The sequence below is a fragment of the Manihot esculenta genome, chromosome 18 (assembly GCF_001659605.2).
Source record: "Manihot esculenta cultivar AM560-2 chromosome 18, M.esculenta_v8, whole genome shotgun sequence".
Taxonomy (NCBI): Eukaryota; Viridiplantae; Streptophyta; class Magnoliopsida; order Malpighiales; family Euphorbiaceae; genus Manihot; species Manihot esculenta.
The window spans coordinates 6,823,770-6,893,141 of NC_035178.2; the positions used below are offsets into that span (position 1 = coordinate 6,823,770).

The 69,372-nt window shown below is 32.3% G+C and overlaps 11 protein-coding genes across 13 annotated transcripts; 7 read left to right on the forward strand and 4 right to left on the reverse strand.

Moving 5' to 3' along the window:
* Nucleotides 1–1,263: 1,263 nt before the first annotated feature.
* LOC110606450 (selenoprotein K-like) lies at nt 1,264–3,975 on the reverse strand. The gene is made up of 4 exons (XM_043952885.1): nt 3,784–3,975; nt 1,836–1,939; nt 1,593–1,737; nt 1,264–1,494 (listed from the first exon to the last, which is right to left on the reverse strand). Exons 1-4 carry the CDS (start codon nt 3,800–3,802, stop codon nt 1,460–1,462), a joined length of 303 nt encoding a protein of 100 aa, XP_043808820.1. The 5' UTR covers nt 3,803–3,975; the 3' UTR covers nt 1,264–1,459.
* Nucleotides 3,976–12,761: 8,786 nt separating this feature from the next.
* Nucleotides 12,762–14,260, forward strand: LOC110606120 (flavonol synthase/flavanone 3-hydroxylase). The gene is made up of 3 exons (XM_021744882.2): nt 12,762–13,252; nt 13,326–13,653; nt 13,738–14,260. The coding sequence occupies exons 1-3, from the start codon at nt 12,798–12,800 to the stop codon at nt 13,951–13,953; spliced, it is 999 nt and encodes a 332-aa protein (XP_021600574.1). The 5' UTR covers nt 12,762–12,797; the 3' UTR covers nt 13,954–14,260.
* Nucleotides 14,261–20,327: 6,067 nt separating this feature from the next.
* On the reverse strand, nt 20,328–21,805 carry LOC110606151 (serine/threonine-protein phosphatase 7 long form homolog). Its single transcript, XM_021744915.1, has 5 exons — nt 21,653–21,805; nt 21,418–21,551; nt 21,252–21,339; nt 20,774–21,172; nt 20,328–20,678 (listed from the first exon to the last, which is right to left on the reverse strand). The coding sequence occupies exons 1-5, from the start codon at nt 21,803–21,805 to the stop codon at nt 20,328–20,330; spliced, it is 1,125 nt and encodes a 374-aa protein (XP_021600607.1).
* A 1,132-nt stretch (nt 21,806–22,937) lies between these two features.
* Nucleotides 22,938–24,415, forward strand: LOC122722387 (serine/threonine-protein phosphatase 7 long form homolog). The gene is made up of 5 exons (XM_043953077.1): nt 22,938–23,090; nt 23,192–23,325; nt 23,404–23,491; nt 23,571–23,969; nt 24,065–24,415. The coding sequence occupies exons 1-5, from the start codon at nt 22,938–22,940 to the stop codon at nt 24,413–24,415; spliced, it is 1,125 nt and encodes a 374-aa protein (XP_043809012.1).
* A 5,672-nt stretch (nt 24,416–30,087) lies between these two features.
* Nucleotides 30,088–36,002, forward strand: LOC110606819 (DIS3-like exonuclease 2). 3 transcript variants are annotated; one of them, XM_021745807.2, is made up of 7 exons: nt 30,102–30,901; nt 31,408–31,805; nt 31,912–31,965; nt 32,079–32,147; nt 32,419–34,656; nt 34,777–34,848; nt 34,936–36,002. In XM_021745807.2, the coding sequence occupies exons 1-7, from the start codon at nt 30,769–30,771 to the stop codon at nt 35,344–35,346; spliced, it is 3,375 nt and encodes a 1,124-aa protein (XP_021601499.2). In that variant the 5' UTR covers nt 30,102–30,768; the 3' UTR covers nt 35,347–36,002. The 3 variants fall into 3 exon arrangements, with proteins under 3 accessions (XP_021601500.2, XP_021601498.2, XP_021601499.2); XM_021745808.2 differs by having other exon boundaries at nt 30,088–31,805; nt 34,929–36,002; XM_021745806.2 differs by having other exon boundaries at nt 30,100–31,805.
* Nucleotides 36,003–36,823: 821 nt separating this feature from the next.
* On the reverse strand, nt 36,824–38,716 carry LOC110606030. Its single transcript, XM_021744748.2, has 3 exons — nt 38,562–38,716; nt 38,317–38,416; nt 36,824–37,336 (listed from the first exon to the last, which is right to left on the reverse strand). The coding sequence occupies exons 2-3, from the start codon at nt 38,364–38,366 to the stop codon at nt 37,102–37,104; spliced, it is 285 nt and encodes a 94-aa protein (XP_021600440.1). The 5' UTR covers nt 38,367–38,416; nt 38,562–38,716; the 3' UTR covers nt 36,824–37,101.
* Nucleotides 38,717–39,074: 358 nt separating this feature from the next.
* LOC110606070 lies at nt 39,075–40,918 on the forward strand. The gene is made up of 3 exons (XM_021744812.2): nt 39,075–39,361; nt 40,196–40,264; nt 40,548–40,918. Exons 1-3 carry the CDS (start codon nt 39,170–39,172, stop codon nt 40,737–40,739), a joined length of 453 nt encoding a protein of 150 aa, XP_021600504.1. The 5' UTR covers nt 39,075–39,169; the 3' UTR covers nt 40,740–40,918.
* Nucleotides 40,919–46,798: 5,880 nt separating this feature from the next.
* Nucleotides 46,799–48,492, forward strand: LOC110607142 (protein NODULATION SIGNALING PATHWAY 2). Its single transcript, XM_021746221.2, has one exon. It carries the CDS (start codon nt 46,978–46,980, stop codon nt 48,472–48,474), a length of 1,497 nt encoding a protein of 498 aa, XP_021601913.1. The 5' UTR covers nt 46,799–46,977; the 3' UTR covers nt 48,475–48,492.
* Nucleotides 48,493–51,643: 3,151 nt separating this feature from the next.
* LOC110606903 (probable N-succinyldiaminopimelate aminotransferase DapC) lies at nt 51,644–54,200 on the forward strand. The gene is made up of 2 exons (XM_021745904.2): nt 51,644–51,957; nt 52,882–54,200. Exons 1-2 carry the CDS (start codon nt 51,769–51,771, stop codon nt 54,031–54,033), a joined length of 1,341 nt encoding a protein of 446 aa, XP_021601596.1. The 5' UTR covers nt 51,644–51,768; the 3' UTR covers nt 54,034–54,200.
* Nucleotides 54,201–57,418: 3,218 nt separating this feature from the next.
* On the forward strand, nt 57,419–60,095 carry LOC110607038 (phosphatidylinositol 4-phosphate 5-kinase 3). Its single transcript, XM_021746083.2, has 3 exons — nt 57,419–58,610; nt 59,420–59,648; nt 59,747–60,095. The coding sequence occupies exons 1-3, from the start codon at nt 57,676–57,678 to the stop codon at nt 59,909–59,911; spliced, it is 1,329 nt and encodes a 442-aa protein (XP_021601775.2). The 5' UTR covers nt 57,419–57,675; the 3' UTR covers nt 59,912–60,095.
* A 4,964-nt stretch (nt 60,096–65,059) lies between these two features.
* Nucleotides 65,060–66,342, reverse strand: LOC110606363 (ethylene-responsive transcription factor ERF014). Its single transcript, XM_021745136.2, has one exon. It carries the CDS (start codon nt 66,047–66,049, stop codon nt 65,381–65,383), a length of 669 nt encoding a protein of 222 aa, XP_021600828.1. The 5' UTR covers nt 66,050–66,342; the 3' UTR covers nt 65,060–65,380.
* Nucleotides 66,343–69,372: the final 3,030 nt, after the last annotated feature.

Genomic DNA, 69,372 nt, shown 5'->3' on the forward strand with positions numbered 1-69,372 from the left:
TAATTAAAATTTTTAAATTTAAAAATTAAATTAAATCAAAATTTTGAATTAATTTAATTTAATTGATTTTTTAAATTTTGATTGCCCTTTGCTGATTGTGAAACAAGCTTTTCTAAGCAATGAATTTTATCAACACAAGGTTTAGCTATTAATAATTGATAAATGACTACTTATTATATAAAGAGATATAATTAATAGCAGTAATGATAACGTAATTTTTTAAGATACGATAATTTGTGTGAAATTTAATTGTAAGAAGTTAATTGTACATAAAAATTTAGCGGCCATATATTTACATGATTAATTGATAAATGATTGTTTAATTTTTAAAAACTCTTAAGATAGTATAATTTATGTGAAATTTAATTATAAGATTGTATATATTACATTGATTTTTAAATTACAAAAATTATATAGTTCTATTCTAGTTTTAAAAGTAAAAAAAAAAAGTAAATAATTATGTTTTGAAATTTTATGAATAAAATAAAGATAATGGCATATTAGTTATTCGCATATTACTAATTAATAGTTTGCATTTCATAGGATATGGATTATTTTAATATGTCAATTAGCTATCTTCAATTGCAAGACTAAATAATAATTTCTCTATATATAATTAATTATTATTATTACTATTATTTCGAGCTTCACCCTTTTAGAAAGAACAGGAAGTTTATGCGAGAGCTAAACACAGTGCACTGGGAATATCGAGTTTTATCAATAACTATTACTGTGGAATATTGTTTAGCTTACAATAACAATAATCACCAAACGTTTTGGCCTTGTACTTGGCTGGATTCTCTCCATTAACGAGCCAGGGGTGAGGACATATAATGACCTCCGGCGGCGGCTCTAGGAACATCGGCCATGACATTCTTTTTTCCCCTGTTTATTGGTTAATTTATTGCTATATAATGGAATGTACAAACTGTGTGATGATTAACTACTGTTTTTAATTAATTTCTCGGTTGAAAGACGGGGAATTTAATTTAATATGACTAAATAGTAAATATTGTTCAACTGAAAATTAAGCTAGATTACAAGTTCTGTTTTAGTGTCCTTATAACGCGGTTTTGAATTTGATTAGATAGCTCAAAGAAGAGAGGCTGTAAAATATGTAAATGAAGGTTATGTTTGGCCATTGTTAGAAAATAGATCATGAGAAGTTAACTTTTAGTGTTAGCCAATGGCTACTAAAAATTACTAAAATAATTATTGTTAGCCAATGACTTTTGGATATATAAATAATGCCCTGCACAAAGATTAGCATATTCCATACAAGTATATAATTTCATACTCTTGCAGGCTACTCAATGTCACATCATTTATACATTCAAGAAGCTTCTTGATTCAGTGGCAATTATATTATACGTTATGCATATTAACTAGAAAGATCAAGCCGTTTATTACATCACATTTCCAACCAAAAGCATTAAAACGCACTAGAGATGCCTCACAATTAACCGCAGCAGGAGCCACACGCTGGCAAGGAACCTAACATTTCAGGACAGTTTTGTTTATGTTAAGAATGCTGAATAAACAAATACTTGAATATCCATAAGAATAAACTAAACTAGAGCCAAAACACTTACTATGGTCAATTCCTCGTACATTATCTAAGCCTCGAGGTGGACCACGTGGACCACCGCCATATGGTCCACTTCCAGGCCCACCTGGCCCACCATCCCATTTCTTTCCAGAACCAGATCCTTTCCGGTAATCATTCGACTTTTCCATCTAAGACAGGAAGGCCAACAACAAAACTTTTAGTCTTTTGTACAGCACTATCAACATAGAGAGTTAAGCAAGACAATGATGGGGAATGATGCTATTACCGAGAACATTGTAGCAAAGAACACTCCTATGAAATTTACAATTGCCCAGAAGAAATCAGTTACAGTTTTCAGTCGCCATATTGATCGTTTCGATTTTACAACACCTGAACAACAAGAAATGAACAAAATGTTAGCATTCTCGCAAGAATACACTGCGAGAACCCGCCAAGACAATTGAATTTGTTCCTCTTCACGTCATTTCTTCTCCTTGAATTCCCATGAAAACAAAATCAAAGATGTCCATGCTGCTACCACAGCAATAGACAATTAGCCATAGCTTAAGTTAATATAACTCTTTCATGCAATGCATCACATAATAGTATAATGTCCCAAGCTTCTCATGGATAATCAAACTAGCAAAAACTTTCAGCAACCCATTTTCACAAATAACAATAATACATACAAGCAAACATCGACACACAGAATATAATGCGCAACAAAAAAGAGCAGAAGAATGCTAGCATACAGTTAGTCTGAAAAATTGAACTATGAAACTTTCCAGCATTAGGTATCAATGCAACAATCGCCAGATGTATTTTGAGAAAGGATTTGTAGTGTACACATAGAGAATTACCAATAAATTTCCCTTATTCAAGTATAATATGCTACCACTCTCACCAAACGTGTTATCATCAAACTTAAAATGGATTATACTCAAACTGATCTGACTAGATCAGAAATCATGTAGTCTTGGTACTGATCTAAAACTAAAACTATAGGCGCTGAAAATGTAATCTTCAGACTTGAAATGGTCTATACTCCAACCAATCTGATAAAGATAAAAATCTTTAAGTTATAGGTGCTAATCTAAAACTACATTATACATACAGCAAACAGAAAAGTAGAAGATCTGAAAATGACCTTCTCAGGAAATAATGAGTTCACTGTGCAACAAGTTAACAAAGACCACTTCAACAAACCCAGTACGTAAGTCATTACTGGTTCATTGCTGATAGTTTCCGGAAAAATAAAAGGTAAAAACTACATATGCACCGTCAAGCACAAAAATTCCCATGATGCTGTTATACAAAAAGATTATTTCAAATAACTTTGTCCCTGTGTCTCCATAGGCATGTGTAAGTGAGCTAGAATCATAGAAAGCAGAAGGGAGGTGGAGGAAGGGATAGGCCGATGAATTGTGCTCCAAAACAATTTTGAAATGCAAGAAATTCTTCCTAATTGATCACGCTTGTACAAAGGCCCAACATTCCTTCCTACACCACTTAAGAGAGAAATAAGCAGCGCATGTAACTGAAGGAAAAAAAGGGATATGCGGAGCCAACAAAAATCTCAACTTAATCAGCCACAATGACAATCTAGACGGATACAGTTGTTGAATTCTTTGCCTCCACTCTGTTTGGGTTGTAAGCAAATTTTTTTAGGGTATACCTTTTGCATAATTGACAGAAAAGCTTTAACATCAACCTAAATGGCTTTAAAATTTTGCAAATACATATATAAATTAAACAACTAAAGACTAAAAACGAAACCATTTCCAGAACCCTTAAAATAAAAAAAGAATAAAAAATGTAAATGAATTCAATCAAAAACGGGGGGAAAAAAAAACAATTTCAATGCAACCCACAAAATCATTAAAACTAAAAAAGCAAAAGGAGAGGAAAGCAAAAAAAACAAAATCACATCCAGGTTTAGCAATCCAAATGTAGATGGAACCGAGTACGGAATCAGATATTCAGGATTAATTAAAAAGCAAGCGATTAACACACAAAATTAAACCTATTGTTAGGGTTCTTCTAATTAACCGTTCAATTTGCACCGAGTCAACCTCAATGCTGACTTCCTTAGTTTCCCCAAAGGAATCAAGCGAAACAAAATTCCAGAAAACCAAAGTGCACAATTAAATTCAGTTCATTTTAGGAAAAGATCGAAACAGATTTAAAACCAGGAATATATTACATTAAAAAGCAAAGAAATAAAATTCCATAACCTCGCTCGACGTAAGCCATGAGAGCTAATTTCCAAGGCCTTCTCGTTCCTCTTACAAAGAAAAAAATCCTCTACTCCTCTCGTGGCGTAGTAGTCTCGATGATTCCGAGTGCGGTTGACTTTGATCGGGTAACGCCGTAGTAATTGCGGAACGGTGTCCACGCGTCAAATTATCATTAAAAGCATTTGTAGCTGTAGAATCCGTTATTTCCGTATGCTGTAATGGACACAGCCCAATTAATATGCCACTTCGAGCCTGGCCTTTCTCCTTACACTATGTTTGGGAAGTTTCTCAGGAGGAAAGAAAATAAAGAGGAAAAATTAAGGCGGAAAAATAAATAAATAAAAATATATTTTTCATTCTAAAAAACAATAATAATAAAGGTAAAATATTAATTTTTTTAAATAGTAAAATACCTATTTTATCCTTTATTTTAATAATTAAAATAAATTATTATAAAAATAAAAATATGATTTTAATTATTTACTATTCACTTTCTCTTCAAGAGAAAATTATTCATAAAATTCATAATTTACTTTTTCAATTTATTTTTCTCTCCTTATTTTACTCTCCTTATTTTACTTTTATCCAAACGATGGATAGAAATTAATTGTTTATGATTTTGTATTTTGTAAGTCGGCTCATCATTAAATAGCTTACTATTTATCGTAATTGTTTATGTACGAATGAGGCGCGTCCCTCAATAACCCAATGTGCGAGGCAAAAATCATAAAATATTCTGACATTATATAGGAAGATTTATAATTTAGTCTCTTGATATTATCATTATTAACAAGTCAGTATTTATATTTTTAAAAATTTATTAAAACGTTTTTATATTTTATTTTCATCAACGAAATCGTCCTTCCGTCCTCTTTTCCGTTAAAATTAGATAAAGAATGAAAGAAAAAAATTTTTAAATCTAATTTTACCCTCAAATAAAATCTTTTATTTAGTTTTTGGATATTGTTATTATTAACAAGTTAGTACTTATATTTTTAAAAATATATTAAAATGTTTTTATCTTTTTTCATATATATTAAAACGTTCTTATTGCTTTTTTTCGTCAATAAAATAGTCTCTATCTTTTCTCATATCTATTAAAATGTCTTTATCGTTTATTTTCATAACGAAATAGTCTTTCCTCATCGTTTCTTTCAGTCAAATAAATCGTCCCTCCCTATATTTTCAAAAATTTATTAAAACGTTTTTATCGTTTCTGTTTATCAATAAAATAGTCTCTATCTTTTCTCACATCTATTAAAACGTCCTTATCGTTTCTTTTTGTCAATGAAATAGTCCCTATCTTTTATTTTCTCCTCCTCCTCCTCTTCCGAAAAAGAAGAAGAAGAAGAAGAAGAAGGAGAAGAAGAAGAAGAAGAAGAGAGAAGAAAAAGAAGAAAAAAAATAAGAAAAAGAAGAAGAAGGAGAAGAAGAAGAAGAGAAAGAAGAAAAAGAAGAAAAAAGAAGAAAAAGAAGAAGAATAAGAAGAAGGAGAAGAAGAAGAAGAGAAAGAAGAAAAAGAGGAAAAAGAAGCAAAAGAAGAAGAAGAAGAAGAAGGAGAAGAAGAAGAAGAAGAAGAAAAAGAAGAAGAAGAAGAATAAGCAGAAGGAGAAAAAGAAGCAGAAGAAGGAGGAAGAATTGATGAAAAAGAAAAAGAAGGAGGAGGAGGAAGAGGAGGAGGAGGAAAATAATGGGGTAATTTAGTCTTTTATTATATTTTTAACGGCAAAAATAGACGGAATGACTATTTTGTTGACGGATTTAAAAAATAAGAATGTTTTAATAGGTTTCTAAAAATACAGAGATTGACTTGTTAATAATGGTAATACTCATGAACTAAATTATAAATCTCCCTATTATATAAATATATAATTTTATTAGTTTAATTATAAAAAATATGAGAAAAATAAAAAAAGAAAAAAAATAATTTCATTATTTTTAACCCAAGAATCTACTATACCAAGTAAAAGGACTTTTACAGATATTTTGATAACAAAATGAAGTTGATAAACAAATATAAAACTACCATTATAATTGAGGGACAGATGACATAATTACCTAGCATACCCATCCCCATCGTTACGCATCCATAATAATCATTTCCTTCTCGCAATATTAACTCAACTATCTATAGAATTAATAAAAGCCCGGAGGAGATTAGTTTGATGCATTTAAATGCAAATTTAAATAATAAGATAATGAACTATTTTGATCGGGTGCAAAAATTGACTCCTTAAATAAATACTGACATTGCTTGGTATAATTCAAATTCAGAATCAATAGTAGCCCTAGTTATCAAAAATCATAGGAGTGAAATTTTGGATGGTCAAGTTTTCAAAATTTTGTGCATGTCTCCGTTGGCAGATGAAGCGCTAGCAATGCTACAAGATTTAAAGTTGGCTAAGAAGTGGGGTTTTCATTCTATCATAATGAAAGCAAGACTAAAAAATGTTGATTTTTTATATTAGAGAATCATCTATGGAGTTGCCGTAGAATATCAAAACTTCTCTCTTTGCCATTCAACGGCCTTTTAACTATTTGATTTCTGTTAATTTCTCTCATGTCAGAAATTTAGCGATTAATTGTATAGCAAAATTATATTTTAATTATATTTTAAAGACATTCTTCATTCTAATCGATTATCCTCCGCTCAGAATTTAAATCATATTTTGTACAAAGATTATCAAAATTAATGTATCTTCTATTGGAGCTAAAAAAAAAAACCATACTTCACTAAATAATAATAATAATAATAGTACGAGCCCTTAACTTCTCTATTTTTTTTAAAGATGTGTGAAATTGTATTTTGATATATTTTGTAAAAGCGTATTTTTTAATTTAAATAATTTTATAATTTTATCACATGCAAACCTAAATTTCATACACATCATTGTCGTTTTGCCTCAAATACGAGCTACCGTTCTCTTATCATACGCTTGACCACACACTGATAATATCCAAGAGCCTTAATACGAAGGACCACATACGGATAATATCCAAGAAGCCATCAATATACAAAAGCATGAATATAAAGGGTCGGAGTTAATTGCAGCCACTAAATTTAGAGATATTATTTAGTATTTATTGTATTGAGATGATACGTCAAATCAATAATATTAAAATATATAATTAAAAAATAAAAATTACTCACTAAATTAATAATATTATTAAAAAATATACTTACGTAAAAATTAAATTTAATATTATTAAAATATTATTAGATTGGTATTCCACACCACCGCGCACCTAACAATCTTTTCCAAACTTGATGGCCACGAATTACAACAAACCGTTAGTTGGCACGAGTTTAACAACTAACTCCCACACACGAGAGCCAAAATACGTGGACAAAAAGTGAGTTTGTTTTTTTATTAGAAAAAGATATCTGTAACCAAGTAGACATGAAAGGTAACACTTCACACAATTGTTGGTCATTTGGTTTGGCTATATTTTGAAATAATCAATAAAAAGATAGAAGGAAGAGGATTCAAAATGAGAGAGACTGTGAATTTAGGAACCGTATCCTCTGTTGCCCGGTGAATTAAAAGGCAATTTCTTCAAAATAAAAATATATTATTAGAAAAATCAATTTATACGTACACATTTAATTTTATGAAATGTATATTTAAATAAATTTAAAAAGTTTTAAATTTTATTTAAAAAAAAACTGCTATCAATTTTAATTTTTTAAATTAAAATTAATTTTTTAACGTGCATTTGCACTTATTGTATATACTATTTATTTATATATATTATTAATTTTTTTATTATTTTAAATAACTGATTGAATTTAATTTTCTATTATTATAATATTAAATTATCATGGATGTACATCATTTATATCTAATTAAAGTTAGTTACAAACGTTTTAATGAAATAAAATTAAGAAAATATATTACTTTGGTTAATTTTATAATTATAAATTAAATCGTATAAATATGATAGTATACGATAACCGTTAGGCTTTGCATCCTCTCTGAGCCGAGTCGAGACTCATAGGGACAGAACAGGTCTCTAGTCCGGAGCGCTCCTTGGCAAGCCTGTCTAACTGCTTCCGCCCGGATTTCAGTAAAAGTAACAGGTCGGGTAGCCAAAAAGCCCAAATCCAGAAAGCGGAAATTTGGCTATGTGATTTGATAAGAGAAAATATAGCAGGTCCAGTCACTTTGCAACCCTACTCATTTGGGCATCGGGGAGAATTAAATGGCCGCCTGACATGGAGAGGGTCTCTGTGTTATCCGTACGTACAGACCAATGCGACAGGAAATGTGACTTTATAATAGAAAGACCGTTATACGTTACTGGCGGATAGAGGAAAAGGGCATAAAAAAGGAGGCACACCTTTTTCTAAAGACAAACTTATACACACTGAAAAAATTATATTCTCTGAATCAGAATATCAGTATAATACATAAATTTTATTTTATTATATAATGTTTATTATTTAATAAAATTACTATTAACATATATTTTTAAAAAGTTATCATCGCCAATTATAATATAGATTTTAATAGAAATATACTTTATCCCAATGTAATAAAAATTCAAAATTAATAATTCTATATTTTTATTTTATTTAAAAGTATTGAATTTCAATAATAAATTTTAAAATTGTTGATTTTTAATAATATTTGCATACTATAATACATCATATATAGTGTTGATTAATTAAGTAGTTATTTTAAATGAGTTCATGTTAAATTATAATTTATCATTCGAATAATATTAATTTTTTTTTAAATTTAAAATACTTTTACCTTTGACATTATTATTATTATTATTAGTTTAATTGAAATTCTTAAATATTAATATTTATTTAATTTCAATAAATTACTGTTATAATAAATAATTAATAAATTTAAAACCTAATAGCAACGGAAAATTATTTGAGTTTTATAATATTATAGATAATTTTGACTGTAAGTAAATATAAATAAAAATGAATTGAAATGTATATTAAATAAATTAATTTTGTAAATATTCCATGTATATATTATAAAATTGTATCAACAAAAGCTTATGGAAATTGTTAATTATATGCTTAATTTTTATGGAAATTGTTAATTATATTAATTTATATTTAAAATAGAATAATTAAAATATTTTTAAATAAAAAATTATGCTAAAAAGGAAAATCATGGATTATTCAATTGAATTTTTGTTTTTAAGTGGTTTTTCATTTATTAATTGAGAGATTATATTTGGTTCATTGGTCTCGGTAGTCAATAATTAAAAGGTTAAACCATTAATTTTTTTAATATGAATTTCTTTTTCTCTTATTGAATATACCACTGTAACATCATTTACATAATTATGGCCGTAGCTTCTAATAATATTATCATTAAATATAACCAACTTCAGTTATTTTATCAATATTAATGAATTAGAAATAAAATAAAATTGTAATTAATTAATTTATAAAAGATAAATAACAAAATGGGTAATGTTTATGAACAGCTAACTGTTAAGTAAGTAACTTACGAAATGGGTGAATCTAATAAATTACTTTAAATTTAAAATGAATAGATAAAATATATATTTTAATTTCTATGTAGGTTTATTTTTATATTATAATTAAATAAAATTAATTATTAAATTTTTATTGATAACGATTAGTAAATAAGAAATCACTTGATTTTAAGTATAATAAAATTCACTAAAATTATATATTCTGAACAGTAACTTTTTATAAATGCTCCACTTATTAAAGAGAGGATGAATTTTAGTGAAATAAGGAGTATTATGGTATTTTGATTTCTTTTTCTATTGGCGTTATTTTTGCCACTGCGTATTAAATTATTAAATTCTTATCACGTGATGCTAATAAAAGCTCAGTATATTATATCATACATAATAATAATAATATTTAAATATATTTTTTAAAAAATATTTGGTATAATTTATCAAATAATTAATATATAGGAGTTAAAATTAATTACACAAAAAATTATCACTTATATTTAATAATTAAATCAAACAGCGGCTGGTACCGATATTACAAACTACAAAATTTAATAATTTTTCAATATTTTTAACGTTTAGCATAACTCTGTAGTTCAAATAAATATAAATCATAACAAATAAAATATTCATACAAATTAATTCAAATTAATTGATATTTTAATATTTAAATTCATTTTAATTGTTTAAATATATTATAAAATTAATTCTTACAAATAATAGTTGAATTCATTTAATTTTATATATTAATTTCTACTAGCAATTTATCTAAAATATATTTTATGGTACTTTATATTAAAAATTTTAATAACTTTTATAAATATTTTAATTTTATTTATTTGAAATATAATATATAGATATATAAATTTATTATAAAAACATTTTCTTTTATGTTAAACAACATCAGCCAAAAATCATCCACCAAAAATAACCGACAATTGTCGTATGCATAATAAAATAACCGACAACTGTTACGACAACGCATAATCACGTGACTAGGGCTAATTATGTACAAAAGTTGGTCCATTCGAAAATAAAAGATTCGGACACGAATTCATGAGTTATCACTGAAAGACCGCCCTTCTCTCATAAAACTAGATTTAATATGAAATTTTCGTTGTTAAAGATAGTCTAATATATCTATATAAACCCCTGTAATTATAGAATTTATATTTATTAACCGATGATATCTCAAGCAGACCTTAATATTTTTATTTAAAAAAATATTATATTTATTTTTAATTTTGATAATATAAAAAAATAATATCACAAAAATAAAAATATATAATTTTTTTATATTAAAATTTTAAATCATGCATTATATTGACTCTGTTATCCAATATATTGATTTAAACATCTAAATGAACCGTCAACTAATTTTATTTTTTTAAATTTCGACTATTGCGTTATAATTTTATTTCCACTACGTCATTATTTAAATTTAATTTTTATAAAATTAAATATATATTTAATTAATTATTAATATGTAAAATTCAAATTTATGGATATTTTATAATAATTTTGTTTACGTTTTCAATAGCCACTGTTAGATTAATTGATAAAATGTGATCAATGATAAAAATGAACAAAGTACATAAAAATAAAAAATAAATTAACAACTGAAAAATCTCAAATTCAACTGATATAAATATTATATATATATATTTAAGAATAAATATTATTTTTAAATATAAATCGTGATCAAATCTTACTTAGAGTAACTCTAAAAAAAAATTTTAATTCTTTATAAGTGCTAAAATTTTATTTATTTTGTTGATATTTTTCTTTAACCTTTTTAAGAATTGAAAGCTATTTTTCATTTTAGTGTAATATTATTTTATTGAAAGTTTTTCATATTTACAATACAAATTTTTAATTTTAAATCAAACCATCTTTTTAACTTTTAACTTTTAAATTTATTATAATTATAGCAAATTTTTAAATTAATTTTAATAAAATTTAAGTTAACTTACACCACATCTACATATTGATTATTTTTAATATATAAATAACTTCATTAACTAGAATTAAACTAATTAAAATTCTAAATCTTTAATTATATAAAAATTTTAAATTATAAAATTGAAATACTTAATTCTCTCTTTTTTAAATAATAATATTAATTGAGAATTTTAGATAATTAAGAGTTTAAGACTTTAATTAAAATTTAATTTAAATTAATCAGAGTATAGTAAAAATAATAAGCAGAGCTAATTTAAATCAAGATTAATTTAAAAATTATTATAATTATAATAAATTTAAAAATTGAGATTTATAAATATAAAAATTCATAAAATTATGATTATTTTACCAATACACCTTATATTATTAATAAGTTAATAGTTAAACATATTCTTTAACATTATAAAATATTTTTTAAAGTAATTATTACTGCATAAAATGTATCATTAATTATTAAACTCATTTTATTAACTACATGCTAAATTTATTATTCTAACAGTTAACAGCAAAAAAAAATAAATTTACTTTTGATTTTATTATAATTATATTCTATATTTTTTTATTAATTAAAATTTGATCCTTTAAAATTGTTTTAATTGTATTCTGCTATTATTTATACTGTTAAAAACTAACATAATTGTCACGTAACGCTAATACTACATCAGCCACATCAGTAAATTTCAGAATAAAATTGATAATAATTTAAAATTTTAGAATAAAATTACAACAAAACTAAAGTGTAGAGTTTTTTTAGTAATTACTTATTTTATTAATAATTTTTTTAAAAGATAGAGAAATGAAAATTGAATTTATAATTTTAAATAAATTATTTTTTTAACCGTTTAATCAAATCAGACTGTAGAATCAAATATTTAATTTATATATATATTTTTTGAAATTCACTCTAAATATTAATATAATTTAGAAAAAAGTGATAGATTAGTATTATAATTGAGAACTAAAAAAATAATTTAAAAAATGCATCTTAAAAAATTATTTTATTATTTTTAATATTTTCAAATTGAATTATGTTAAATATGATTTTAAATTATTTTTTAATAATATTTAATAAAATTATTTTTTTAATAATAATTTTTTAAATAATGCTAAATAGTAATCATATTAAATTGATTAAAAAATGTAGTTGATAATGATTTTAGTTAAAATAAAATCAAGATAAATTATTATTATTATAAAATTATTGATAAAATTAAAAAAATTAAATGATAATATAAATAATAATTTTTAAATATATTTAAAAATGAAAAAAAGTAATTTGATAATTTTATAAATTTCCAAATATATTTAGTTAAACATTAAAAAAAAATTTAATTGATAAAAAATAAAAAAAAATAAAATAAAATTGTAATAAAAATAAGGTATAAATTTGTTTTATAATTAATTCTGAATATTGTGGAGGTTGGAGGGTTACATGACAGTCACGTGGCAATTTGGTTGGCTTGTCAGCGATACAAATAACACGTCAGTAGAGTAATTACACGCTTGTTTTTTTGCCCTTTTAACTCTTATTATAAATATGCAATTTGTTCCTCAAGGCATTATAGCTTATTCACCATATCTGCATAGCAATGGAGATAGAGAGAGTGCAAATTCTATCCCATGGGGGGCTTGAGGAGCTACCTCCCCAATTTGTCCGCCCCGCCCACGAACAGCCGCAAAACACCAAAGCCATTGAAGGGGTCACTGTTCCTGTGATTTCATTGTCTCAGCCACATGATGCTCTCGTTGATGAGGTCTTTAGGGCAAGTACTGAATGGGGTTTCTTCCTCATCACAGATCATGGCATGCCATCATCTTTAATCCAACGGTTACAAGAGGTAAGCCAGGAGTTCTTTGCTCTGCCACAGAAGGATAAGGAGGCCTATGCCAATGATCCTGCTAATGGAAAATTTGAAGGCTATGGGACAAAGATGACCAAATCTCATGATGAAAAGCTTGAGTGGATTGATTATTTTTTTCATGTAATGTCTCCTCCTTCTAGAGTAAATTACGAGATCTGGCCCAGAAATCCTCCTTCTTATAGGTAAATCTGCCGTTTCTCTGTTAACCCATCTCGAGTTTTCAAGTTCAATGTTTCAGTTTTGTGTTCTGTACAGGGAAGTCTGTGAAAAGTACAAGGAGGAAATCCTGAGACTTACAGATGAGCTACTAAAATTGCTGTCAGAAGGGCTAGGCTTGGAAGAAAAAGTACTGAAATCCCATCTGGGTAGTGAAGAAATAGAGCTGGAAATGAAAATCAACATGTACCCACCATGCCCACAGCCTCAACTGGCGTTGGGAGTTGAACCTCACACAGACATGTCCGCTCTCACCATTCTTGTTCCAAACGATGTTCCAGGTCTTGAGGTGTGGAAAAATGGCAACTGGGTTTCTGTTCAATACCTTCCTGATGCGCTCTTCGTTCACTTAGGAGATCAGCTTCAGGTTCTAAAGTGAATCTGTTTGTGATTTTCTGAGTCATTAGCTAATAGTTTTCGGCGTCTGAATATGAAATAATTTAAGTTTCAGGTGCTTAGCAATGGAAAATATGAGAGTGTTCTTCACAGAAGTCTGGTGAACAAAGAAAGAATGCGAATGTCATGGGCAGTGTTCATTGCACCTCCACATCAGGCATTGATCGGACCTCTTCCAGAGCTCGTGGATGATGAGAAGAATCCTGCCAAATTTTCAACCAAAACGTTTGCGGAGTACCGTTACAGGAAATTCAATAAGCTTCCACAGTAATTGCAATATTATATAAACTTACAAATGTAACTGTATTCTCAATGTGCTTTCTATGGAAAATTAATATTAACCATGGATTATGATGGAACTCGAACACACATGATCAATATTTATAGTAGAATCAATCATCCCCACCCACATATCTTATGGTTATGTTCTATGTCGTCTGTACTAAATTTCTTTAGTTTCCTGCTTCCTTGGAATTTTAAGCTTTGTCTGTACTTCGATTTAAATGAATTATCCAGTAGTGAATGTACTTTGTACTATGCTATTATTCAATATATATATATATATATGGTTAAAATCACATGTATTATATTTTCTTTTTCTAATTACACCCTCTATGTTTCATGCATATCACAGTGGATTGCCTAGCAAGCTCAGATAAAAAAGTGGATAAATTGAACTTCGAGTGCTGTAATTGTTTGGGACTCTATCACTTGTTGATCCCATCCTCATTTATTTTGGATTTATCTCTATTTTCGTAAGTTTTGTTATGTATGCTTTGGTAATTTAGTTATCGTGTCGCATAAATTAAACTCTTAATCTTGAGTGGTACATAAATATCTATTTAATTTAAAAAAATATTTATTTAAATCGAATTTATATACACGCTAAATTATCAAAAATGATATGTTATTGGCTCTTCTCATAAATGAATAAATTAATAAAACAATGAGGTTAGAAAGCTTCCGGACCTAATGGATTTTCAAAGATTTTCTTTCAAAAGCATTGGGACTTAGTTGAAAATAATGTAATATAGTCAGAGATTTTTTTTATTCCTTTTTTCATCAAAAGGAGTTAATAGGATCTATATGTCTTTTGTTAATACAAGTGTATATGCCATTGTCACATTAAAGAAATTAGTCTGATAAGCCTGTTTATAATGTGATTTCTAAATCAATTGTGAATAGGCTTAAACCTTCAAGCATGTTTTTTTTTTATATCTCATGAACATATCTTTTATTAAACAAAGAATTGTATAGGATAATATTATCATAGCTCATGAGGTTTGATGTCTGAAATCTGAAAATTAGTCTAAATTTAAGTAAATTTTAGTAAGTTTGATCTCTCTTTTTTGATATTCTCCCTTATTCTCTTTTTATTTTGTATTTTTGGACCAATAACCGTCGTTTTGTGCCCATACTTCCCTGTCATATTCAAGCTAGTAGTGTGTATGGACCTTATTCTTTCCTTTCATTTTCAAACAATAGAACAATTTATAAAAGTCTTGCCTCAGTTATGGCAGAATAATAAATTTATCCTTAAAATATTTAAATTCTAAAAAAAATTTAACCCTTTATATTAATTTGTTGTTCACCAACAGCTTCTAAAATAATATTATATTCTTAATAAATGAAATATAATTTATTAATATTTAAGTTATATCAAATATTAAAATATTTTAATTCTATACTTTCATATTTAGTCTAATAATAAATGCATTTGAATAATTCTGAAAAATCTTAAATTTTACTCTTTAAATCCTGATTTTTATTTTTTAAAAAAATTTCGACTTTATTTCTAATACGTGTCAATTATATTAAAAAATAATATAATATTTATATCAAATCAAAAGCTAAAATTTAATTTATCATTTTTTAATTGAATTCCAACTTATAAATTATTAATAAATTTAATTTATTCATTATTCTTATTATTTTTTAAATTAAATATTTATTCTTATAAATTTTACATAATCTTTTATTATTAAAAACATAAAAATTATTATTTTTAAAATTAACAAAATAATATAATAAATTTATTAGTATTAATTATAAATGTATTATGTATTAATAATCAATATTAAATTAAAATAATTTTTTGTAAATGGTAATTATTAAATAAAAATAAAAAAATAAAAATAAAAAAATAAAAAGAATTTTCGAAAGTTAATTAAGTAATTCTAATGTAAATAGTTTTATGTGAAATTATTTTTTATAAAATTCTAATAATTTTTATAATATTTATTTTTAATTTAAAATTAATTGTTATAAGAATTTAAGAAAAATTAAATTTTTATATTATTAATTTTATTAAATACAAAAAATTTTAAAAAAATAGTTTATTTATTTTGAATACTTTTAAAATTATACATTTAAAGTAAGAGTTTAAAGTTTTTTCCAATTGCCAATAAATTTAAATTTAAATCTAAAAAAATAAAAAACAAGCAGAGTTTTTATGAATTATGTCTTAAATATTTGACCAGCAACTCAATTGAGTTGCAATTTTAATTAGTTTTAGATTAAAAATAATAAAGATTAAAATTTAATAATTTTAATTAAATAAATATATTTATAAATCAGTTCATAAATTTATTAAATAAATAAACTATTGATATTTAATAAATTGAATATCTATAAATTTCTCGGATTTATTAAATAAGCATAAAAATTAAATTTGTGTAATCAATCAAGTTAAATTTTAAATTTTTTATTTTTAAAATAAAAATTAAAAAAATAAAATTTAAAATCTCTCAAATTTATTTAAATATATTTAACACCGAAATATACTCTAAATTTAGATATACTTATCAAGCCAGATCGACCTGATCTGAAAAGTTTTATTTTTTCAACAGTAAAAGGAATTAATATGAGCCCTGCCAAGAAGTAATAAGAACTGATTTAAATATACTTGTGTTAGAGGTATACTAGAACTTTTGCAGGAATAGGGCAATGGTCACTTTCGGTGGAAAGGGTTAGATTTGGTTCTTCGCACACTATAATAACTGACTTTCTCATGGTGGTGGTTGGGATTGGTCACTAAAAATTGTTAGTGATTCTGGCAGTGTTTTAACGATTAATCAAAGCATAGACGTCATCTCTAGAAATGTAAGTTGCGGAGTTAGAGTTCATGTAAACCAAATTAACCAAAAAAGGAACAAAGAGGTGACAAGAGGTTGATGAAACGAAAAGGGATAAGGAACCAAGACTGCGACGCTGGGGTTAATAAGAAATTTTATCATACAACTGTAATTTTTATCGATTAAAAATATAAAAAAATATTATATAGGTTTATAACTTTTTCATTTTAATGTCTTCATAATCTATAAAAAATAAAGACGATTAACATGTATATACGAAATTCAGAAGGGTTATGTTTTGCTTGCTTGTTTACTTGTTTGTTTATGTATGATTGATGCTATGATTGAGATGCCTGTTTGTTTGTGGAACATTCGGGGACGAATGTTCTTAAGGGGGGAAAAATGTAATACTCGGCTAGATTCCGGCATCGGAATCTCTACCTTCCGGCGGAATCTCCGTTGGAATCAGGAATTCTGAAGATGCCAGAGGCTTCTAGAGGGGTAAAATGTGTTTTTCTAAAATGTTTTTACTGATTTCATGGTTTTAAATGAAAAAGGATTTGAGTTTTGAAAAGAAAAGACCAAGGAGGCAATTGCCAGGTTCGGCCGCCGAAAGTGAAGTTCGGCCGCCGAACATGGAAAGGCTTCGGGAGTGCCTTTGGCCTCCGAAAGTCTTATTTGAACAAACCAGGTTCGGCCGCCGAATCTCAAGTTCGGCTGCCGAACTTGCATGAGTTTAGGGGGCACGTTAGGCCGCCGAAGGAGGTTTAGCTGGCCGCCGAAGGAGGTTTAGCTGGCCGCCTATAAAAGGCTCTCAGACCGAAAATGGGTGAGTTTTCTCCCCATTCTCGTGCTCAGGTGTGTTCATGTCCTCCTTAAGTCGTTTTCATGCTTTTTCTTCAATCCTTCACGTTTTCATGAGTTTTATTCTTGGTTTTGAAGAGTTTTCAAGCTTAGATCGAAGTTTTGGGAGCTTGGAGCTTTTGGAGCTTGGATTCTCCACACCTCCGAGTTAGGGATCACACCACCCTCGATCTTCAAGAGGTAAGTGTAGATCTTTGCTTCCCTAGTGTTTTTATAAAGTTTTATGAAGGTTTTAATGGTAGAGTATGGGTAGATATGCATGTTAGGATTTATGTGGGTTTTATGCCCAATGTATGTTATGTGATGTTTGTGTTGAGGAGTTTATGTTAGTTTATGCTCCTTTATGCTTGTGGGAGTGAGTATGCATGATTGGGAGAGAGTATGTGAGGATTTGGGTTGTTTTGATGGTTTTGGCCTATGTGGGTTATAAGCTATCCATGTATGTTTTTGTTGTTGTTTTTGGAGTTTAATAAAGCTATTAAGCTCCTTTGTGCATGGTTAAGGGCTTGTGCATGTTTTGGTAAGGTTGGGTGTTTGTTTTGGGGTGTTGGAAGGTTTGGGAGGCTGTTGATGCATGAGAAGCTGAGTTCTGCCCTTCTGGGAAGAACTCAGATTCGGCCGCCGAAGGTGGTTTCGGCCGCCGAACCTGCCTTTGGATGCATGGTTTGGCCGCCTAATCTTGCCCCCGAAAGTTGAGTTTTGGCGTGAAAGCAGACTTTCAGCCGCCGAAGGAAGGATTCGGCCGCCGAAAGTGCCTGACTTTCGTCTCTGGAGTGGGACTTTCGGCCGCCGAAGGTGCCGCCGAAAGTGCCCGAGTTTCGTCTCTGGAGGAAGGGTTCGGCCGCCGAAGGTGCCGCCGAAAGTGCCCTGTCCAGCCTTTTCATGGGTGTTTTCTATGCATGTTTTAGTGATGTTTAAAGGGGTTTTTGGGGGTATGATTATGAGTTGTTTAGAGTATGTTTGGCACCTCATTCGAGTCCACCTGTGTAGGATCGGACCCGAGGGACCGAGGAGGCCAGTAGTGCTAGCAGTTGCAGAGTCAGTCAGCGTCTGCCAGGAGGTGAGTAGAACTAAACTTAATCTTTTATGTACGAAATCTAATGCCTAAAGCATGTTCATGCATCATGATTACATGTAATAGGATTGATTGCACTAGTTTCACGAATATGACGCATTGCATTATTTGATGTTGATTCAGGAGGTTTGGACCAAGGCGACTTCAATAGCCCATTTCTGTCATGGAGTCTTGGGTAAGTCCTCTGAGAGCCGGACAAGTACATATAGGAAAGTCACTGTGAGCTCTCTGTGGACTAGGTACCCCGTCATGTATGTGAAAGTCCTGTGTGAGCTCCTTTGGGGGAGCCGGGCACCGACAGAGGGAATTTTGAGGTCATTTCCGATCCTTGAGAGTAAAGGATGCTAGCAAAAATGAACTCTCAAAAACAATCCGTGGGGAATATTTATCTGCATGAGCCCCGAGACGGACCAGATACAGTTATGTGATTTCTTTGTGTTCTGACGCATTTCATGAGAGCATGTAATTAATGAACTGTTTTCTATGTTTCTACTCACTGGGCTTTTTAGCTCACCCCTCTCCTCTAACCCCAGTGTTGTAGGTTTGAGGTTGATCGGGAAGTCTCAGAACAAGGGCTAAGTTTATGTAATAGTTTTAGATTAGCACTTTTAGTGTGGACATGTATTATAAATTGAGATAATGCTTTGTAAGAGAATGTAATGTAAAGTAGAGCAGAGTTATGTTTATGGATTAGTACTGTGCTTGGCCCTAAGACTTGGTTAGTCCCTGTTCAATACATGATGTATGTAATGTTTTAGATGTTGAGTTGTGTTGAACTAATCTTGTGGCATGTGTTGTTTACCACGTTATGTTATGGATGAGGACCCTAGTAGAGGTCTTATGTTTGTGGTTTGTTGGATGTATCCCAGCTTGATGTATGTTATGTTGACCCGGCTAGAGTTTTGAGGGCTCTAGAAAAAAGGGGTTTCTTTATGTTTCCAGTTATGTTGCATACAGGACAAGCTCGGTTTATACATCATATGTTTCAATTTTTATGTTAAAGTTTTGTTCATGTATGGGATTTGACCAGGTGATAGGAGGTATGTTTGGCTTGCTACGGGTCCCGGCGGCCTTAAGCCGATCTGGATCCTAGCGCCGGTGGCGGTTCGGGCCGTTACAGAGGGGTATCGGTTTTCGGGCTGTTACAACCCGTGCCACAATGTCGTAGTCTCCTCTCATTAGAGCGTCTTGTGTTGTATCGACGCCCGTCAAATGATGGCTCCTGTTAAGCTTCTTCAGAATTTCAACATCATCGTCAGCCATAGATATATTTAAATCAGGAGGTTGAGATCGAGGTCTTGAACTCTCCCCAACAATTGGATCCTGAGTTGGAAAGCCGAAATCCCCTGAATAAGGGGTTGCAGAAAATAACTCAGGAAAATCCGAAGAAAACAAGCTAAGTCGGCTTGAGGGATCATCAAGTGATTGTCGAGGGAATGCTGGAAAAACAGACTCTGATGGAGTATGTGGTTGCGCAGGGGAGAAGAAGTCAAACGACGTGCTAGCTTTCCCTTCCCCTCCAGTCTGATCGTAATTGGGAGGAGTTGGAGTAAATGACTGAAAAGGCATAGAAGAAGGCCCCGGTGTCCATCCTGTATACTGACTCTGAAAATCGTCTCCATAAGTGGGCATTTATGAAGATTGGCCCAATTCTGTGTATGAGCCGTATGGATGGAATGCAACTGGTGATGGTATTTGCATTACACCAGGGTTTGGCATAGGCCGTGGAATCTCCGTCTCCCTTGATGGCCTGGTAGTGTGGCGACGATATCGTGGGGGATTCCTGGAGGAGGAGGGTGCGTCGTCGTGTACATCATTTGGAAGCGGTTGGGAAGGTGGCGCCGGCTGTGGAGGTGGTATTTGGGAAATGCGATCGAACAAACGAAGTGCATGAAACATTGAATTGACCGCATTTCCAATCTTGTCTACTGTTGGGTGACGAACTTGACTCGCCCATAAGCGGCAGTTCTCCAGACCATCCTCCTGTAAAATGTATTTATTAAGATTTCTATCCCCAAAGTTAAGTAATGTAAATATTTATATAATTAATACATAAATCATAGTGAATCGCCCATTACCACAGCGTCGATTGATGCACCCCTTTGAGACACCCACCGACGTGCAATCATTCTGTACCATTCCATGTACTGTGAATGGTAATATAATGGCTGGGTCAGAGTATTGCTGGCGACAATCCGTCGGTGCCTTGATTCCCAGAACGTAATCCAATGTTGGTTCTCGGTCATCCAGTTCGTAGCTAAAGAAGTTAATTTTATTGAATGCATATCAGCTGTTTGACGGGGTGGTTGTGGAATGGGCTGAGAAAATCCAAACTGCCTTAGCACCTTGTCAGGTCGATGCCACTCAACAATATGAAAACAAATAAGTGGAACAACTGATTTCCATATTTGTCTACCCTGTAGACAGTAATCTGACATACCGTCCACCACAACATCAGAGTATGGCTCCCATATAAACTGTGTATATAAGATAATGTTAAAGGTTTAAATTGTATAATTTGAATTGACATGTAATTTAAAGGTATAGAATGATGACCTCTTCGGCTTCCATTCGATCAAGTTGGTACCGAAGTTGCACAAGCACATGCGTTGTAACTTTAGTAATACTTTTAGCATTACTCCACCTATAGAATTTATAGTTTGGAATTAGTAACAAGATGTTGGACTTGATAGTATAGTAGTACACAATTTATAGCACATACCGACTGCCAATCGGTGTATCTGGAAGGGGATTTATCTGGGAGATGGTAGGGGCAATTGTTTTATTCTGTCCCATGCACAAATTTGTAAAATATGCAGTGGCCCGCCAATTTGCTGCACTTGTGGTGACGTTGCCCTGCAAAGCTCTTTATAAAGTCAAGCAAGGCAGGCTGCACCCCAGCTATATTGACCACAGGTGTTGAAATTAGCGAGTAGTGGCAAAAACATTAGATTGACCCTATGAGCAGACTGATCAACAAATAGGGATCCACCTATTAGTCGTAAAAGGAAAGCCCGAGCATGCCTCTGAATAGTAACATCATCAGCGTACTCTGGAATTTGGTCAAAGTTATCTCTCAACCAGGTAAGTGCAACAGTATTTCCTTTCATAACTTCACGATCCGGGACTAACCCAAGCAAATCTTGACATATTAATTGCCAAGGCTATCCCGTAGTCCCAATAACAGCACTACCATCAACAGGCAATCCAGATATCAGTCCCATATCTTGAAGTGTAACAGTACACTTTCCATGGGGTAACATAAAAGTATGTGTTTCTGGTCTCCATCTCTCAACCAAAGCCGTTATGAGGTGGTGATCTAAGTAGAAGAAGCCTAAAATTTATATATTTCTCTCCACATTTTTTTCACTCTATTTTTAGCTAATTTACCTCTTAAAATTTTTGGAACAACATAAATATAAGCCATAACTCAATTAAAACAGAAAAAAAAGAGAATAAGTGAGAATTAAGAAAAAGCTGAGGGAAAAAAGAAATATGAGAGGTAGAAAATCACTGGTGTTGGAGGGGTATTTATAGGAAAATGTTGGGATGGGTTGGCGCCTCTTTAAGAGACGCCAGGTGAATTTCCGAGGCAGGCTGGCGCTTCTTTAAGAAGCGCCAGACTGACCCTGGCGCTTCTTAAAAGAAGCGTCAGGCTGACCCTGACACCTCGGGAAGCTTGGACTGACGCTTTCCGAGACGCTTCTTTTAAGAAGAGCCAGGGTCAGTCTGGCGCTTCTTAAAGAAGCGCCAGCCTGCCTCGGAAATTCACCTGGCGTCTCTTAAAGAGGCGCCAACCCATCCCAACATTTTCCTATAAATACCCCTCCAACACCAGTGATTTTCTACCTCTCATATTTCTTTTTTCCCTCAGCTTTTTCTTAATTCTCACTTATTCTCTTTTTTTTTCTGTTTTAATTGAGTTATGGCTTATATTTATGTTGTTCCAAAAATTTTAAGAGGTAAATTAGCTAAAAATAGAGTGAAAAAAATGTGGAGAGAAATATATAAATTTTAGGCTTCTTCTACTTAGATCACCACCTCATAACGGCTTTGGTTGAGAGATGGAGACCAGAAACACATACTTTTATGTTACCCCATGGAAAGTGTACTGTTACACTTCAAGATATGGGACTGATATCTGGATTGCCTGTTGATGGTAGTGCTGTTATTGGGACTACGGGATAGCCTTGGCAATTAATATGTCAAGATTTGCTTGGGTTAGTCCCGGATCGTGAAGTTATGAAAGGAAATACTGTTGCACTTACCTGGTTGAGAGATAACTTTGACCAAATTCCAGAGTACGCTGATGATGTTACTATTCAGAGGCATGCTCGGGCTTTCCTTTTACGACTAATAGGTGGATCCCTATTTGTTGATCAGTCTGCTCATAGGGTCAATCTAATGTTTTTGCCACTACTCGCTAATTTCAACACCTGTGGTCAATATAGCTGGGGTGCAGCCTGCCTTGCTTGACTTTATAAAGAGCTTTGCAGGGCAACGTCACCACAAGTGCAGCAAATTGGCGGGCCACTGCATATTTTACAAATTTGTGCATGGGACAGAATAAAACAATTGCCCCTACCATCTCCCAGATAAATCCCCTTCCAGATACACCGATTGGCAGTCGGTATGTGCTATAAATTGTGTACTACTATACTATCAAGTCCAACATCTTGTTACTAATTCCAAACTATAAATTCTATAGGTGGAGTAATGCTAAAAGTATTACTAAAGTTACAACGCATGTGCTTGTGCAACTTCGGTACCAACTTGATCGAATGGAAGCCGAAGAGGTCATCATTCTATACCTTTAAATTACATGTCAATTCAAATTATACAATTTAAACCTTTAACATTATCTTATATACACAGTTTATATGGGAGCCATACTCTGATGTTGTGGTGGACGGTATGTCAGATTACTGTCTACAGGGTAGACAAATATGGAAATCAGTTGTTCCACTTATTTGTTTTCATATTGTTGAGTGGCATCGACCTGACAAGGTGCTAAGGCAGTTTGGATTTTCTCAGCCCATTCCACAACCACCCCGTCAAACAGCTGATATGCATTCAATAAAATTAACTTCTTTAGCTACGAACTGGATGACCGAGAACCAACATTGGATTACGTTCTGGGAATCAAGGCACCGACGGATTGTCGCCAGCAATACTCTGACCCAGCCATTATATTACCATTCACAGTACATGGAATGGTACAGAATGATTGCACGTCGGTGGGTGTCTCAAAGGGGTGCATCAATCGACGCTGTGGTAATGGGCGATTCACTATGATTTATGTATTAATTATATAAATATTTACATTACTTAACTTTGGGGATAGAAATCTTAATAAATACATTTTACAGGAGGATGGTCTGGAGAACTGCCGCTTATGGGCGAGTCAAGTTCGTCACCCAACAGTAGACAAGATTGGAAATGCGGTCAATTCAATGTTTCATGCACTTCGTTTGTTCGATCGCATTTCCCAAATACCACCTCCACAGCCGGCGCCACCTTCCCAACCGCTTCCAAATGATGTACACGACGACGCACCCTCCTCCTCCAGGAATCCCCCACGATATCGTCGCCACACTACCAGGCCATCAAGGGAGACGGAGATTCCACGGCCTATGCCAAACCCTGGTGTAATGCAAATACCATCACCAGTTGCATTCCATCCATACGGCTCATACACAGAATTGGGCCAATCTTCATAAATGCCCACTTATGAAGACGATTTTCAGAGTCAGTATACAGGATGGACACCGGGGCCTTCTTCTATGCCTTTTCAGTCATTTACTCCAACTCCTCCCAATTACGATCAGACTGGAGGGGAAGGGAAAGCTAGCACGTCGTTTGACTTCTTCTCCCCTGCGCAACCACATACTCCATCAGAGTCTGTTTTTCCAGCATTCCCTCGACAATCACTTGATGATCCCTCAAGCCGACTTAGCTTGTTTTCTTCGGATTTTCCTGAGTTATTTTCTGCAACCCCTTATTCAGGGGATTTCGACTTTCCAACTCAGGATCCAATTGTTGGGGAGAGTTCAAGACCTCGATCTCAACCTCCTGATTTAAATATATCTATGGCTGACGATGATGTTGAAATTCTGAAGAAGCTTAACAGGAGCCATCATTTGACGGGCGTCGATACAACACAAGACGCTCTAATGAGAGGAGACTACGACATTGTGGCACGGGTTGTAACAGCCCGAAAACCGATACCCCTCTGTAACGGCCCGAACCGCCACCGGCGCTAGGATCCAGATCGGCTTAAGGCCGCCGGGACCCGTAGCAAGCCAAACATACCTCCTATCACCTGGTCAAATCCCATACATGAACAAAACTTTAACATAAAAACTGAAACATATGATGTATAAACCGAGCTTGTCCTGTATGCAACATAACTGGAAACATAAAGAAACCCCTTTTTTCTAGAGCCCTCAAAACTCTAGCCGGGTCAACATAACATACATCAAGCTGGGATACATCCAACAAACCACAAACATAAGACCTCTACTAGGGTCCTCATCCATAACATAACGTGGTAAACAACACATGCCACAAGATTAGTTCAACACAACTCAACATCTAAAACATTACATACATCATGTATTGAACAGGGACTAACCAAGTCTTAGGGCCAAGCACAGTACTAATCCATAAACATAACTCTGCTCTACTTTACATTACATTCTCTTACAAAGCATTATCTCAATTTATAATACATGTCCACACTAAAAGTGCTAATCTAAAACTATTACATAAACTTAGCCCTTGTTCTGAGACTTCCCGATCAACCTCAAACCTGCAACACTGGGGTTAGAGGAGAGGGGTGAGCTAAAAAGCCCAGTGAGTAGAAACATAGAAAACAGTTCATTAATTACATGCTCTCATGAAATGCGTCAGAACACAAAGAAATCACATAACTGTATCTGGTCCGTCTCGGGGCTCATGCAGATAAATATTCCCCACGGATTGTTTTTGAGAGTTCATTTTTGCTAGCATCCTTTACTCTCAAGGATCGGAAATGACCTCAAAATTCCCTCTGTCGGTGCCCGGCTCCCCCAAAGGAGCTCACACAGGACTTTCACATACATGACGGGGTACCTAGTCCACAGAGAGCTCACAGTGACTTTCCTATATGTACTTGTCCGGCTCTCAGAGGACTTACCCAAGACTCCATGACAGAAATGGGCTATTGAAGTCGCCTTGGTCCAAACCTCCTGAATCAACATCAAATAATGCAATGCGCCATATTCGTGAAACTAGTGCAATCAATCCTATTACATGTAATCATGATGCATGAACATGCTTTAGGCATTAGATTTCGTACATAAAAGATTAAGTTTAGTTCTACTCACCTCCTGGCAGACGCTGACTGACTCTGCAACTGCTAGCACTACTGGCCTCCTCGGTCCCTCGGGTCCGATCCTACACAGGTGGACTCGAATGAGGTGCCAAACATACTCTAAATAACTCATAATCATACCCCCAAAAACCCCTCTAAACATCACTAAAACATGCATAGAAAACACCCATGAAAAGGCTGGACAGGGCACTTTCGGCGGCACCTTCGGCGGCCGAAAGTCCCACTCCAGAGACGAAAGTCAGGCACTTTCGGCGGCCGAATCCTTCCTTCGGCGGCCGAAAGTCTGCTTTCACGCCAAAACTCAACTTTCGGGGGCAAGATTAGGCGGCCAAACCATGCATCCAAAGGCAGGTTCGGCGGCCGAAACCACCTTCGGCGGCCGAACCTGAGTTCTTCCCAGAAGGGCAGAACTCAGCTTCTCATGCATCAACAGCCTCCCAAACCTTCCAACACCCCAAAACAAACACCCAACCTTACCAAAACATGCACAAACCCTTAACCATGCACAAAGGAGCTTAATAGCTTTATTAAACTCCAAAAACAACAACAAAAACATACATGGATAGCTTATAACCCACATAGGCCAAAACCATTAAAACAACCCAAATCCTCACATACTCTCTCCCAATCATGCATACTCACTCCCACAAGCATAAAGGAGCATAAACTAACATGAACTCCTCAACACAAACATCACATAACATACATTGGGCATAAAACCCACATAAATCCTAACATGCATATCTACCCATACTCTACCATTAAAACCTTCATAAAACTTTATAAAAACACTAGGGAAGCAAAGATCTACACTTACCTCTTGAAGATCGAGGGTGGTGTGATCCCTAACTCGGAGGTGTGGAGAATCCAAGCTCCAAAAGCTCCAAGCTCCCAAAACTTCGATCTAAGCTTGAAAACTCTTCAAAACCAAGAATAAAACTCATGAAAACGTGAAGGATTGAAGAAAAAGCATGAAAACGACTTAAGGAGGACATGAACACACCTGAGCACGAGAATGGGGAGAAAACTCACCCATTTTCGGTCTGAGAGCCTTTTATAGGCGGCCAGCTAAACCTCCTTCGGCGGCCAGCTAAACCTCCTTCGGCGGCCTAACGTGCCCCCTAAACTCATGCAAGTTCGGCAGCCGAACTTGAGATTCGGCGGCCGAACCTGGTTTGTTCAAATAAGACTTTCGGAGGCCAAAGGCACTCCCGAAGCCTTTCCATGTTCGGCGGCCGAACTTCACTTTCGGCGGCCGAACCTGGCAATTGCCTCCTTGGTCTTTTCTTTTCAAAACTCAAATCCTTTTTCATTTAAAACCATGAAATCAGTAAAAACATTTTAGAAAAACACATTTTACCCCTCTAGAAGCCTCTGGCATCTTCAGAATTCCTGATTCCAACGGAGATTCCGCCGGAAGGTAGAGATTCCGATGCCGGAATCTAGCCGAGTATTACATTTTTCCCCCCTTAAGAACATTCGTCCCCGAATGTTCCACAAACAAACAGGCATCTCAATCATAGCATCAATCATACATAAACAAACAAGTAAACAAGCAAGCAAAACATAACCCTTCTGAATTTCGTATATACGTATTAATCGTCTTTATTTTTTATAGATTATCAAGACATTAAAATGAAAAAGTTATAAACCTATATAATATTTTTTTTATATTTTTAATCGATAAAAATTAGGGTTGTATGATAAAATTTCTTATTAACCCCAGCGTCGCAGTCTTGGTTCCTTATCCCTTTTCGTTTCATCAACCTCTTGTCACCTCTTTGTTCCTTTTTTGGTTAATTTGGTTTACATGAACTCTAACTCCGCAACTTACATTTCTAGAGATGACGTCTATGCTTTGATTAATCGTTAAAACACTGCCAGAATCACTAACAATTTTTAGTGACCAATCCCAACCACCACCATGAGAAAGTCAGTTATTATAGTGTGCGAAGAACCAAATCTAACCCTTTCCACCGAAAGTGACCATTGCCCTATTCCTGCAAAAGTTCTAGTAGACCTCTAACACAAGTATATTTAAATCAGTTCTTATTACTTCTTGGCAGGGCTCATATTAATTCCCTTTACTGTTTGAAAAAAAAAAAACCTTCCAAATTAGGTCGACCGGCTCGGTAAGTATATCTAAATTTAGAGGATATTTCGATCGTACGTATATTTAAATAAATTTGAGAGATTTTAAATTTTATTTTTTTAATTTCTATTTAAAAAAAATTTAAAATTTAACTTGGTAAAGACTTGTATTGATTACACAAATTTAATTTTTATACTTATTTAATAAATCACAGAAATTTATAGATATTTAATTTATTAAATATCAATAGTTTATTTATTTAATAAATTTATGAACTGACTTATAAATATATTTATTTAATTAAAATTATTAAATTTTAATCTTTATTATTTTTAATCTAAAACTAATTAAAATTGCAACTCAATTGAGTTGCTGGTCAAATATTTAAGACATAATTCATAAAAACTCTGCTTGTTTTTTATTTTTTTAGATTTAAATTTAAATTTATTGGCAATTGGAAAAAACTTTAAACTCTTACTTTAAATGTATAATTTTAAAAGTATTCAAAATAAATAAACTATTTTTTTAAAATTTTTGTATTTAATAAAATTAATAATATAAAAATTTAATTTTTCTTAAATTCTTATAAAAATTAATTTTAAATTAAAAATAAATATTATAAAAATTATTAGAATTTTATAAAAAATAATTTCACATAAAACTATTTACATTAGAATTACTTAATTAACTTTCGAAAATTCTTTTTATTTTTTTATTTTTATTTAATAATTACCATTTACAAAAAATATTTTAATTTAATATTGATTATTAATACATAATACATTTATAATTAATACTAATAAATTTATTATATTATTTTGTTAATTTTAAAAATAATAATTTTTATGTTTTTAATAATAAAAGATTATGTAAAATTTATATTTTAAATGTTATAAAAATATTGATAATGATTTTTTAATGAATGTGATCAAAATGACTATCATTTATAAGAATAAATATTTAATTTAAAAAATAATAAGAATAATGAATAAATTAAATTTATTAATAATTTATATAATATAAAATAGTTCAATAATTCTATTATATTTAATTTGATTTTAAATAAATAAATTTTTTATAAATAAAAATAAATCTAATTTTATTATAGAATTTAATTTTTTTCTTAAAAAATTAAATAAATTAAAGTTGGAATTCAGTTAAAAAATGATAAATTAAATTTTCGCTTTTGATTTGATATAAATATTATATTATTTTTTTAATATAATTGACACTTATTAGAAATAAAGTCTGAATTTTTTTAAAAAAGTAAAAATTAGGGGTAGAGAGTAAAATTTGAGATTTTTCAGAATTATTTAAATTTATTTATTATGAGACTAAATCTGTAAATTTAAAGTTAAAATGTTTTAACACTCGATATAATTTAAATATTAATAAATTACATTTCATTATTAAGAATATAATATTATTACATTCCAAGGCTTAGTCTGGTGGAAAGTGCATTCTGTAGCCTTTAAAGATCTAAGATTCGACTCCCCAACCCTTTATTTAAAAAAAAAAAAAAGAATATAATATTATTTTAGAAGCTGTTGGTGAACATCTCATTAATATAAAGGGTTAAATTGTTTTTAGAATTTAAATATTTTAAGGAGAAATTTATTATTCTGCCATAACTGAGGCAAGACTTTTATAAATTGTTCTATTGTTTTTTTTTTTTTAATTGTTGAGAAATTGCCCTATTGATATTTGGTAGAAAGTAGGACAAATAAAGAAAAGAAATGCGAGAATAAAATTAAAAAAATCAATAAATACATAATATATAATTTATATATACAATTTTTTACTAAAAAGAAAGAAGATAATCGGTGTTTTTGGAATTCTTTACACCCCACCGTCCATACGACTTTTTATCAGACGTACAGACGACGGAGACTTAAAAATTTCACCCACTTTATCGTTTCTCCAGTTTAGCCTACGCCCCACGGCGCAAGTTAGCGTCCAGCAATCCCAACGAGGACACGTGTCGCGAGATCTAAAGCCCCATCCCTTCTCCCTCCCACCAAAGAAAAGGAAAAACTACATCCGAAAAGGGGAGGGAAAGCAAAAGAAAGTGAAAGAAAAAGGAAAGTAGAAAAGAAGAGAAGGAAAACTGGGTGCTGGGTTGAGAGGAAGATAATATAGTAGAAAAAGGAATCGATAGTCGGCGCCTCCTTGTCATCGCCGACCATTCATCACGTCGCTTTCCTTTTTTTTTTTGTTTACTTCCACTTCCCACCACCCACTTTCTTTCTCTATAGCCCCCTTTTAATTATTATTAAATTCTTGCTTCTTTTTTTTTTTTTTTTTCCGCTGCTTTCTCTTCTTATAAACCCTATCGCCTCGTCTCCTTCCTCTTCTTGTTGTTGATTCTTTTTCTTCCTTTTTTCTTTTTGTTTTTTGGTTTTTTACCCCTTTTTTCAATTTTCGGTTCTTCCGGATAATTTTTTTGGCAAATCGGAAGACGCCTTTGTTTTGATTTTATTTTGTTTTTGTTTTCTGATCTAGGGTTTTATTATCCCTTCTCTATTTTTTATGTTGATTTGTTTTTTCCGCTAAATTATTATTATTATTATTATTATTATTTAACTATCGAGTATTTTCGTGGGATCATGAGGGGTGCTACTGAGCAATCGTCGGCTGTAGTGGCTGAGAGGATTGAGGACGGTGGAGATAAGGATAAGGAGAAGAAGAAGAATAAGCGCCGATCTAATCGTCGATCTAAGCAGAATTCTCCTAATCCAGGTTTTTCTTTTTCTTTTTACCTTTTAAATATTTGTTATTGATTTACTGGATTGTATAGCTTGTAGAGTAATTCTTGCTATACTCTTATTCTATCAGTTACAGTTGTCTCTGAAGTGGCCAAATATTGATTAATTGTTATGAAGTTATATCGTGGATGATGATGATGTGAATGTGAATTTTTTTGCTTGTCCTTTCTTCCTTTTGTCGTTTGTTTGGCTTCCTGTTGATCATATGTCCTGTTAATTCTTTTTGGGAATTTTGGTGGCTGGCCATTTGTTTCCTTGAATATTATTATGAATTTTAGAAGTTAGAATGATTGTTCCCACCACTAAGTTGCTTAAATTTTACAATTATTTGGGCTATGATGATGCATTTGACTTTTCTCGTTCTCGTTCCTGTGATGGCTTCTAAACTTATGTATTTGAGTCCCCTATTTGAATGCATGGGTAACATCCAGTCAATGATTTTTGCTTTTATTTTCTTGAACTTGATTATCATGAGAGCAGCTTCTAATTTAGTAAACGGAACATGCGGGGAGTTGTCACATTCATGTGGTAATGGTGTCCAAACGAAAAATTTTGTATCCTCCTTGAATTGTTCTTCATCAAGGGAGCCAGAATTAGGTGTTCACTTTTTGAGTGAACCTGGGCTGACCTCTGCATCAAATGTAGCCTTCAATTCGATGCCTACTATGCATATAATTGAGGAAGTGGAACACGCATTACAATCTGATCTTGAGGGTGAACCATTGTCCAACTCATGTCCTGAGCCAATTGTTGGTGGAGTTCCCCACCGAAGATGTTCGAACAAGGATGTGTTTCCTTTTGATCAGTTTGGTGGTGGTGCTCAAGGTAAAATTTTTGCTCCCCACTGGTCTGTGGAGGCAATTAATGAGGCACTAGAGGTTAGTCTGATACCTGATTCATTGACAATGTTGTTGCTGCATGTAGCTTTCTGGTTATGTTGGTTGAACCAGTTTTTCATTTTTTTTTCCTCCAAATATTTGGCAGAAAGGTAATGCATTCAAAGCACTATTTCATGTGAATGCTCACAATCGATTTGAGGTAAGTACAAGTTGCTTTGTCATACTCATAATGTTCTCAAGTAATAAGTTTATTCACGCTCTGTATTTTTTGGTTATTGATGGGCAGTTTGCATATGCTGTTTCTGATGACAGGCATACTGCAGAATTGAGGGAGTTACGACAGATGTTCTCATAAGCGGAATTTCTGCACAGAACAGAGCTGTAAGTCTGGAGTTTAACTGTTCTCAGTAATTTTCGAATTGGTGATGTTTATGTCATTTTTTTTTACCATAGTAAGAAGTTAGCTAGATAATGACTAGGAATTGTATTTGAAATTCGATGCTTGATTGATTTGTCTATTGTTAGCAAGGAATGCTATGTTTGATTATCTGTGTAGTATTAATAGACAAACTCACCATATACACCTCTGATCACTTATGGAGGGATTGTGTTTCTGATGGTTTGATATTACTTCTTTTTTCCCCACCTGTAGGTGGAAGGGGACAGAGTGGTCATTAAAGTTGATCCATTGGCATTCTGGACTAAGATGAAAGGTCCAAATGGGCAATCAGCCAATGTTTCTTTGGCTGAAGAGCGCAATTTTGTTGTAGAAGCTGGTGAGACATCTGGGGGTAGCTGCAAGGGTAAAAGTAAAGTGGATGTGGATTATGAACATTCTGATCCTGGAAGTTCCAGCCTTCCTCAAAAGGGAATATATTATGAGGATTCTTCTTGTTCTGGTGAGGGTGTTCACCACGAAGTGAATGGTCCAGTGGGTTGTAATTCTGTTAATGGGTATAACCTACCTTATTCAGATTCTTTACAATTTGGTCATTCTACTGGAAAGGATGAAGATATGAATGGTGTGGACATGCTATGCAAAATTATTAGTTCATACCCATCAAAACGCCCAACTGGTAAAGTTGTTGGCATTGTTGAGAAATCCCTTCGGCGTGATGCTGTTGTTGGTTTTCTAAATGTTAAGCAGTGGTTTTGTTATAGAGAAGGTTTTACAAAAGACACAAAGAAGAAGAAAAATTCACCATCTATGTCTGCCCATGAGTACATTCATCTTACACCTACTGATCCAAAATTTCCCAAAATGATGGTACTTGTGAGAAGCTTGCCTGACTCCATCAAGAAAAGATTGGAGGAAGGAGATACTACAGTGGAGATGGAGCTGGTAGCTGCACAGATTGATAACTGGGATGAAGAATTCCCATTGCCATATGCCCATGTCTCGCACATATTTGGACGGGGTAGTGAAATGGAGCCACAACTTAGAGCAATTTTATATGAAAATGCAATTTGTTCTTCGGATTTTTCTTCAGAATCTCTTTCTTGCGTACCATGCAATGCTTGGGAGGTGCCAGCAGAGGAGCTTAAAATTAGAAGAGACATTAGAAATTTGTGCATATTTACCATCGACCCTTCCACTGCCACTGACTTAGATGATGCTCTCTCTGTGGAAAGGTTGCCTAATGGCATTTTCAGGGTGGGTGTTCACATCGCTGATGTCTCATATTTTGTTTTACCTGACACAGCCTTGGATAAAGAAGCTCAGAGTCGATCAACAAGTGTCTACATGTTGAGACGCAAATTACCAATGTTGCCTGCACTTCTTTCTGAGAATCTTGGTTCACTTAACCCTGGAGTAGATAGACTTGCATTTTCTATTTTCTGGGACTTCAACAGTGCCGGAGATGTCATGGATCATTGGATTGGTCGCACTGTGATACGTTCTTGTTGCAAGCTTTCGTATGAAGATGCTCAGGCTATGATTGATGGGATGACCAGTGAGGAGACCACTGACTCATTTGGAAACCGCTTGCCTCTGTTGCATGGCCCTTTCAAATGGCCAGATGTCATTAGATCTGTCAAGACTCTGAATGTAATTTCAAAAAGTTTAAGAGAGAAGAGGTTTAATGATGGGGCTCTGGAGCTTGAAAGTTCCAAAGTTGTTTTTCTATTTGATGAAGATGGAATTCCATATGATAGCATGCTTTCTGAGCAAAAAGACTCCAATTTTCTTGTTGAGGAGTTTATGCTTTTGGCAAATAGGACAGCTGCGGAAGTTATATCTAGAGTTTTCCCAGATAGTGCACTATTGCGAAGGCATCCTGAACCTAATATGCGGAAGCTAAGAGAGTTTGAAGCTTTTTGTTGCAAGCATGGTCTAGAATTGGATACTTCTTCTTCTGGCCACTTTCATCAGTCATTGCAAAACATCAGAGAAAAGCTGAAGGACGACACTGTGTTGTTTGATATCTTGATGTCTTATGCTTCAAGACCGATGCAGTTGGCTACCTATTTTTGCACCGGTGTTATGAAAGATAATATGAATGATTGGGGTCATTATGCACTGGCTGTTCCTCTCTACACACATTTTACTTCACCATTGCGTCGATATCCTGATATAGTCGTACATCGAACGTTGGCCGCAGCTATAGAGGCAGAGAATTTGTATATGAGAAGTAGAAGAATGTCCCATGATATGATATCGGGTGAAGAAGTGACAAGGTGCTTCACTGGTGTTTACTTTGATAAAGATGCAGCAGAGTCCTTAGAAGGCAGGGAAGCATTAACAGCTGCAGCAATCAAACATGGTGTTCCCTGTGCTGAATTACTTGCGGTTGTTGCTTCTTACTGCAATGACAGAAAGCTGGCTAGTAGGCATGTCAAAGATGCCTGTGATAAGCTGTACATGTGGGTCATGCTGAAGAAGAAAGAGGTTTTTTTTTTCCTCCATTCATGCCTTTGACAATTCTGTACTTGCTATTTCTGTTTGATTATCAGAATCGTCTATAAATGTATTCAGGGCTTCATGATTTGCATTTCATATTTTGTACAGATTTTATTGTCTGAAGCGAGAGTTTTGGGTCTTGGACCAAAGTTTATGTCCATTTATATCCAAAAACTAGCTGTAAGTTGCTTTATACTTCTGCATATTATTTGGCCGTATTAGATTGTATAATGTTGTTTACCAATTCTCATGTATGTAAGCTTTCAGGTCGAGCGAAGGATATATTATGAGGATGTTGAAGGCTTGACAGTGGAATGGCTTGAGGCAACATCAACACTGGTGCTAAATTCATGTGCCTACAAGCGCACATTTAGAAGGGCTGGCCCTGGTACTTACAGGGTGCTTAATGAAATTGCATGGGTTGTAAATCCATGCAACCTGAATATGGAGCTTGGCACAGTTGGAAAGATTGCAAATAAGTGCAGTGCCACACATTTAGACAAGAATGGATTTGCATCCCAACATGAGCCTGTTTCAGCGTGGGAGATTGACCCTGTAGTTTTCCCCCTCACTGTGCGTCTTCTTTCAACAATTCCTGTAGCTCTTCATGCTGTTGGTGGGGATGATGGACCTATTGATATTGGGGTGAGGCTATTTGTGAGCTCATATTTTAGCTAAGTTATGATACAAGTGTTTGCATTTGGAACTTGACAGACAAGTCTTGCAAGTGAACGAACTCACAGGCAGAAGGTAACGGAGCTGGTAAAGGAAAAGGATAAAAACAAGCTCTGTTGTAGATAAGAATTTTAGTGTATAGTTGAAATAGTTAGATGAAGGAATCTAAGGTTTAGAATGGCTGATAATTTCCAAAATCTGTTTTACGATTGGTGGTGAAATATCTCGTGGGAGATGTTGATATTGGCAGGCTTTTTGTTGTGGCCTTAAGTTTTGGTGGCCGTTTCTAACAAAATCTGCATGACGGGATTGGCCCTTGTTTTTGTAAGGCTAGTTCCATTTTCATCAAATTCGGCAGAGATTGGAGCGAATATTACTGGTTTTTGTTTGGAATTTGGATTGGTGCAGCCCAATAACTTTTAATTTTGGGTGGCTATGTTCAAGTGTTTTTTAATTTTTTTCAATTTAAATACACATGCACCGGACATAATTCTCCCGTGAGATAACAAGGTTTTCTTTTGGGAGGGGAAGTTATATCCAGGAGATGTAACATTTTCTGCACGATACTGTTATAAAATAAGACAAACGCATATGGGGATGTAATATTATTGACACTGAAGAAAACCCTAAATAATCTTGTATTTGAATTTATTTTCAGATGATGCCAGTAGCACGCATAGCTGACATGTTTGCTTGATGGATGTGTATCTGATACACATTTAAACCCAGCAAGTGGGAAATTTTATTATTATGATGATTATGGAAGAGCTTTGTAAGTAGTGTATTCTCCTATTGTTGCTTGATTCTTAATGCTTTGCAATTGTTATTTTAAGATGGTATTGAATATCAAAAGAAAGCAGAAGTTGGGCAGTTTTGAGCTTAGGTTGTTGCCAACTTTGATGAAAAATATTGTGCTGTTAATGAAAGTTGTTGTAGACTCTTGTGCACTTTGTGAAATGTTTTTCCGCCTATCACCTGGAGAGCACTTGGCGATTCCAAGAAGGAAAAGATGGTCTCCCAGAAAGCTTGAATCATCTTCACGTTATCAGCTCTATAAAATAGATCCTTTGAGCTATAAATTGCTTGAGCGCATTTGACTAACATAGTTAAGTTAGGAAAGATGTTTTTATTTTTCAATGAAGTGCATTAGAAACAGAGTCGTCATGTTGAAGTCTAAATCATTTTTAAAATATAGAAATTCATGTGTTTTTTCCACCATATATATATATATGTATATATATACATATTTAGGAATTTGAAAAGATAGGGATAACCGTCCAATCTTTAGCAAGCACGAAATTGAATGGATAAAAAAAAGGATGATTTTCCTCTGTTGGAAAGAGAGAGGCTCCTTGCACTGCAAATTGTTTACAGAAAATAGTAATCCAGTCCATTCCTACTTGTGCTTCAAAAGAAACAAAGAAACAAACACAAATGAGAATTATAATAGCTTCTTCAAAGACGATTGAACACGCTTTCAGCCCCATAAATCCACTTCCATTAGGAACTCAAAAAGGGTAAAAAAATTCAATGAAAGTAGCTTCTAAGCAGACCCCATTTTTTTATTACATCATGATAGGTCTTTAGCTGATCACAGTATGAGGTTGCATAGAAATTAAATAACCTTAGAAAGATGGTATATGTTGCAAAAAAGGTGGACAATGAATCTCCACAAAGTATATCAAAAAGAGATCTGTTTCTCATGCAAGCAAAATGAAAAGCTAATTAGCATGAGCCCATGCCTATACCAGTTTGGAATCAAGACTCAGATCCTGTTGCTGAAAAAGATGGTTCGCCTACAGAATTTTGGGCTTCTAGTAACTTTGCTTGACGTTCAGCATGTTCTCTTTCACATTGACTGATTCCCATGATAATATCAAGCATTGTGCCAGTTGTGCCAAAGAACACAAGTGGTGCTAAAGACTTCCTTTTTATCCCTACTGGAATTGCTACCAAAGCCCCAGCCACCGAGAAGAACCATGTGCCTAATGCACTGCAAAGCATCAACATTGATCAGCTCTCACATCTAATATCAAAATACATCAAGTGTGGAATAGGAATGCAAGGAGGAAAAAAACTGTAATGCTGACAATTGGTTTCATGCCCAAGTACGATTTGAGGGATGAGACTTTCTGAAAAGACAACGCAGTAAACTTATTTACAATTGAGATGTGTTAAATTAAAAGGTACCCAGCATAATTAGAAACCAGATACACTTCTATGCATGAGTACAATGATTTTATACAGTAAGACAGAGGATCGGGTTATTAGAGAACATAGGAATTGCATGGAGAAGAAGTTAGCAGTTTGTAGCTAAGTAGTATTATCTCTCACTTTTCTTCTTGTATTCTCTCTTATCTCTTTCTCTGAGATTCTTCTCCCCTCCTCTGTCATTTCTCTCCTGTTTGTCAGCTACGAACACATGCTTGCTCTTAACTTGAGCTCGTTATTTTTTAGATAAGCTGAAAAATTCTACTAAAATGGTTTGAAATAACCAAAAAGCCCAAAAATTTCCACTGGCAAGCAACAAAGTTACTGCAACTACTCTGAAAACCTTGTAATATCAATTCAGCAGTTGCAAAACTAGCAAAGTTGAGCCGTTCAGCTAAAGGCTTGGCTATTGGTAACAACTATTGCTCGCAAAACTTTAAAAATGGAGATGCTAATCAAGATTATATGACCTAAAATACAAGCAAATATAAAATGATTGTAAAGTGACACCATCATCTAATACAAACCACAAGATCAACCAAGCATTAAAAAGAACTAGAAAAGCTATCAGGATTTGGCAGATATGTCGGCACAAACAAGTTTTGCTTGTACATCCAAGAATGATCTTATTCCAACATTCCTGTGATCGCCATAACATGGCAATTAAGGTTTCAAATGCCTAAAAGATTACAGTAAGATCATAGCAGAGGCGAACTCAATTCACAAAATTCTACAGAAACAAAGGGGAAAAAAGAAACTGACTTGGCAACCGAGCAGTCCTCAAGGTGCTTAGCTTGATCTTGTCCTGCCATTACTCCTGTTCTCCTGATAAAAACTAGAAGGACACTTTAACCCGGAACAGCTTTTGGCCAATTAAGTGAAAAACTTGATCAGCATGGATAGTGTAGAAAACCCTAATAACTAGAGGCCAAGATGAAAAGGAACGAAAGAGAAAAAAAAAAAAAGAAGCAATCCCATTAAAAAATTAGAGCTGTTTCGAAGCTCACCTGATGAGAAGAAGCCTCCCAGAAGAGGAATCCGCGAGAAAATTTGAACAAAGGGCTCTGCTTTTCTCTGTGTTCACTGGCCTGAGTCTCAGACTCTCAGCTGCCTGTAATAACCAGTCCGCCCGGTTTACTGATTTCCCCTTTTTTTTAGGTAAAATACGCCGTGTTAAACGATTTGCCGTTTGGAGTAAAAGATGAAAAGATAAATTATTCTTTTTAGTCCTTTAACTATTCAAAAATAATATATATTTCTTTATTTTAAAAATCAATTTAATTTTTATATTTTAACTCTACTGCCCTGTTTTTTTTTGTATTTTTCATTAATTTTCTCAAAATTCTTAAAGTACCTTTGAGGATATAATTTTTTTTAAAAAAAATTGTGTCATTACTTTAATTTTATTTAGTATATATATATAATTATGATGGAGTAATTTTTGAAGGATTAAACTATTGAATTTTGAAGAAAGAGAGAGATATACGTTAATTGTTATATAATTTAGGTATTAAAAAGTAATTTGGACAAACAAAAACGCCGTGCTCAGAAAACGAGAGAGAGAGAGAGAGAGAGAGAGAGACGGAGACGGAGACGGAGACGGAGACAGGGAGAGATGAAAGGAGTTGGAGGGCCATTGTTGTGCATAGGGGATTTGCTAAGCGATCTTGGAGAGAAAGAAGATGATGTTGTTAGAGCAAGCGATCATCACCCATCCCACAAAGAAGCAGGTTCACCTTCTTCATCTTCAATTCCTGATTCTGGCGATACCCTTCAATCCTCCTTGGATCTTACCAAGCTTTTTCAGGTTCTTTTCTTTCTTCTCTCTTCAATTGTATGCATTCGTCCAACGAATCCCAAATGTAATCACAGTTTCCTGATTTTATCATTCGTTGTTCCTGTTCTTATTTAGCCTTTATTCTTGAATTTTAGCTTTTCTTGGTAGTTTTTCATTAAATTGCAGCTTGTCTGTGCCACTCCCGCAAGAATTGGCCCTAACAATCTCTTTATTTTACTTAATAAAAGATTTGCTTCAATTGGTAGTATGACTATTACGTGATGTTTCCTCCAATAGCTCCTGATGTAAAATTGAGGTCTTTGTTCATTGTGATTATTCTCTCGATGGATATTCAAATTCAAACGATTGACATACGAGGAGATGACGGTAAGTACTCATTGCGCAGTTAGTCCTTCCAGCCCAGCATTTGGTTTCAGAATCCAGAGCATAGGGATTAATAATTTGTCACTTCCAGTGCAATGCCTTCTTGGGCTTGCAAATACTAGAGTGCATAATTGGGTCTTGACTTGAAACAGTCTCTATCTGCTTGATGAAATGCTAGAGAATGGGGCTAACTCCAATTTTTCCCTTCCAAGACTGTGGTTTGGTTGATGGTCTGGGTAATGACCTCTTTGGGTCTAGGTAATCTGCCGTGTGTGTGTGTCAAGTCATCTTCAGTTATCATGTTATATATAATAAACCACAACATGATAACTTGAACTCAATGATAATGCTGTTTTGTGAAGTGCTTCATCTCAAAATTTTCATGTTTAAGTTAATTCAGGTTTGCTTGCGATTGTATCAGCCTAGGGGCATCTATTCTATTCAAAGATCAGCAAAATAAGATTTTCTATCTTGCTCCAGGAAAACTATAGCCACTTGAATAAGGCACTTGCTGGAACAGATCACTCCTGGACAACTCCAACTCTAAAGGTATTTCTGATCAATATTTACGAGTATGTATGATATGTAAGTAGCTCTACAACAATATTTAGCGCGTTAAACATTTTCCCAGACGTTGTATTTGCATGTCTTACTGGCATCTCTAATGAAGTATATAATGCGAATATTCGATGGTCTTGAATATATCTGTGACTAGAGCAAAGACAGTATGTGTTTCCCTATGCAAGCCTAAATTCTTAAAAATTTTGCATGGTATTTATCTGATAATGCTAAATCTATAACTGTGTTAATCTGTATTGTTGGAATACTCCAGTTATGCACGGCTCTGGAAACTGCAAACGAGTTGGTCCAGTCCACCAACTCAAACGTCAGACTGCTGTCTGAGAAAGTTGGAGAGCTTGAGAAAATAGTCAAGAGGGGAGATTCTGCTGTTGCAGCAGCCAAGGCAATTCATGTTTCTTTGAACCAGAAGGGAAGTCCATTTGTGGGCAGTAAAAATGTCTAGTAGTTTAGATTTCCTATGAACCTGGTCGGTACTGTGCATTTATTGGAATTCTTTTTCCTGTTTCAATTTTTTTTCTCTCCTTATATATGTATTTGTTCTTCTTTTCTCACTGGTAAATTAGCTACAACAATCTAGAATCTTCATTTGAATAGAAATTACAGATGCAGAGTAAAGTATTAGATTGAGTGGATTATGCTTCAGTTTTATTTAAACTACCTTGATAATATATTGTGAAAGACTTAACTCATGGTAAGTCTGCTTGAATTCTGTCATCATGTAAGAATGCATATAACTCTATAAGCTTATGGAGTTTAAATAAGGAAAGAGTCTGAAGCTGTGGCCCTTATGTACAAGACAGTTTTAAGCCCGGATAAATGTTTTTCAGAGAAAACATCATTAAAAACTGTTTTATTATTTTGATATTCTTAGGACCAAGTTATCTCAAAAATAATTTTTAAATCAATTTTTATAGTATTTTGTAACCAGTATGTTTAAGGGTATTACTCCCAATGACAGTTTTAAGCTATGGTTAATCAACCAAGGTGACCAGCTGCTTGTGATCTGCTGAATGTGAAATGAAAAGAAAATCTCTTTATCTACCAAAAAAGGCTTCTGCACCATTTGCAGGAAAGTGAGAGTGTTGGGTTATTGGTATTCAACTTCATCTGTAATCACTTCTCTATGATATTAAAAAAAAAAAAAAAAACAAGAAAAAGGGTTTGAAAATTTATTTATAAAGATCATATTGCAAAACATGATGCATGTAATTGCCAGTGTTGCCTAATACAACAACTCCTTTGCTATTAAATCAGAAACAAACAACTAAACGAAAATTATTGCAATCACTTCCCAAAATAAAACCCATCATGCAAGAGGAAGAAGACAACCAATCAACAACCTTCTCTGTGGTCTCCATGCTTAAATCCTCCAATTTGCATCTTGTTTAACAATAACGTCACCATCTTATAACAAAAACTATGAGTTGATTCTCTTCTAACAAGACAATCCTTTAGCTATCATAGGTTTCTTAATTTTTTTTCTTACTAATTAAAATTATAACTAATGTCACTCTTGCTGTGATGGATCTGAAAGAACTGACATCATCAGCCTTCAATTCTAACTTTTATATATACACTTGCTTATAAATATATATTCAAAAGTTGATGATTGTATGGAATGAAGAACACAAACGAGATGGTTAGTAGGCTAAAAAGGGACAGAAAGACTTGAAATTATCGATCCACTTGGAATTCAATCAGACTATCTATTACATTGTACTTGCACTTCAAGAACCCTATGAAAAGTGTAAGAATTTCATTCCAACCCACAGTAATTGTTTACGATATTTTTTATGTGAAATTATTATATAAAAATTTTGTTAAAATTATGATATTATTAAATATAAAATAATTCATTTATTAAACTATTTTATTGCATAAAATAAAAAACTAAATTTTTTTTATGAAGAAAAGAAAAGACATTACTAATGGCCATAAAACATATTACCTTAATATAAGGTTTGTATTATTATTACAACCCGAAAAGGATGGAACCCCCAAGCAACAGCAACAGCAACAGCAACAGCAACCTTTTAACAACTTTAAACCTTAATTAAAAAAAAAAAGTGACTAATTAATATTTTTTCATTAATTGAAGACTATGATGCATGTAAATTTATGGAGGAATGATTGCAAGTCAATCGCAGACAAGGAGAAAAACAAACCTAGTAATGCAAGTTCCCAAATATTTATTGTTTAAGATTTTATGGAAGTGGGTGTTTTCCTGTATGCCGGTTGGTACTTGAGCAGTACTCTCAGTGAATCATTCTCAAGTAATTACTCTGCTACTGCATACATTATCTTTGTAGCCTACATCTTGATTTTGCTATTTTTTACTATAAAAAAAATTTAGTAATCAACTATATTAACTATAATTTTAAAATATGTATGAAAATAACTATATGTTATTTTTTATAAAAACAGAATGAATATTATATTAGAAAAGCCAAATAAAAATAAAATAAGTAGTGCTGATTAGGGATATTCTTTCTATTTAATTTATATTTGAAGTATTTACCTTTGTTATTAGAAATGGACCAATGATAGAGTGCTTTGACTTTAGTTATTAATGTTTAATGGTAGTGCGCTCATCACCATCCATTCATTATGATCGGCAATTTGATGATCCAAGTATTTGTATAATATTTGTCAAAGTTCTACACAAAATAATAATAATAATTTATTATATAATTTATATAATAGGAAAAAAAATTATTAATTAATTTTGTATTTTAAAAAATATATTAAGATATTTTTAATATTTTAAAAAATTTACTGGTCAATTTTTTTATTAATTTTAATTATAAATATAATAAAAAAGTTTAAAATATATTTAATTTAAAAAAATTAATTAATAAATTTTTTAAAAATTTAAGAGATTAATTAATAAACTTTTTAAAAATCTGACTAATTAGTTAATAAAATTTTTAAAATTATAAAAATTAAATAATAAAATATTTAACAGTTAAAAGTTAAAATTATTGAATGAATTAATTAATAGATTTTTTAAAATATTAAAAGTATTTTAATATATTTTTAAAATTAATAAATTAAATAATAAAATTTTTTGAATTAAATAATAATTTTTTTAATAATAATAATAATTAATTCGTTGATTAAAAATATTCATAAAATGCTTTATTTTTTGAAGAAGTATTGATAAATGATAATTGGTTGAGATTGTGTCCTATGAATACAAAACTTTTGAATTTGATTATTTATAAACGTCCTGACGTTAGCCAAAAAGTGCATATAGCGACCTTGATGTAGATGTTATTATTAATTATATTTAATTTAATCACTTTTTTTTTATTTTATTGACTTTTTAATTAAATAATTTAAGATCTTCAAATTTTTCGAGATCAACTTTAAATTTGAATTTGTTAAATTCTCTTTTTAGTAAATTTAAATTGTTGAATTAGAGTTTTTTTAAAAAAAAATTGACATAAATAGATTAATTAGATTTATTAAAATTTCAAATACTAAATTCTAACACTTGAAATTAATTAAAATTTATTTTAATATATGATATATATTGACTAAAAAGTTATTTGCATCGCCGATTAAATGGCCGCCAAAGAGCCTAACGATTCCGGAGCTATGAGGGGCTACGTCCCCAGCAGGATATCATAACTATTCATGGCGTGCCGGCCGTTGGCTTAGTTAAAACAAAAACATTTGTGATTCTATCAAGCGACAGTATGCAGCCACGTCCTAGGTCACAATTAGCTCGTTATTCTTCACTCCATCCTATTCCAGTCACACTTTATATTTTAAAAAATATAATAATTAATAATTAATTAAAAAAATAATATTTATCTAATAGAATGAGAGTATTAAATAATTAATAATAAAAAATAATTATTTAGATTTTTTTATTTAAATTAAATTTCTAAGAAATCGTAATATAAAATAAGAGGGACACTTATCTATCACCTTATATATTTACACTATTATTTATGTATATTTTGTTTTGATAAAATTAATTTTTATATTTTTAAAATTAAATTTTAAAATTTTTTTATATTTAATCCATTTAAAATTACAATTCTTTTATCTATTATAGTTATTAATTCATAACTAGTGGATAGTCAAAATTTTTTCTAAATATAATTTTTTTTTTAAATATGTTTTATAAAAGTTTATAATCTATTTAAAAATTATTTAATATCACTTAAAAATAATTAAAATTGTAAATATTTTTTAAAAATTTTAAAATTATAAGTATTGAAATATTTTAACAAATAGAAATTAAAAAATTAAAAGTATTAAAAATTAGCTAAATGAGATATTATAAATAAAAGTTAATGGAGATTTAAGTTATCTTTCAAATAAATAGTGAAGGATCAAAATATTTAAATTTAATAAATAAAAATAAACTTATTATAAAATAATTTAAGTGGACAATTTAAAAATATAAAGATCGATCTATTAATTATCCTAAAATTTAAAAATTTAAATTTAATTAATTTATTTAAATAAGATAATAAAGACAATTTCATACTTTTAATCGTAAAAATAAACGGTGAGACTTGTAATTAGACTTGTAATTTGGATGTATGGATTATAGAGAAATTTAATATTTGATTTTAAAAATATATAAATATTAAATATTAATCTATTAATATAAACTGATTTTTTTAGTAAATATCAATGGTCAAATTAATAAAATATTAGATGTCAAGAAACCAAAACATTACAATTAAAGTTATAAAGAATGAGTCTACAATTATTTTTTTTTTCTAAAAAAAAGAAAGAAATATTACAATTTTACCAAGTCCATAAATCTTGTATTATATACTCGTTCTATTTCCAAATATGATCATTATATAAAACACGTAGACCAACCAAAATTTTTTGGACTGCATCATAAATACTCATCCATTGTCTTCTACATTTACAAAATGCCATTAAAAAATATTAAATAAAAAAAAATTCCAAATTTTACCTATTGTCTCACCCTGTAAATCAAGTATCAACTCCCACTTATCCGGCCATTACAACTCCTTATTATAATATATATCAATATGAAAAAAATAGGGAAATAATGAGATTTTTAATTAATTTTTTTTTATTTTTTTATATTAATTAAAATATATTAAAATTAATTTGTTTTAAATATATTATAGTTAATTAATTTATTAACACTGTAATAGTGTACATTTCTCCGGTATTGTTCATTTTTATATTATTTTAATATATTTAGATAAATAATTATAAAATTAAAAAAATCAAAGTAAACGAAACCAATGAAGTACATGTATTTGGATTTGACTTGGAAGATTTTTGGGGTGGAGCCCTCGACGGAGACCATCCTTGGGAATAACCAAATATTCTCAGGGCACTGAAAGCGAACTTAGTAGGGAAAGAAGGAAGATGCTAGAGAGCCGAGACGGTGGAGCCGGCAACCGCTGACGTGGCTTCACTAGCTGACGTGGTCACAAAAAGGCAGCCTAGTCAACGAGCCATGTGTACAGTAATATTAGAGGGGTAACTGAATCGTAACTGCCATTGAGGTATGTATTATTTCGGTTTGTATCCTACGTGGGTTGAGGTGAAATTTTTTGTCTGAAATCTTTTCGCTTCTCTCAACTGAGCTTTCGTTTTGATGACTTTTACGCTTATAATAAATCGTCACTTTCTTTCTGCCGTTTTGGTTACACTAGTTCTTTTTCACAATTTTGCTATTTCACCCCTCATTTCTTCCTTATTTAATATGCTTACTAGATTTTTTATGATTTTCTCTCTTTTACCCAGTTTCTCTTTAAATCCTTTCAATTTCTTTTGAAACAATAAATTTATAATAACACAATTCAATTGATTTCTTTCTTTTTTGGTTAGTTTCATGTTTACAAACATAATTATATATATAAATATGGAAAACTTACATAAACTTAATTAGCGATGGGCTAAAAAATAATAATACAATAAAATTAAAATTAAAATTAAATAAAATGTATTTACGTCTTAGATTATGTGTGTATATATATATAGAGAATGTGTACTCCCATAATGCAGGGGCATCCATGTAAAATTTCCCTAGTCATTATTGATCAGTTTTTTAAAATTTAATTGATACTACCAACTACATAATTCATCATAAAATAATTAATCTCAAAATAAACAAATAACTCTAATTTGAGGCTTAACTCACCTGATACATTTTTAAAATACTGGTGATTAACAAACCAAGCTATTTCCTTATAAGCTCATTACTAATCACTTTAATTGTGATTTTTTTAATATAATGTTTGAAATGATAAAAAAATTAATAATTCTTTTTAGGAATTTAATTTAATTTTTTTTGTAATGAGGAATTTAAATTTTATTAAATAAATAATTTTAATATATATTTTATGATTCTGAAATTTTTAAATAAATATTTTTTATTATTATTATTTAATTGTGGTTTTGGGATGTACATGAAATAACCCAAGCTGGTGAATGGTGATGTCTATAAAACCAAAACTAGTCTCATGGATCAGCAGCAAGCTAGTCCATCTTACTCCATAATTAATTGATTAATTAAATCCTTAATCCCAATTACTTGCATTATTCATTGTCTCTTGCCTTACCTCTTTCCTCTCTTTCTTGTAATTCCCTCTTCTATATACATAAAACCCCCATCTCTGTACTCCTCCGCCAACCTTGCAAGCTTTTCAGCCACCTTGCAGCAAGCCATGGCTATTGCTATCGATGGTGCTTTTGATGAGCTTGACTTTTCCGGCTATGGCTCCATCTCAACTACTACTACCCCCACCACTTCAGCTGAAAATGATCACCATGCCTGTAACTGGAATGATTTTTCTCCAGTTGTGGATTGGGAAGCCTTGTCTTGCCACCATGATGACTTCCATGATCTTATTGAGTCCATGATGGAAGATGGAGGATTCAGTCAGCCCATCTGTAACTCTAACTCCAACTCTTTCTCCTCTGACACCATGCTAGTCGACGAGGAAACCAACGGTGAAGATTTCAAAGGATTGAGGCTTGTTCATCTTTTGATGGCTGCAGCTGAGGCACTTACTGGAGTAAACAAAAGCCGTGATCTGGCTCGGGTGATATTGATTCGGCTCAAGGAGTTGGTGTCACACAACGATGGAACCAACATGGAGAGATTGGCGGCATATTTCACTGACGCCTTGCAAGGTTTGCTAGAAGGAGCCGGAGGTGGTAGCCATGGAAAGCATTTAATAAATAATGGTCCATATCACCATCACCACCGTGACGACCACCATCATCAAGCGGACGTTCTTGCAGCATTTCAATTGCTGCAAGACATGTCTCCCTATGTAAAGTTTGGACATTTCACAGCTAATCAAGCAATTCTTGAAGCCGTAGCCCAAGATAAAAGAATCCACATAGTTGATTACGATATCATGGAGGGTATCCAGTGGGCATCATTGATGCAATCGCTGGCATCCAGGAAGGATGGCCCACCAACTCCACACCTCAGGATCACAGCTTTATCAAGAAGTGGCAGCGGCAGAAGATCAATCGGAACTGTCCAGGAGACTGGACGGCGGCTGGTGGCTTTCGCCGCCTCTATTGGCCAACCATTTTCTTTCCACCAGTGCAGATTAGACTCTGACGAAACTTTTAGACCATCTGCTTTGAAGTTGGTCAGAGGTGAGGCATTGGTAATCAATTGCATGCTACACCTCCCTCATTTCAGTTACCGGGCACCCGATTCAGTTGCTTCATTTCTATCCGGATCCAAAACTCTTAACCCGAGACTACTCACCCTTGTCGAAGAGGAAGTGGGACCTATTGGGGATGGAGGGTTTGTAGGCCGGTTTATGGATTCATTGCATCATTACTCCGCCGTGTACGACTCGCTGGAGGCGGGGTTTCCGATGCAAGGTCGGGCACGGGCATTAGTAGAAAGAGTATTCTTGGGGCCCCGTATAGCGGGATCGCTGGCTCGGATTTACCGGGCACGTGGAGACAAGGAGGGGTGTTGTTGGGTGGAGTGGTTGGGTGCAACGGGGTTTAAAGAAGTTAATATAAGCTTCGCCAATCATTGTCAAGCAAAGCTTTTGTTAGGACTTTTTAATGACGGGTATAGGGTGGAAGAGATGGGTTGCAATAGGCTTGTGCTGGGATGGAAATCCAGACGATTACTGTCTGCCTCTATTTGGACTTCACCTTCTGACTCTGATTTACAAATTATTTAATTGATTAAGCATCTTTTTTCATTTTATTTTTTCTATTTATCTTTTTTTTCCCTTTATTTTCACTTATGATTAAGCATCTTTTTATTTGGATTGTATATCCTACGTATATCATCCTTCAAGTTTTGATAATGAGTGTAGATCTAAACTTTTGTTTGTTTTATAGCATAATATTTTTGCAAAAAATAAAAAATTACTTTTTAACTATTGACACGCTTAAAAAAATTACATGAAGTTAATTTATACATTCAGAATTCTATTAATTTTTTTATTTTTTAAATTATAATAAAAATAAATAATAAGTTACTATTTCAAAACATATTTTTAATGTGATCGAAAAATATTTGAATATGATCTGTAATATGAAAATATGAAGTGGTTGGTATCTATAATCAGCCGCTCTGATTCTCAAATAAATAAATTTATCAAGAAGAATGAGTGTAGATAAATAATTTAAATTTTAGAAAAGTATATAAAAATATATATTTTAAACTTTATATCGTAATAAAATAAAGGTTAGTTAGTGAATAATTTTAAAAATTTTACTAATACTAACTAATGGATAAAAGATCATAATCGTAAGTGTAATGAGAATTTATTATATAATATCATTTAATAGTACCTAAATACTACGACACGGTCGATCATTCACACAACGCGAATATTCATCATTCGGTTAATCGAGTCTTTTTTGATACGTGAAATTTGAGCGATTAAAAATTACAGTTTATTAAAATTTTATCACGTGATCTTATTATAGGGTGATAACACATAATATATTTTGAAGAATTATTATGTCATATTAATTTTTTTTAAAAAAATATTTTTATAAAAAATATTCATTTAACAATTTATTTTCTATAAATAAACAACACCTAATTAGAAAATTATTTAACAAATAATTTTTATCTACATTTCTACTCTCATTTTATTAGTAAACTTACTAATTTATTTATTGGTGAGATGAAGATGTTGGGGTGTTGGTGGTTGGCAAATCCCTCTCTTTCTCATGTGTAAACCATGTCTTAATTACACAAGTATTGCCACAATAGTGGAAGATTCCACAGAATGTTCCAATCACAGCAAACACTTTTTTTTTTCCATAAAATAAAAATCAAAGACAATTAAATTCCCGACTTTTGATTTTGGTTGTTAAACATGGTTAGAATTCACACGTCACCCAAAAATAAATATCCTCTTCCACTTCCAATCCCCACTTTCTCATACATAATTAATTATCTCAACTCTTAAATAATCAACTTAATTAATTATATTTTACTTACCTGTATGTCCTCCACGTCATCAGATTGTTCTTCAATTTTTAATCCTGCTGATTTAATATTAACTAACATATAATTAATTAATTAATTAATTTAATATTTTGCTCCCTATATTTCTGTCTTGCTCTTGCAATGACGGGCTAAATGACGTTTTTCGCATCAAGTTGGTGCCTTCATAATTTCATATATATCAGAAATACTTGGCATTGGCAAGCCAAGACGGAAGAAAAACCATTTAAAAATAAAATAATAAATAAACAAAAATTTAAAGAACTTTAATAATAAATAATAATTAATTTAAATTTGTCAAAATAAATATAAATGAATTAAATTCTAAATTTAATGACTTAATTGTTATTTAAGAACTTTAATTTAACAATAATAAAATTATTTTAAAAATTACGAAGTATCATAATTGAGTTTCAAATACATTTAAATAAATAATAATAATAACAACTACTTAATCTTTATTATCATAATAATATTTTTTTTACTTTCTTAGTTCTAAAATAATTTAATTACTTTTAATTTTTATCTGCCTATAACTTATAAAATAATACTTTATTTATTAATTTATCAATATTTTAATTAAAAAAAAAGTGAATGGCCAAATCGTATGGATTTAGAAAAAAACAAACAAAAGATGGGCTGCAATTTGCACAAGTCCGGGCTATAAACTTGAATGGCAATGACCATTGGGGTTTTCTCTCTGAGTATTTGTACACTAAACCTCTTCTTGAGTCTCCTTCATAAATGGATTACTTATGGTTATGGGTAGACTCCATGAGGCTCAACCCACTTGAGAATGGAAAATAATATCAAACAGAATTTCAAATTAAATATAAATATAATTAAAATAAATTATATTTTAGTTGAATTTTAATATAATAAACGGATCCAACCAAACATTTAAAGTACATCAAAATTAGAAATTCTTCCATTTATTTTTGTCATTAAAATTATAAAAATATCTTTATTATTATTTTTAAATAAATAAATTATATTTAAATTTTTAAAATTTAGCATAATTAATAGATTAATTTTTATAATTTTAAAATCATATATTTAAATCTCTCTGTATCAGTTTATCCTCATCTATTATAATTAAATATTTTAATTAATTATTTTTTATTTTAAAAAATACTTAAATTCTCGTTAACTTTTATTTATAATATCTTATTTAATTAATTTTTAATATTTTTATTTATTAAAATATTTCAATATTTATAATTTTAAAACTTTTAAAAAATACTTATAATTATAAGTATTTTAAAATAGTATCAAAAACTTTTAAATGAATTGTAAACTTTTATAAAACATATTTTAAAAAAAATTATAATTTTATAAAAAATTTGACTATCTACTAATGTTTTGAACTGATATTTATAATCGATGAAAAAATTATAATTTTAGATAGATTAAATATAGTTAAATTTAAAAATTTGATTTTAAAAATACAATAACTGATAAAGTGTAGTTTATCCAATATAAAATTTTTATTTATATTAAAAATATTTAAATTTTTATAAAAATATTTTAAATATTTTAAATAATTATTTTTTTAACCAATTGATTAACAAAATTATATATAAAAATAACTTCAATTTAGATAAAATAATTATATAAAAATTTAAATGTTTAATTTTAAAATATAGAAAATAATCCGTTAATTATTTTAAAATTTAAAAATTAAAATATAATTAATTATTGAGCGAGTGAAAATATGTTATTCATAATTGTTAGAAATTTATCTATTTGCGCACATTATTGTTATTTTTATTCAAAAAAATATTTTTAATAAATATTTGTAATAGTGTTACATGAAAAATAAAAATATTGCTTCAAAATGTTTTTTTTTTTTATATAGAAAAAAAATAATCTGGTAAAAGGAATCTTGTACTGACTTCTACAGTTGAAATCTGAGAGTAGGCTCCAATCTGCGTTTCTTTGAAGTTTTACTTTCCAAATTCTATAAACCCCAAATGTGAAGACTCAGTGTACCTGGACACAATCTGGAATGCCTAGATCACTCTGCTTTAGACCCTCTATCTTCTTGACCTTTTCAATTCCAGAGCATTTTCTCGCCAAAACCTTTAGAAGGGCAATTTCTCATTACCCTTCTCCCATGGCCACCTTATCGACCACAGAGAAAGATGCCGTTTCCGGTCAGAGCCAGTCGACGCAGAAGACTCAGCAGCCATTGCAAGTAAACCCAGTTTTTGTTTTCTCGCTTTTTTCCCCCCCTCCCCTAATTTTTAAGCTAATTTTGCGTGGAAATTGGATTTTTTTTTTCTTCCGATATGGGTATAGGTTGATTTGCCTAACTGGTAGTGCATATTGTTTAGCTCGAGATCCTTTGTGTTATTATTATTAGGGGAATACGTTTTTGCTGAAACGAGTTTGTGATTCTATCTTATTTGTATAATTATGGGTCCTGGCTTAAATCTTAGGTATAATTGGTTTGTTTAGCTTCAAATTCCAATCCCATTACCCACCTGAATGGTGATTGTTTGTTTGACGCATAAGCAAGTGAACGAGAGATTTACTTGATTGTTAAGTGAGAAAATAACTGGTGCTGATTATATGAAACGTTTGTCATAAGTGAAAGTTTGGACTAGATTATGAGCTGCTTTTTTTTTATTAGCAGGATATGCCATTTTGATTATTGTGATTGTTTGAAGGAAAAATATAGGCTTTTCAATGTCAACGTGTCTCTGCTGTAGACGAAGTTCTAATTGTTTAGGTTATAATGAATGATGCATCCTAAAACAGATGGCAAGTTGTTTGCATGTCCGCCATGCTTCCTCTTAATTGGATTGAGTTTTAAGAATTTTAATTAGGGATAATAAGTTTTCTCTTTTTGTTAAGTTATTTATGTTTGTATCAGTTTCTTAATCGTTGGTTGAGTGCAAAGATGAAAGCAATAATATTCAAGGAGTTTTAATGTCTTGTTCCTGTTTCAGCATCAGTATTTAGTCAAGCACCAACTTTCAGCTCAGCTTGTTCAAATATTGATGCTATGACTTCATTCTCTGCCATCTTGAATACTTTTCCCAAGTGAAATGACAAAATTGCATCTTTTGGTTCTCTTGCATTCCTTTATTCACATACGTTGTCCTTATTTTGTCAGGTGGCAAAACGTCTGGAGAAGTTCAAAACTACAATTTTCACGCAAATGAGTTCACTTGCCATCAAACACGGTGCAATAAATCTTGGTCAAGGCTTTCCCAATTTTGATGGTCCAGATTTTGTTAAAGAAGCAGCTATTCAAGCCATAAGGGATGCAAAGAATCAATATGCTCGTGGATATGGGGTTCCAGATTTCAACTCTGCAATTGCTGCCCGGTTCAAGAAAGATACTGGGCTTGTGGTGGATCCTGAGAAAGAAGTTACTGTCACCTCTGGGTGTACTGAAGCCATTGCTGCAACTATGCTAGGCTTGATAAATCCTGGTGAAGAAGTGATCCTATTTGCTCCGTTCTATGATTCGTATGAAGCCACGCTATCTATGGCTGGTGCCAAAATCAAATGCATTACTTTGCAGCCCCCAGATTTTGCTGTTCCCATTGAGGAGCTTAAGTCCATCATATCAAAGAATACTCGTGCAATTCTTATCAACACACCACACAATCCCACTGGGAAGATGTTTACTAGGGAGGAGCTGAGCACTATTGCATCACTTTGCATTGAGAATGATGTTCTGGTTTTTGCTGATGAAGTTTATGATAAGTTGGCCTTTGAAATGGATCACATATCTATGGCCTCTCTGCCTGGAATGTATGAGCGGACAGTAACTATGAATTCATTAGGGAAGACATTCTCGTTAACTGGGTGGAAGATTGGCTGGGCAATTGCTCCTCCACACCTGACATGGGGAGTGCGGCAGGCACACTCGTTCTTAACTTTTGCTACCTCCACTCCAATGCAGTGGGCAGCTGCAGTGGCCCTTAGAGCTCCAGATTCTTACTATGTAGAGCTAAAAAGGGACTATATGGAAAAGAAGGCAATTTTAGTGGAGGGATTGAAGGCTGTTGGTTTCAAAGTTTTCCCATCAAGTGGGACTTACTTCGTTATTGTTGATCACACCCCATTTGGCCAGGAAAACGATATTGCATTTTGCGAATATCTGATCAAGGAAGTTGGAGTGGTAGCAATCCCAACCAGTGTATTTTATTTAAACCCAGAAGATGGGAAGAATTTGGTGAGATTCACCTTCTGCAAAGACGAAGAAACTTTGAGGGCTGCAGTAGAGAGGATGAAAGAGAAACTGAAGAGAAATTGATCCTGTTTATATGCGTCAATTTCTAAGAACTCAAACAGGCATGGAATATATCGGTATTGTAATATAAACATCTCCTTTAGAAGGTAAATTGTATCCTTCTGCAATAATTGGAAGGCTAATTGCTTGTTTATTACAGCATTTAGTGGAATAAACATCAAATTGCTCTATTCATTCCTGTGAAAAGTGATGTCTAGGTCCATAGAGCCCTGTTTATGAAAATCGGTTAACTCGACAATTTGGTAATTGTTTCTTATGGAGTGGTTCAGTTTTTGGGTAGTTTGTGATACCCTTTAGCTCCCAAGGTTTTTGAACATTGTCTCAGAGGTCTGATTTGGATTATTTAAAGGATTAGAAGTGGTCTATGGTCTATGTTTTTTGCATGTGTATAGTCAGAAGAATGCATTGGTGTTCCTTATGCTCAGTAATTGTTTCAAATGCTTAACAATTTTCATCTTTTTGTAATATATGCTAATATCACACTGAAAATTACTACATAAATATAAAACTTGAAGCAAACTATTTCCCTATTCAACCAAGCAGACAGCATATTCCTCTTCTCACGCATTCCTATTCAGGCTTCCCTTGATTCTCTTTTCGGTCCTGTATACTTTCTGGACTTTTATCAAACAGGGAAAGCTCAAGAGCAAGTGATGATTCCATCTTTGATGTCACCCATTTCCAATCAGACACCAAGAATCTCAAACTTATTGCGCAGTGCAACCATCTCCGTTATGGTCTTAATTGCCTAGTACTTCTCCAAAGAATTCTTGCAAATTCTTGTCTACCCAAGTTGCTCTAGCTTTCTCTTCTTTTTCAATGGATTCGTTGTGCCTAAACTCCTTGGAAAGGAAGTTCAGAGTTTAATTAAAACTAGACAAAATGATTAGCCTAAAAACGCTAAGTTAATATAACAAAAATCCCATAAATGTGAAAATTAAACTTCAAAGCCTAAATATAAGATTTGGCAATTGATTTTTTTTTTTAAAAAAAAAATCAGTTGATATATCTCAAAATTTTTGTAACTATTAAATTTTATAAAATTATAACAAAAAGTTATAGTATATGCAGTTTATATATATATATAAGTTAAATAATTTGTAATTTTATATTAAATATTAAATTTAATAATGATAATTTTAAAATTCAAAAAATAGGATTTACAGGATTTACAGTGATGAATAAATTTGATCAGGAGAAATCACTCGTTCTCTTTTATCCTTTTTTCTTTTATTTGCTAATGACGTATACTACAATGTCATACATTTCTGTCAGTTAGACTGAACGTACGGACGAATCAAAGTATATTTTCACATCAGATGACCATTTAATTTTTCGGCGTACAGGTTTGTAGGACTGCGAAATGATTAAGCCAGCTATTCTGCCCCACGTCATTTTACTGTGCTAAAATATCTCTAATTCGACTTGTTTCAAGTGATATTAAGACTTGCAATATTGAATCGGTTTATGTGAGAATGTCTTGATAGATTTTAAGTCTATTAAAATCACTAAATATAAAAAATTTAACGATCATCACACCTATTTTTATAGATGCAATATTTAATAGAAATTTAAATTTATCAATTGCAAGGCCTCAACCTTAGTGTCAAAACAAGATAAATGCGTAATTGATATGTGACTCATGGCATGTGAGTTGAAATATCACAAATTGAAACTCTGGTAAGGATAGAAGATTTATTTATTTATTTCCCCGAAAAGTGAAAAAGAAAATAAAATGAAAATAAGGAAGAAAGAAATATATTTATGTTAAATGAAAAACACAATTATGTCATAGTAATGATGGCATGTGAATGTGGACAAGAAACAATCCTGCAATAACCATAAATATAAGACACAATTATTTCTGGAAATCAAACAAGCCTACAACTATGAATTCCTTTTAGCACAACCTTCATCACTAAGATTTACAAAAACTTTACACTATCTATAGATTTTTTTTACTAATGCTGGATTCAAGCATATGAGATGATAATAAGGTTACTTCATGGGTTCAAGTGGCAGAGACGAACAATGGAGCGTCTACACTTTAATTATTAATTATTTTTTATAATGATTAATCAAAAGTTAAAAAGAAACAAATTTTTATTTTTATTTTTATATAAGAATGAATATAATAGTAATAATTTTTTTTTATACAATTAGTTATTGAAGAGAGAGGAAAAGGGAGAAGATGATAATTGAAGTAATAAATGGTTGTGATGCAAATGCAGATGATTGTGGTTCCTTTTTGGCCCAACATAAAATTTAAAGTAATTATTGTTGATTGGTGGCTTCTGTGAAAACTACAACACTCTTCTCTCTGCTTATTATCTTAAACTTTCATTTTCCATATCATTCCAAATTCCATTTATTCTTCCAATGCCTTTTTTTTTTTTAAAAAAAAAATTATTTTTCTGTGAACGGGATGCTTCAATTTCTACACTTAGGTAGATAAGGTAATGCATGTGATTAAAATTTCCTCAAAGTTTTAAAATATTAATTAATTCAGCAAAGTTTTATAGTTATATTTTATCACTAAGATTTTATTTTATTTTTTATTTTTATTTTTATCAATTTAGCAATGTCATATTTGACAAATTGCTGATATGATAGTTTCTTATTTTAACTCATGCCAGCATTTTCGTTATTGTATACAATCTGAATATGATAATATAGACACGTAGGACATGCATCACGTTCAACTACTAGGATTATTTAATAATAAATACATGTTATTAAAAATGAAATTTTATTAATTAAAGAAATAATTATAAATATATGAGTAGACATGAGAGAGTTAGACTTACATTCAAAATTTTATAATTTAACAAATGATAAATTAATAAAAAAATAAATATTAAAAAAATTATAAAATTGTTAATTACTAATTAAGGTTTCATCCGCCGCCCCAGTGGACTGTGATCATTACACCAAGGAAACGCAGTATCCTTCGCCTCGCTTGACATCCCATCGTAAGCCCCACGTACTCGATCACCTTCATCATAGCCGTTAAAATTATATCGACGGTGATTATACCATCAAGTTAACCTACTGCAAGTACACGATAAACATGCTCTTCCAAATAGATCTGGCCCTTTGGATTCTGGAGTACCAGAGTGGGACAAGACATGGCCCACAGTTTTCAACGGTGATGAGGGCATGAGGAAAGTGAAAAAAGAAGTAAAAAATTTGAAATGGGTGGCACGTGCGGGCCTGCCACAGGAAAGCAAAAAGGGTAGAATCTAGATCCGACGACCACATCATATATCTCCGTCCAGACCGGGACCCACTTTAGATTAAATAGAACGGCTGAACATTGAACCATTAGTTTCACCGTTAGATACTCATCAGGCGTCCCAGATTGAATCTCCCTCCCTCGTCCCCTCGCACCATAAATACATACTGAAACGCGCTCCGAAAGACTTTCTATTCTCTCCTTCAAAAAACATGGAACTTTCTTTATAGTTTTTGTGTTTTTTGGAGTGTGCTAAGGTGCCCGGTGCGCCACCTGAGATATGTCGACGGTGGGAACAGTTACATCAACGGTTATCAGAATCTCGAGGTACAGGACGGACAACTAGGAGGTTTAAGGTGGGGGAATTTTAGACGGTGGAGATTGGATATCCTTCGGACCCACGCCTAGAAATGGACGGCCAAAAAAGTCAAGCCAAGCTCACTAGAAATCATTCGTCTCTTCTCCGTTCATTACCCACTGTCCGATCGTCCATCCACAGCCTAACTTCCGTAGCACAGAAGGACCTTATCAAACCGGAGCTGCAGCAGCTACAGCCGCAAAAGCAAGAATTAGACTGGAAAATAGGAGAAGAGAAAAGAAAGCCACACCGGTCAGGTTCAACTCCGAGAAGGACCAGTTCGGTCCGGTTCACACCTGTTCTCACTGTGGTTTCAATTTCTTTCTTTAGTCTCTTTTCAGTCTCCTTATTTTTCTTCTTTTATTTGAGAAGAGAAGAGATACCCACGTCAGAGAATCTTTTATTAGGTCTGATTTTCATTGCTATAATCCTTTTCTTTGCAAGCAAGAACAAGAACTTAATCAACCAGAATTTGACCGTAATCAAGCAATTGTGGGAAGAAAACACGAAAAAACTCGGTGTTTCCACTTCAAGAACCAAATCGAAGCCGGTTCAATGGTTTATTGGTGAGTCAAATGCTGATAGCAGCAGCAAAATCGAGAAGGAGAAGAGGATAATAAGAGAAGGAGTGGAGTTCTATAGCAATGGGGATTTCTATGAAGGGGAATTTCACAAAGGGAAATGCAATGGCAGTGGGGTTTATAACTACTTTGTCAATGGGAGATATGAGGGTGATTGGATTGATGGGAGATATGATGGGTACGGGATAGAGAGCTGGGCAAGAGGGAGTAGATATAAAGGGCATTATAGACAAGGTCAAAGGCATGGATATGGGGTTTATAAGTTTTACACACGGGATTCTTATGCTGGCGAATGGTGCAATGGCCAGAGCCATGGTGTTGGCTTGCAGACTTGTTCCGATGGAAGCTGCTACTTGGGTGAATTCAAGCGTGGCGTCAAGCATGGACTTGGGGTTTACCATTTCAGGTGATTTTCTTGCCATGCTCTTTTTTTTATTATTCTATTATTATTTTTTAAATTTTATTTTGGATAACGTTAATTGCCTCTACTGTTTCAGAACTTCCCATGACTGACCAAACAGTCGAATTTGTCTTTGTACTTCTGAAGATTATTTTTCATTGGTTGCTTGTGGGGTTTGCCATTTCAGGCTAAATAACTGATTTCTGTTTTATTATTAAAAAAAAATTAAAATTTTTGGGTACTATCATGTTGGATATGGGCGTACTGTTTAGACTGTTCATAATTAGTAAAGCTGTAAGAATTGTAGTTTTACGAATTACTTTTACAAATCCCTTGGATATGCAAATGAAAGTTGTTAATTAATTTCAGATGATCTATTGATAAAAGGGAGTTACCTTGTTTTTGCTTTTTCCGGTTGTTTATTTCACTTTTCAGTTTGGATCTCTTAGTGGTTTGCTTTCAAGGGTGTGATTAACAAAAGCGTAGACAATGGTGTATGTGATGAATTTCATGTTATATTTTGTTCTCTGCTATTATGTTTATAGTTTGATTAATGATTGTTTTGAATATTATAGTTGGAGTTAATAATTTTTTAACCGGTTAATATCTGAATGGATGTTGATGATCATTATTCGATCAGTTGGATATACAGTTATGGATGAAATTTAATTGTGCAAGTCCATTTTCTTTATGTATTTTACCGATTGTTATTTTGCAACTCAATGCTATTGCATTTTGATGTGGTGGTGAACCAATGAACTTGTTGATTTTTTTTTATATGATCGGAAGTAATGAGGAAATTGATTGCATTGCAGAAATGGAGATAGATATGCTGGTGAATATTTTGGAGACAAAATCCATGGCTTTGGTGTTTATCACTTTGCCAATGGCCACTGCTACGAAGGGTCATGGCATGAAGGCCGGAAGCAAGGTTATGGCATGTATACTTTCAGAAATGGTGATGCAAAATGTGGTGAATGGGATCATGGCATCCTTAAGACCCCTATGCCTCTACTGACTGATTGTGTCCTCAGAGCTGTTCAGGTATTTGATCTAAACCCTCAATTTCACTTGTGAATACTCAGCCACAAATTATTGAATTCTTATCATGAACTTGATCATTTCATGTTTCTAAACTTCAGGCTGCTAGAAAAACAGCTGAAAGTGCGATTGTCCTTCGACGGGTGGATGAACTAGTTAACACGGCAGTTGAGGCTGCAAATAGAGCTGCCACTGCTGCTAGAGTTGTTGCTGTAAAAGCTGTTCAAAACCGAATGGATGGCAAATTTTGTGATACAAATGTGTAAGAGATTTCAGCTTTTCTCTGGAAAGTGTAAATTTTTCTTCTTTTACTAATTTTTATGTACTTGGATGACAGTGGCCCGATGAGCAAAAGCTCGTCAGAGGTCTGAGAGTGTTTGAGGCCTCATTTATCACACTGTAACTTGTAAATACACCCTTGTATATCAATGGAAGAGGCTACTTTGTCAAGCCGCTGCAGCCTGCATGTGTTTTAGACGGCTCTATTATTGTGCGTGGCACTAAATAATACCAATATGGTAGGGCTGATCTTAGCTTGTCTCTTATGGGTTGTAAGCGTTATCCACTGAGAACAAACAATATGAGAGAGCCGTGCTCGTGCTGTGCATGTCTAAGAGCTTGGATGGCTACGAAGTTGGAAAGAAAAAGACACAAGCCAATCAAATAATGGTTTTGGAGTGGGCTGATTTGCTGGTTCTCTAAACGCTCGCCAGATATGATCATGAATGGATTTTATTTTCAGATCCTTTTTCTAATTAAACAGAAACCCAAAAAGAAAGAAAAAAGGAAAACACACTTCTTCCTTTCAAATTTAACTGAGATTGGCAAAGAATTCTTCTTAAAATGGATATGTGATTGTGAAGGAAGAGTTTGAATTTTAATCAAAAGGCTGAGATAAATCAACCAAAGGTGTTGGTGCCTACTTGATGCTTTCTAATTTTTTATATTTTAGAAAAAAAATGAAAGAAATTATCAGCAGATCCAACAGTCACAAGATACCAATTGCTAGAAACCAGAAAAGATGGGAGAGATCTAGCTAGGCAATAGTCCCACTTGCATACATCTGCCATTCAATGCACTATTGAAATGCAAGTATAAACTAGTCCATTTTATGCTGAGAAAGCATGTGGGATAGTGTTGGGTGTTGATATGCAAAGCACATGATGATGATGATGTGGTGAGTGTGGGGTTAGGGTTCCTTTACTTGTGTCCAAAATCATATGTAGCTTTCATGCATGCTATGCTGGATCCACATTCTCTCTTTCCATGTATTTATTTTCTAGTTAATAGGTATTGTACCAAAAAGAAAGTAAAATTTATTAATTTTAAATATAATTTTAATTACTTTAAGTATATTAATTATATTTTAAAACCATATGAAAATAAAAAAATAACCTATTTTTGTTGGACAGAGAAAATATATGATATAAGCTTATTTTAAGTAAATTAATTATTATTAAATATTTATATTAAAGATATATACAATTTAATAATTGTCTAACTTAATTTCATATAAATAGTATTGTGAAGTAGTCCAAACACTAATTACGACTAAACACTTCTTAGGTGAAGTAGTCCAAAAATACATTATTACTCATTTAATTTAATTTTATTATTTTTTCTGATTAAAGAAAAATGAGTGAACGAGGGAGATGGAGAAAGGATGAAGTATTGATTACGTGGAATCATTAATTAGATATAATAATAATAATAATTTGTTAGTTATATAAATCTGGCAAACCCTATGATTCGGCTCAAATAGAGCAATATGGCAATTTTAAAATAAAAAACAGAATATTTGAGAATACCAAGAAATATAGATTTACTTAAAAAAGAAATTGAAAGTTGGGTTCATTGTGATTTTGAAATATTTTATGCAGAAGCAGCAGATGTTTGATTCTTGCATTCATTACGATCACTATCTCTTGCCTTATCCTGTCCTTTTCCTATCAATCTAGATTTTCATTCTTTTTTTTTTTCTTTCAATTATTATTATTATTATTATTATTATTATTATTATTATTTTCTCCATATTCATTTAGTTTTTTTTATCAACTATTTATTATACAAATTTATGAGTAATTTTTAATATGTGTGATGAAAGCTGAATTTCTTACATTCGAATTAAAATCGAGATTGAAGAAGGAGAATGACTCAAAACCCATTAGAGCTCACCAATCAAACCGATCCATCAACACACCTTTTAATCCGCAATAGAAGTAAGCTAGATTGACCGAGATTCAGACTTGTGAAAAGAAAGTCTGACTCGTTTGATGTGACAGAAAGTAGAAGAGCATATTTAATTATGCCGAGATCTTACCAACACACGCATTGAAGGAAAATTAAATGACCGTCTAACGAGAATGAACGGTTAAGTATGTTCATTCGTATAACTCTACATGATAGAAATAAGTAGCAATGTATCAGGACGGGACAGTTGTGCATCACTAGAGAATATAAAAAAAATAAATAAAAAAGAGAGATGCAAATTTTTTAGACTAAATTTACACATACTCAAAATCTTATTTTTTTCTCTAGATTAAATTTAAACGCACTCAAAATATTATTTTTTTTAATTTTAGAATATTAATATATTTATTCAATTCTACAAATTAATAGCGACTATATATATAATTACTTGAATCACCAGAAAAAAAAAACTTTAACAATAAATTATCTTTAAAATTGTATTCCAACCTGTGATTAATTTTAGAAGAGAGAAGTAATAAATAAATAATAATTAATTAAGAGTATGAATAAAAGAATGGGCAGTGGTGAGTGTGATGTATTAATATAGATATGTAGGGTAAAGCCCCACTCTCCAGTGTATGAGGTCTCTTTCTAACCAAGTAGATTTGCATGGGACTTTGGTTAAGTCACCTCATGGATCAGTCTGAATTCATAAATGGCCTTCCTAAATCTCTGCTCCTCCCTTTCCACATCGAAAGGCTTTAGGGTTTACATCATCAAAAGCTTCCTTTGCTCTATCTACATTTAAAAATTAAAATATCAATATTTATGTATAAGTTTTAAATTTCAAGAGTTATAAAAATCAAATTACAATAAATAAAATTACAATTAAAATTATAATTGACAAAATCAGTTGCTCGATCTAATATAAAAAATAAAAGAAAAATATTCACCTCTTAGTAGTTTTTTTTTATATATATCTTTACTAACTTTAAATTATTTAATATTAATATATAAAAAATGACGATTTAAAAAGTATTTTAAATAAATTATTATAAATTTTTCAAAAATTAAAGTTATTAATTACTCAAACCAAAGATGCCAGCAACATGCAAATGTCTACCAAAACCAAAAAATAAGTTATTACAATATCAAACAAAAACGAACAACAAAGACGTCCAGTCCTGATAGCATAGTGAATTAAATAGTGGGCCTTCATTTTGCTGGCCGAGGATAGGAGACGCGACATGTCGTTTGCAAGTGTTGGTTTGGGTCATGAGTCCGTTAATCCTAGGTTTCTTAGGCATAGCGGGTCCGGCCCAAGTTTGAACCCAATTTTGATTTCTTTCCCTTGGGAATTAATATGCAAGGTGGATCGCTCATTGAGTTAACCTCCCATCAAATCAGACTCTCCGTTAGCATGAGTGAACAAATTTCCAAATTCTATGCAGCAATCAAATTGATTTGAACCTTGTCATGAATGATCTTTCCATCAATTTGAGAGTTCACTTCCAAGGACCACCTTGTATACGGCAACCTAGTTCGCATCCCAGTTTCCGACCGCAGCATAACCCATCGAGTTCCGGTTGCAAAGAAGTGCAAACCTAAATTAAAATTGAAGGCTTCTAACCAATGGCCTAAGTAATCATATCATAGAGATGAGGAAGGCAGATCACCCGGGTGGAGTTAGTAAGAAATTTAATCATATCACAAATATGTTGGTCATGGAAGCTTTGGCTTGTCATGAAGCAATTTTGTTGATAAAGCAGCAGGAATTGTAGGACTCTTTTCTGTGTATAAATATGTGTCCAGACAATCAAAGAGACTGCAAGAACCAGCTAGATTAAGGCTTCAAGAATCGGCTAATTTGATCTTGCCAAAAAAAAAAAAAAGCCTAGATCTCTTTCTTTGACACACGCAAGAGCTTTGAGAGATTGAGTATCAGAATTTCAATCATTTAAACTATGCACTTTTCTTTTCCATTATAAAGAAAAATAAAATTCCCATAACTCCAATTATTAAAACTTGTATTTTCCTAATTATTATTATTTTTAAATCTATTTAATTAACGTGAAATTTTTTGTACTCTTCCACCTGAATTAATTCTATCAAAACCAACAAGGCTACACATGGTGGCTGTTTGCAAAACACCCAATATGGGAATGAGATTGTTTCTTCAGAGAAACCATGTGATTAAAGTCCCTGTGAATTCATGTATATAGACATATAAATGTAATATAATTAATTTTTTATCGTAATATTTTCAATTTATTGAATTAAAATTAAATTATATTCATATTAAATCGGTATATATATTTGCTACTATATGAACAAAACAAGAGGTAGTGAATTATAGGATCGATTGAAGCTTTTTAGAACACATGATGTGTTGTGAATTTGTCATTTAGGTGCATATATGCAATGTTATTACACACTCAAAATCAGACAACAACAAACACTGGTGATGTGGGACCTTAACCCAAAAGTGGGTCCACTTGAATTCTATCCACTCATGGCCCAAAATCCCACATTTCCAAATTCCAAGCAACCAAAAATCTAGCCAGTAATGTGGCCCTAGTGAAGGTCCTTAAAAAGGTCACATACAATGTAGAAACTGTGCAAGAAAACAAGCTGAGGAATGGGACACCATCACCATTCCCTTAACCCATTTGCACTAGAGGACATCTCATGTGCAATATTTTCTTGGCTTAAGCTACCCTTTGGACCATGCATTCAATTCTAAGTTTGGCTAAAAAGTAAATGTTTGTGTTCAATCCACGTAAAAAATTGATTAGACGTTACATATATACTTTTGTTATATCATAAGATTTCTGTTTAATTCTAAATTTATAATAATTTTGTTTTGAGATCAGACATAACTATTGATTTACCGACACTCATTGTTGTAATAATACAATGTACGCACTACGAGGTATATGGAATTTATCGATTTCTGTTGTTATTTCGGTGTGTAAAGATGATGTACAATATGCAAGTTGACTCTCAGGTGAAGGTGATGAGTTCCAGATTGAAGGAAGGAACATGACATGTTCTAAACCCAACAGCTAATCTTTCTTGGATTTACATTTGAAAACTATAATCAAGATGTCCCTTTTTTTAACTGCAGAGATGGCTTCAAGTTTCCATAACCTCTGTGCTTAATTTGTTTGCTCATATAATCTTTAATACTTCACCTGGCAAATCTCTCTAAAGTCGCATGAAACTGTTGAAATTAAAAATAATTTTCCACCTTTAATCTTATTCAATTACAACACACTCTTGAATAATTTGATAGTACATAAAAATTTCAATATATATAAAATCCCACATGAGAGAGTCCAAAAAAATGTCTCCTGCCCCATGTGAGTCTCTCTTTCTCACCTAAATCAAACACTAGCATATGAACTTGTAGGTCACTTTGTCAGTAATGTCTTGAAGCAACAGCAGATGAAGATTGAACATTGAAGAATAATCAATATGTGAATTAATGGACAAAAAGAATGAAATGGATTGGCTTGAGAAATGAAAATCTCGTAACTACTATACTATTCTGCAAAGCTCCATAGACGAATATCACCTTCATAAAAATCATCCATCATAGTCATTGGTGGATTCAACATTTGATCCAGAAATTTGGGTGATTGCAGTTCTTCAAAGTTGTACCATGAGTCGTCTAGCATTGGAATCGTCTCACTGTAGCTTCCAAGAGATTGCACTAGCGACACATCTTCATCAAGTTGATCAGAGAAAGTGGAAGATATTGATGATGAAGGTGAAGGAGATGAGGAAAAAGAAGAGGGAAGAGGTGGTGATGATACTGATGGGGTGGCAGGGGTGGGGGAGGAGGCAGTGGCGGCGGCGGCGGCATTGCCCATGAAACTATTAGCGGCAGCTGCAGCCACTTTTTGAATGGACTTAGGAGACATAACAGTGTCAGGAATATAATGAGAAGAAGTGATAGGGAAGTTGAGATTGGCTGAAGAGCCCTTAAGGCATAAAAGTGCAGCATCGTAGGCTCTTGCAGCAGCTTCAGGAGTAGAATAAGAACCTAACCAAATTCTTACTTTCTGATTCGGTGCCCTTATCTCTGAAACCCATGAGCCCCAGCTTCTCATTCTCACTCCCTTGTACTTCTTCTTGTTTGCTGCTGCTGGTGAAGTTGCTGCCATTGCCTTTGACGTCCCCGACTGGATCTTGTTCTCAGGCTTCACCATTTAGGAACTATCTAGCTAGCTAGAGATGAAAAACGTAGTAGGAAAAAAAAAAAAAAAGATCAAGGCTTTTTCTTAATGAAAAAAGGGCTCTTGATCTCTTCTTCTTCTTCTTCTTCTGTGTTTTGATACTGTTTGGTTTAGCTTGAATTCTTGTTCTTTTGAAAGATGAGGAAGAAAAAATGAGATGCGAACTGAAAATGAGAGACAATGAATTGGTATATATAGATGGGTTGGAGTGAAGGGGCTGAATTTTATATTTATATAAGTTTATGGAAAATTTTCCTGGTAAACAAACAGTACATGGTAGTTCCACACTCTCAATGTAAAATGGGTGACAGATATTTTGAAGCTCATATTCATAAACATGGAAAAGAATTCAAAATTTTATTTATTTATTTATGTTCCTCAATAACTCGATGGATTTCTTTGAAATTGACTTGTCTGTCCTGGCATGGTCAAACCCATTAATGCCAGATAATTAAGTCACATCAGCAATAAATAAATAAATATATAATAATGATTATGTGAAGAAAGAAATGCATGACTGCACTCAACCCACTTGCTAAAGCTTACTATTTTTCTTTCTGTAAAATGTATTAATTGTGGGTATTAATTTTCTCAAATAAAGAGTTTTAATTGTGTATCAGATTAGCTAGAGGACTTTGAAATAGTCAAGCAAATTATTTTAACCACACAATGATCTTTACCACTTATGTCACAGGATTTTGGGAAGGTGGGCATGCTATGACTAATATTGTTTTTTGAATTTTCTTTTTATTGAGTGGAAAAACCTAGAAAGGGCATGATTTTCCGAAGACAGACATTGTAAACCAATAGGAGAAAAGGAATTGAATGATTATCAACTCACATGCACAAATGAAAAAAACCAGCACTATTATTTCTAAAATGCCTTGCTTTTTTTCTGATAAAATTAATTCTCCAAAATAAAACAACAAAATGGCAAATGGGTATTTCCCAAAATCTCATTAATTTTGAAAAGTCAATTTATGTTGCAGTTTTTTTTTAAGTATTTCTATAAAAGAGAGAGAACATAGGATTCTGTTGAGTAGGCAACTTCCAGGAACTGCAGGGTGCATGATGCCTGGTTTTATAGGTTATGAAGTAGGAGTGAGGTACAGTTAATTAAATAATTAAAATTAATTAGAACAGTAAATGTATGGCGAAAGCATAATACAGAAAGAGAGAAACAGCTGTTGCTGCTCTGTCATTCAATGCAATCTCCAAAACCGCGTCTTATGGAAATGGAAGTTTCGGATTTCATAAGAAAAAACTATCTATCGCTATCAAGACAGACGCATTGCTCAACTGTCTCTTTCTTCTCTAAGATTTTACCTTACGCTGTATGTGAAAGATAATTAGCTTGACTATAACAAAATATTTTTTAATGATAAAATTATAATTTTTAAATTTAAAAAAAAATTAACAAAATGATTGAATGTAAAAATAAAAGTATGGAACTAATAAGTTTTAATATATAATTTAGTATCTATCTCATATCTATAATAAAAAAAAATTAGAGCTTTAAATTCTAATAATTCTTCTCATTTATAGATATTTAATTTATTACAAAAAATTATTAATAAAACCAACCAATATTAATATTATACTTTTAAAATTCTATCACATGAATACTTGAAAACCATATCAACTTCCTTTACCTTTAATTTAACCATAGGAATAATAAAATCAATAAAAAACTCTCAAATTTAATTTAATTTAATTTAATAATAAATAAACCTAAATAAATCTAAAAATATCAGATTTTATTTCCCATTCCTATTTGAAAAAATAAATCAATGAAGAATTGATTTCTTCAATGTGTGAAAAAGATTAGTGTCGTCAATCCGTACTATTTCTCTCCATTCTCCCCTCTTTCACCTGTTCCCTTCACATCTTCTATTTATGAACACAAACGTAAAAATCACAATTACAAGAAAACCCTTCTTCTTTAATGTGGTTATTTGTTATTATTTTTTTAATATTTAAGCTCTAAATATATATATACCCATTAAAATAATTTGATGAATATTTTTTATATAAAAGAATATTATATATAGATGTATTTTAATAACCTATAAAATCACCAGGTGGGCGGCAGTACCATTCACATTAATTTTTAATTAAAATAATTAATAAATACGTTGTCTATTCTTAATTTAAGCAAAACAGATCACATGTTCATGCCACACTCCCTCCTAATCTTTGTTTATTATTAAGATTTGTCAGAAATTAAGGCATATGACAATGGATTTTGTTTGTTGGAAGTTATAAGGAAATTTCTATAGCATATATAATTTATTTTATTTTAAGGGTTTTTGCTAATACATAGCTCAATAGGCTTGACCTTTTGAGCTTTGACACAAAGGTTAATCAACAATTGCCATCCATTTCACACTAGTTCACCATTGGTGTGCCAAATCAAAGGTTTATGTTTAGGACAGTGGAATGGAACTGGGAAGACTTGAAATTAGCATTGTAATTTCCAAGGAATATAATTTAATTTCTAGACACAAGCAAGGTCAAATGAATTTTATATCTTCTTCCTTGCCAGTTTAAAAGTCTCATAATTGATGCAATTGATTCCCTGATATCTAATGAAAAGTCCCCACCAGAGAATTAAACAACAAGGATCATAAATGAAGATTCAAAGCTACTTCTCTTCCATTTACCAAACTGGACAGATTGTATTTGTAATGTACTTGCAACTTGCAAGTTTCCTCGAGAATGTACCTCTGGCTCACCGTACCCATAATCCTTCCGTACCTCGCATATATCGATAAAAGCAACATGTTACATTAATGGTGATGATACTCACTATGATTATAATAGTATTAGTATAGAATTAAAAGGGTTGAGGAGTCTTTGCAGCCAGCAGGAATTGTAGGACTAGATGGGTAGAAGCCAAAAGCCAGATGGCAAAATAGACCCTTGTCACTTCCTAATCAATGCAGGACACATGGAAGAAATGGGTATGGGCGAATTAGGAAGGTGCAATGAAGGTTATTAAAGTGTTGGAGGATGAAGAGGCAAGATCCATCAGGGTAAGGTTTTCATCAGAGAAGAATCAAATCTCAAATCCTCTGTTTCTGATAGATATGGAGATAAAATGAAACTTCCAGGAAAAACTAGAAAAGGGTATCTTTCACAACCACCATATCCATAGTAATGGCTAACGCAATGCTTTGATCAAAATAAATATATATTATCTTTGAGGGGGTGAACTTGTTGACCTAACTCTTTTAATTATCAGGTATGCTCATGGTTTTTAAAATCGTTTGCATTATGTTTTTGGACGGATTCTG

What these genes read in the sequence shown, in the direction of transcription:
- LOC110606450 (XM_043952885.1), bottom strand. An exon ending in TCTTTGCTACAATGTTCTCG is followed by an intron (nt 1,738 to 1,835) that starts GTAATAGCATCA and finishes TTCCTGTCTTAG; the next exon opens with ATGGAAAAGTCGAATGATTA. An exon ending in TGTACGAGGAATTGACCATA is followed by an intron (nt 1,495 to 1,592) that starts GTAAGTGTTTTG and finishes CTGAAATGTTAG; the next exon opens with GTTCCTTGCCAGCGTGTGGC.
- LOC110606120 (XM_021744882.2), top strand. Translation starts at nt 12,798, where the DNA reads ATGGAGATAGAGAGAGTGCAAATTCTATCCCATGGGGGGCTTGAGGAG. An exon ending in AGAAATCCTCCTTCTTATAG is followed by an intron (nt 13,253 to 13,325) that starts GTAAATCTGCCG and finishes TGTTCTGTACAG; the next exon opens with GGAAGTCTGTGAAAAGTACA. An exon ending in ACTTAGGAGATCAGCTTCAG is followed by an intron (nt 13,654 to 13,737) that starts GTTCTAAAGTGA and finishes TTTAAGTTTCAG; the next exon opens with GTGCTTAGCAATGGAAAATA.
- LOC110606151 (XM_021744915.1), bottom strand. Translation starts at nt 21,805, where the DNA reads ATGAAAGGAAATACTGTTGCACTTACCTGGTTGAGAGATAACTTTGAC. An exon ending in TTGATCAGTCTGCTCATAGG is followed by an intron (nt 21,552 to 21,652) that starts GTCAATCTAATG and finishes AGAGCTTTGCAG; the next exon opens with GGCAACGTCACCACAAGTGC. An exon ending in ATCGAATGGAAGCCGAAGAG is followed by an intron (nt 21,173 to 21,251) that starts GTCATCATTCTA and finishes TTATATACACAG; the next exon opens with TTTATATGGGAGCCATACTC.
- LOC122722387 (XM_043953077.1), top strand. Translation starts at nt 22,938, where the DNA reads ATGAAAGGAAATACTGTTGCACTTACCTGGTTGAGAGATAACTTTGAC. An exon ending in ATCGAATGGAAGCCGAAGAG is followed by an intron (nt 23,492 to 23,570) that starts GTCATCATTCTA and finishes TTATATACACAG; the next exon opens with TTTATATGGGAGCCATACTC. An exon ending in GTGCATCAATCGACGCTGTG is followed by an intron (nt 23,970 to 24,064) that starts GTAATGGGCGAT and finishes TACATTTTACAG; the next exon opens with GAGGATGGTCTGGAGAACTG.
- LOC110606819 (XM_021745806.2), top strand. Translation starts at nt 31,263, where the DNA reads ATGATGATGCATTTGACTTTTCTCGTTCTCGTTCCTGTGATGGCTTCT. An exon ending in TTTCTGCACAGAACAGAGCT is followed by an intron (nt 32,148 to 32,418) that starts GTAAGTCTGGAG and finishes CCCCACCTGTAG; the next exon opens with GTGGAAGGGGACAGAGTGGT. An exon ending in TCATGCTGAAGAAGAAAGAG is followed by an intron (nt 34,657 to 34,776) that starts GTTTTTTTTTTC and finishes TATTTTGTACAG; the next exon opens with ATTTTATTGTCTGAAGCGAG.
- LOC110606030 (XM_021744748.2), bottom strand. Translation starts at nt 38,366, where the DNA reads ATGGCAGGACAAGATCAAGCTAAGCACCTTGAGGACTGCTCGGTTGCC. An exon ending in GAGGACTGCTCGGTTGCCAA is followed by an intron (nt 37,337 to 38,316) that starts GTCAGTTTCTTT and finishes GATGCTTTGCAG; the next exon opens with TGCATTAGGCACATGGTTCT.
- LOC110606070 (XM_021744812.2), top strand. Translation starts at nt 39,170, where the DNA reads ATGAAAGGAGTTGGAGGGCCATTGTTGTGCATAGGGGATTTGCTAAGC. An exon ending in ATCTTACCAAGCTTTTTCAG is followed by an intron (nt 39,362 to 40,195) that starts GTTCTTTTCTTT and finishes ATCTTGCTCCAG; the next exon opens with GAAAACTATAGCCACTTGAA. An exon ending in GGACAACTCCAACTCTAAAG is followed by an intron (nt 40,265 to 40,547) that starts GTATTTCTGATC and finishes GGAATACTCCAG; the next exon opens with TTATGCACGGCTCTGGAAAC.
- LOC110607142 (XM_021746221.2), top strand. Translation starts at nt 46,978, where the DNA reads ATGGCTATTGCTATCGATGGTGCTTTTGATGAGCTTGACTTTTCCGGC.
- LOC110606903 (XM_021745904.2), top strand. Translation starts at nt 51,769, where the DNA reads ATGCCTAGATCACTCTGCTTTAGACCCTCTATCTTCTTGACCTTTTCA. An exon ending in AGACTCAGCAGCCATTGCAA is followed by an intron (nt 51,958 to 52,881) that starts GTAAACCCAGTT and finishes TTATTTTGTCAG; the next exon opens with GTGGCAAAACGTCTGGAGAA.
- LOC110607038 (XM_021746083.2), top strand. Translation starts at nt 57,676, where the DNA reads ATGGACGGCCAAAAAAGTCAAGCCAAGCTCACTAGAAATCATTCGTCT. An exon ending in CTTGGGGTTTACCATTTCAG is followed by an intron (nt 58,611 to 59,419) that starts GTGATTTTCTTG and finishes ATTGCATTGCAG; the next exon opens with AAATGGAGATAGATATGCTG. An exon ending in GTGTCCTCAGAGCTGTTCAG is followed by an intron (nt 59,649 to 59,746) that starts GTATTTGATCTA and finishes TCTAAACTTCAG; the next exon opens with GCTGCTAGAAAAACAGCTGA.
- LOC110606363 (XM_021745136.2), bottom strand. Translation starts at nt 66,049, where the DNA reads ATGGTGAAGCCTGAGAACAAGATCCAGTCGGGGACGTCAAAGGCAATG.